Source organism: Rattus rattus, chromosome X, assembly GCF_011064425.1.
Source record: "Rattus rattus isolate New Zealand chromosome X, Rrattus_CSIRO_v1, whole genome shotgun sequence".
Taxonomy (NCBI): Eukaryota; Metazoa; Chordata; class Mammalia; order Rodentia; family Muridae; genus Rattus; species Rattus rattus.
Window position 1 is genome coordinate 117,035,357 of NC_046172.1, and position 72,089 is coordinate 117,107,445.

Genomic DNA, 72,089 nt, shown 5'->3' on the forward strand with positions numbered 1-72,089 from the left:
ACATTTTCTAGGCTCTTTCTCACTGCCATGTGCTGACCAACATTACCTGAATGTAAAGAAATTCCTGAAATACTAAGATACTGTAAATATCTTCCTACAGGAAGGGAAGCAGAAAGCCCTTTAAACACTGGTTTATTTACAATGATGTATTATTCATCAGGCATTAAGAGAGACATGTATGAGGGACCCCGGAGAAGGTGGCACAGGCCCTTCTGGTTGCTGCCCTCACTGAGAGCTGAAACACAGTCACCGAGGAGTGACTTCAGACCCAAGACCAGAGGTAAGACCAACTTTTCTGCTGCAAGTGACCTGCCTGGAGGACTCAGGACACAGGCCCACAGGAACAGCTGAAAACAAGTAGACAGGAAAGACTACACGCCTGAAAGTAGAACACTCTGTCCCCATAACTGGCTGAAAGAAAACAGGAAAACAGGTCTACAGCACTCCTGACACACAGGCTTATAGGACAGTCTAGCCACTATTAGAAATAGCAGAACAAAGTAACACCAGACACAACCTGATGGCGAGAGGCAAGCGCAGGAACCCAAGCAACAGAAACCAAGACTACATGGCATCATCAGAGCCTAGTTCTCCCTCCAAAGCAAACACTGAATATCCAAACACACCAGAAAAGCAAGATCTAGATTTAAAATCACATTTGATCATGATGCTGCAGGACTTTAAGAAAGACATAAAGAATTCCCTTAGAGAAATGCAGGAAAACACAAATAAACAAGCAGAAGCCTATAGAGAAGAAACATAAAAATCCCTGAAAGAATTACAGGAAAATACAAACAGGTGAAGGAATTAAAAATGGAAATAGAAGCAATAAAGTAAGCACAAAGGGAGACAACCCTGGATATAGAAAACCAAAGGAAGAGACAAGGAGCCATAGATACAAGCATCACCAACAGAATACAAGAGATAGAAGAGAGAATCTCAGGAGCACTACACACCTAAGGATACTATATATAGAAGAGAGTGAAGACTTCCAACTTATAGGGCCAGTAAATATCTTCAACAAAATCCCTAACCTAAAGAAAGAGATGCCCATAAACATACAAGAAGCCTGGTGAACTACAAATAGACTGGACCAGAAAAGAATTTCCTCCTGTCACATACATAATAGTCAAAACACCAAATGCAGAAAACAAAGCAAATCTTCATTACCAGCCTCCCACTGCCTGTCCTGCCCCCTTCAGAGATAAAGGACCTTCTACTGGTTTCCCTTCCTCCTTCCTATAACCCATATTCATCTATGTCATCACTGTCTTCTGGTATCTCTTCCATATTCATTATCCTTCCTCCAACACCAGGGCCCTCTGTCCCATCCCACTCTTACCCCCATCCTAAATTCTTTCACTTCCCCTTCTGGATCTAAACCCCTTGTTTCCAATCCCCTCTTCTGTGATCATCGCTATCCCTCCTGGAGATGTGCAGTTTTCCCCAACTTCTTCCATTTCCTTCACTGCCCTTGGCTTTCTGCTTAAGAGCCCATCATTCTCTGGACCTGACTCAGGTTCATGCCTGTTTTTCCACATTGGCAGGACCCACTGCTTCCTGGGAATGGGGGCAATCAATGACTTAGCAGGTATTGTCCTTTCCTGATCTATGTTCCTTTTTCTACTTGTGATCTGTATAACTGTTGGACCCTTTTCTGATAGGCCCTGAGTGCCAACCTTCCTCCTGTCATCTGTGCTCTGTCCCCATTGATCTACCTGGGATGGTTCCCAGAGGCTCCTTTTGACTAGTTACTTCAAGGGAAGGGCTCACATTGAAGCAGAAGCAAGAAAATGAGCTTGTGGCCTCAGCAATTGGCATGAATACTGAAAAGCTACTCACTTTTGAGACAACTTTCCCATCTAAGCACCCTGATTGCAACTCCAATATGTATGTTGGTTCACAAACCCTGGACACTTTTCAGGTACATTAGGCCTGGAATTCATGGTACAGATTGAAAACACACAAATTTATCTAAGACCACTAAGGTACTTTAGGGCCCTTAAGAGTTTCCTAGGGCACTTCTAAAGTAGTTACAGGACGCTTTCCAAATTTACACCCTTTCAACATACTAGATCCAGAAAATGGTAGGGCATTAACTTTGGTTTTTATCTGAAAATCAGCCCTGGCTGTGTATGAGAAAAGCTCCAAAAGCTAGAGGGATTTGCAGGGATAAATAGCTCCCAGCTCATCAAAATGGCCCAGAAGTTTATTTCTGGTTTTCCCCCCAGTAACCAAGACACTGAAAACAAATCAAACTGCATCCCTCTGAACTCCAGCCTGTATTCCAATTGCTGTCTCCTGACCATCTTTTGCTGCTTGGTGTCCAATTATGGAGACATGACAAGGGTCACACATTTAAAGCACTTCTACTCAGGGACAAAACAGGGTTGGTACTTGTATTAAGTCGCCAGAAACACATTTTTTGACCTCGATTGTCTCTGACTTTCTAGATGGAAGCTGGGACTGACACTAGTCTCAGTAGACTTAAATCCTGTCAGCCAGATGTAGTTGTGCACTGGGCTGTAGTCATATTCAAAATTATCAACATTCTACATGAACTGGTTGTTGGTATTCTGTCTAAGTTCCAACCCCACAGCTACCTGGTAACAGCTGTTTTTTCTCGCTTACTCTTCTCTGCTCTCCTGCCCTCTTCCCTGTCCCTTCTCTCCCCATCCCCACCTTCCCTCCACATGCCCATGGCCGGCCTCCTTCTGTGTGAACAGCTGCCCTCCATGGTTCACCACATAGTACCAGCTCTTTCCACATGGGGTCACTTAGGCTCTCACCAACCATCTTTGATCTAATCACTCTCTGTTTTTCACTTCTTGTGGCATCCCGCTGAGGTAACCTGTCTGGTAAATGGAAGGAAGTTCTTTATGCCCAAACATTCATCTACCTTCGCTCTAAGCATTCTGTTTCGCTTCCTGTGGCATCCCACTGAAGTAACCTGTGTTGCGAGTACTGGCTGGTCAGTCCAGCAGGCCACCCCATCGCCTTGATGCCCCGCATGCAGCTGCCTGCCAAGGAGAGCGCCCTCTTCAAGCAGGTGCTAGTGAGCAGTGACCTACTTGACCTCTGTGCGCTTTCTTTACCTCAGAGCTTGACTTTCCATGGTGCACACATGGTGTCAGGGGAGCATTCTTGAGCTTGGAGCTTACCTGTGCTGCCTCTAGGGATGAATCTTTTTACTGACTCTCATTCTAGGATCTTTTCCCACCTCCCTGTTTTTGAGACAGTTTAAAATGCCAGGTCGGGCATGAATAAACTGCTCTCTGGCTCAGGAGCACCGGTTCTGAGTGTAGCCCCAGCCCTGGTATTAATAATTGATAACCCCTATTAATAATTCCTATTCTCGTTCATGGGTCTATCGGTACTTTGCCTGTCCCTATTTCCTGGGATGTTTTGGTCTAATTTACACTAAGCAGAAAACAGTATCTCTGTTTGGCCCCATCTCCCTCCTCCCTTCCTCATTGCTGCTGCACTGCTGCAGTCCCTAGTTCACAGCAGCAGGAAACACATGTCTGGCCCCATCCCTTGAGTCTGACAGGGACTCTGTCTGTGAGACCCCTAGACCTCCCCCCTCCTCCCTTCCTCGTTGCTGTTGCACTGTTGCAACTCCTGGTTCATGCCTCGTGAAAAGCAGGTCTGGCCCTGTCCCTTGCATCAGCCAGGGCCTGTCTGTGAGATCTGCTTTCCCATGAGCATGGGACCCCTACACTTGGTGCACTCTCTCACGCACTCACTTCTGTGCTCTGCCTGCCTCTTAGCAGCACCAGGAAAAGCGAGTCTAGTCCCATCCCTTGCTTCCTGCCAGGGATTCTGCTTGCAAGCGAGCTCTTTCTTTCTGTCCAGGACTTTACTCCTGTGCTCGGCCCTCCACAGCATCGAGAACAAACAGTGTTCATACTGTCTTTTCCAGTGGGTTCACACTGCCACCCTCGTGCCAGTGCCTCAGCTTCACAAGTCTGCATACACACTACTCCCTTGCTCTGCAGATTTTTCATTCCTATCCTGTCTTGACATTTGGTGTTACTAATAATTTACTTCCTGAGGGTGAGGTTTGGGAGCAGGTGAGAACTCCCAATGCAGACCAACATATCAATTGGGTTTGTGTAGCACCCTGACCAAAGATCTAGTGAAAGTGCAATTCCTGACTGGTATTTTAGCCAGGAGGATAGATTTATGACTGTCTCCTGGCCTGTCTTTTTAGGACAGTCTGAAAACCAATAATTAAAAACAAAACAAAACTTCAAGTTATTTGGAAAATGAAAAGCCATCCAATTTTGAACACCTTACCAAAGGCTTTGTGAATACACCTGAAAACTCAAATAAGCAACGTCTGATGACCTATTTTCTTTTCCCAGAGCTACCCTGACCTAAAAGACAAACTTGACAAGCTAGAGAGAGAGCCCCTAACTTCACAGGCAGAAGTTTTGGCGCGGACCTTTAGGGTGTACCATGGGAAGTGTTGAGAAGGCTCTCAGACTAAAATAACCATATTCTGGACAGCTGTCTGACCAGCCTCAGCCACTGCCTGGACCTCCTGGTCTTCTAAGACTAAGAGACCACCAGTCTCCTGCTACAGATGTGGCCAACAAGGTCATTGGGCGAGGGCTTGCCCAAACTTCCAAAAGCCAAGAGGGTCTGTTCTAAATGCCATCAGGAGGAACATTTGGGCTGTCGATTGCTCTCATGTTGCACAGGACAGAGGGACATCATGTCCAGATAACCCTCCAGTGGATCTCCTAGGATTGGCTTTGGACAAATGAAGGGGCCTGAGTTCCCTGGACCTGACCACTGCCATCACCAGCAGGGAGCCCCCAGGTAACCATCATGGCATGTGGGCAGCCCATTTCCTTCCGCTTGGACACTGGGGCCACTTACTTGGTCCTGTGGGTTCTAGGGGACACACTTCTCTCACACATTGCCCCCATTTGTCAGGATAGGGGACAGACCTTACCTTCCTCACCAAACCCACCACATGGTTACATTTTGGGGTGTACCTCTCCTCATTCCTTTTGGTAGAGCCAACACGCCTGGCCCCTTATTGGGAAGGATCTTCTAGCTAAGTTGGGGCCTCTGTTTTGCTCCACCCATTTGCCCAAACTCAAGCTCACCAGCAGCCCTTCTGCTCTTTCTAGCCAACCAACCTACTGTACAGGACATGTGCTTCCTTTGCAACTTCTCAGGTAGAACCCCAGTCTGGGGAGGGCCCCAGAACCCTCTGTTGCTAAACATTCTTTCCAAGTGGGATTTGGAAACTGCTTTCTATGTCTGTCTTTTTTTTTTTTCATGACAAACTGTTTTAAGACATCAGTACAGTTTTTGAGGGACAATTGTTCCTTCTGCTCACAAAAGTTTATCTTAAAGGAATGTTCATGTTGTTAACTCATATTTATTTATCTCTTTTTTGTAAACTTATAAGCTACAGGAAACCCACTCAGACCTATCTCTCATGGACCAAATAGACTCCCCCAGATAAGTACATCTGCCTAAAGGTTCCCACAGCTACATATTCCAGAGGGTGGGATTCCTCTGGGTTTCAAATGTACATCTAAGATAAAAGATTTTCTTTTCTCCCAAATGCACTCAATCTTTTCTCTCTCTCTCTCTCTCTCTCTCTCTCTCTCTCTCTCTCTCTCTCTCTCTCTCTCTCTCTCTGTGTGTGTGTGTGTGTGTCAGCATCTTGTCAAGTCCAGGCACCTACACACCTGGGACACTCAGAGAAGTGCCTCCAGGTCTCCAATCTCCTCCACAGACAGGAACTTCTATTGGACCTGTTCCTTCTGACCTATCCTCAGATGGTTCCACAGACCCTGGACAACAAAAGGCTGCAAGTCTTAAGACTGGACAAACATCCATATCCACATTTCTGGGTTCCTAGAGCAAGCAGAAAGTGGTCAGGAGATCATGACACCCTATTCCTGCTCCACTGTAGCCTTTAATTTTTTATTAATTAAACCAAAATGGGGGAATGTTGGTATTCTGCCTAAGCTCCACTTCCACGGCTACTTGGCAATAGCTAGGTATGCTCCGCCCCACAGTTGCCTGGCAACAGCCAGCTGTGCCTGACTATAAAGGGGGCTGCTTGCCCCCTCCCCTTTCTCTTACTCTCTTGCCCTTACTCTTCTACACTCCCATGCCCTCTTCCCTGTCCCTTCTGTCCCCATTCCCCCCTTCCTTCCATGTGCTCACAAAGGTCGGCCTCCTTTGTTCTGCCTCTCTTCTACTCTTCTTTCATTAAACCTTTCCATGTGGAACCATATTTGGCTTGGTATATTCTGTCTGGACACTGTGGCGAGATTTAAGCCCAACACTAGTGTGTTTCCCTAATCCTATATACAAGAGCAGTGACTGTGCCAGCACCCATAGTCACGTTTAGAGCCTGGAATTGTGAGCTTCAGCGCATTTCCTGGAATAGTGCCTGGACCAAAACGTTCCATATGCTTGATTACACTCTACATGTTACTTCTGTGTCCTCACAGAATCTTACTCCCAGAACAATATTCCAGAAAATGCTTGGAAATGGGGGATGTTATACATCAGTATCCTACAAACAGAACTGCCATTTTCATATGGCAGTTTATCTCTTAAGAAAAACAGTGACATAGGCTTGTTGACTGCACAATCATTCCTTCATAGGAGAGGCAGCGAGATTTGTTCAGGTCTCACCACTCCTCTTAGTTGGGGAGTGGTTAAAGTATATAGGTTGGGCGATTCCATCTATGAATTTATGGGAAGCCATTATCTATACTGGGTGAAAACATCCTGGTGTGGCTTTTTTGCAGGTCACCAACATTTCTGTCAGTAATACCTCATTCATGTTCCTTAAGTCTAAATTAGCTCAGTGTCCCCCAGGAGAGATTTGACTTTTGAAGTGAGGTTAGACGTTGCCTAGTCCCCCACTGCCTCATCATTTGTGCCTTGTGATTGATAAGAAATGTACCCATTCTGAACCCAAAACCTACATATTGTTCTGAGACAAGGTTTTACTATATAGCCTTAAATGTCCTGGAATGTACTACTATAAACCATCATGTAAATATCTGTGTTTCCCAGTGGTCTTAGGCTACTGCTGCTTTATAGAGTAGGCTGGCAATGAACTCAAGAGATCCACTGGCTTCTGCCTCCCAAGTGCTGAGATTGAAGGCACTTACTACCATTCCATGCCTCTAAACCTATATCTTTACTCTTAAAAGTTAATTAGCATTGTAAGAAAAATTCACTACCACAGGTTAACAACTGTTTATTTAGAACTCAATCGGAATAGAGGTGCCACACTTTAAACAGTTAATGACAGAAGATAATATAAAATACAGTCAAATTGGTAAGACATGTGTCTGAGATAATATGAATTACATCAACTCAGGTTCAAGATTTTCTCAAGACTCATCAGAAAAACATTTAACATCAGGAAAACAAATTATCTTGGTGCTTTTTCTATTCCATGCTTTTAGAAATTGATACTTAACCATCTGTAATTTTTCTTTGCAGGAAAACAATTTGCTTTTTAAACTCACTGTGTATACTAGAAAGTACACTGCTCTTGTCCTTTTCCAAGTTCTCCATACTCTAAAACACAAAAGAATGGTTTAATTATAAAACAGCTTTACATCACAGGTTCTAAAATTTAAAATTAATTGTCAAAATTAAGAATCTTTTCATATTCATATATTATCTTTATCTATTCCATCTTCATAAAACCATTGTAATATATAAACACCCAAATTCATACCATAAAGAATATATATGTGAATCAAAGGTAATTATGGAATGGCAAAAGTAGTACACCTTGTGTGAATTAATAGTTTAATGGGAGGCTAAGTTTAGATAGAGCAAAAAAAGTAAAGCTCACCAGTCACCCTAAAGCATAGCTGGAAGGATAAAGAACTGAACACTAACTTAGACAATATACTAAGACTCAGTCTGAAAAGCAGGTGGGACCAGGGATTTATGTTAGTTGGAAGAGTGCCTGCCTAGCATGAATGAATCCTAAATTTGATTCTTAGGGCAGTATAAACCAAGTAGTGAGATGTGCTTGTAATCTTAGCGCTAGAGAGGTGAAGGCAGAAGGATTAAGGGCCTCACAGATATTCTCAGGAATATAGGTAGACCAAGACCAGAATTAGCCACATTAAGACCATACCTTTAAATATAGAGGAAGGACAAAACTGTGTAGAATTAGAAACACTAGAAAACCCATGATCATTTTTGAAAATTTCTAATAAGGTTCTCAAGTATCAGGTTATAGTTTATTTTTTTTTCTTTTTCTTTTTTCGGAACTGGGGACCGAACCCAGGGCCTTGTGCTTGCTAGGCAAGCGCTCTACCACTGAGCTAAATCCCCAACTCCTATAGTTTATTTATTATGACTAACAACGTGAATAAAGTTAATCAAATTCTCTGTATTATGAGATTGTTTTCAAGCTATATAAAACAAAACTACATTTTTTACTTCTGTTTTATTACAGGATCATGCTGTAGCCAAGCTAGTCTCAACTTTCCATCTTTTCTCTCTCAAGGCTCCCCCAAGAACCTGGTATTGTCCACTTTTATTTTCCACTATATCCATTTAAAGTGGAGTGAATTGCTTAACGAAGTTACTTTTGTCTAGTATTGCCGTTGTGCTGTTATGTGGATAGATTTTTAAAATAATATGTAACTAATAATAATAATAACTTTTGGTGGGACATTTGAATGAAAAGTGACAATATTCAAACATATAACGAATAGAAAAGAAATCTAATTTTAGCTATGCATAGAAAATGGGGTGATTCTAACTACATTGGTAAAAGAATAATTCTTCAAAAATAAAGGAATTAAAAATATTCAAGGGAAAAATATGTCTAGTATAAGGCAATTATGTAGAGAGATGATGTTAATGAGCATATATAGTAGATGGAAAGGATCCTGTAGAAGAGGCAGTTATAGATTAGATTTGCAGAAAAGAACAAGCTTAGATAGCTTACTTGGCAGACATATGGAATTAATCCTCTGCTCAATATTTAAATAGTTTTTTAAAACTAAACTATTCTTTTGTGCACTTTGGATATAGGACCAAGAAGACCCAAGCTAGATCTGACCTGAAAGCCTCCCTGTGAACTAGTTTTCATGGTGGCAGGAAAGATTCCAAGAGAGGCAACAGTGAATATGAAGCACAATTTCTAGCGCGACATAATAACCCTAAAGTTGCAGCAGTGGCATGAACACATTGGCAGTAACCAAAAACGCTCTAATTGGACTTCAGACCCACTCTTTGATGTTTCTAGAAATTAATAGTATTTGAAAGTGTCTTAAAACTACTGTTGGGACCTTGACTTATTAATATGTGCATATGCTTACTTATAGGTAATTCTATAAATGTGTAACATTTTAAAAGGTTTTATCATTTATCTATATGGGCATGTCTATGTGCACACACATGCATATGGGTGTTCATGAACGCCAGCAGAGGGTGTCCTATCTCCTGCAGCTGGAGTCATGAGCCTCTTGACATTGGGAAGCAAATTCCAGTTCTCTGACAGAGCAGCAGGTGATCTTAATTGCTGAGCCACCTCTATATCCCCTGAATCTACAAATTTTAACCCTCACCTTTTATGTTCTGGACTCAAAAAAAGATTATGAAACCATTTTGGCCATTGTAATTATTCTAAAATCTGTTGTGTCAGAAAATATTTCTATAGTACATTTGGAAAGAAAAATACTGGACAACCTCAACTAAGTACTCCCTTATTCTACAGTATTAAGGTATACACGTTCAAATAATTATGTTAAAATGATGTTAATATACAGGCTTGATGTGTATGCACATTTCTGATAGAAAGTCTCAACGTTTTCTGTTTTGAATAATTCCTCATCAAAATCATGAAGAGATCTGCCAATTTGCTTATTACTTCAGTCACAATTAATTCAGAATAGAAATCAGTAAAAATGTATTAAGAGAATGTACTGTGTTATAATGTATTACATACCTTTAAGAACTTGTCATTTTCCTGCTTAAGTGCTTTCAGGCTGTGGTTCTGCCGTGATCTACTTTGTTGAAAGGTCTTCTGTTGCTGACAGAAGGCACTCTACAAATAGAAATGAATAGCTATGTAATAGCAGGCATGTATGAAGTCTGTTGCTTTTGAGGCTGTTCTGTAGATCAAGTCTACAACTCAGCTAACCACATGGACTAAAATATTCAATTCAGAAAGAACAATTATCAATTAATCTTAAAAGGAGTCCTTAAAAGGACTTGTTTTTATAATAGATGTAATCAATAATTTGTTTTGATATTTTTTATCACTTAGTTTAGGCAATTCTTGTTTTTGTCACTAACCAGGAAAAAAACATTCTCAAAGTTCTGGCATAGGAACTTTTAGACATATTCTGCACTGCACAGAGCAGTAGGAACTCATGATCTTCCTGCCTCAACATTACTAGCAGTTGGAATTACATGCATGCAGCTTGTGCCAATGAGCAGGAATTCTTCATATTCAAGATATAACTTATTCTCACAATGTCTACACAGGTGATTCTTCAACAATGGTGTCCATTCAGCTCCTTAACCTATTCTCCACCAAGGACTCTGCCCTCTAACCTACTTTATACATTCATTTAGATTTTGCCGCTGGTGTTAACACATCTCTCTATACTGCTGGTAATGGCAAATATGCATTATTAACTCCATGGCAGATGTTGTTTTGAACCTTATTATATAGATTAAGTCTGTGCAAACTCATTTAATACTTCAAACAGCTACAGGAAATGGATGCTCACCATTCAATTTCCAAGATGAGGAAAGTGAGATACAGTGGTACATGGTCTGCTGTTCCTGAACTACCTATTACTGAAATCTGAATAAGATCCGAAACATTATGCTTCTAGAATCTATGCTATAATCGTTATAGAAACTCTCTCTCCACATATTATGTGCTCATATACACATTCTACTGTAGCTTACTCTTCCCAGTATTATATGATCCTTCATGACCAAAAACATCCATTAACTCTACATTCTTTTCACTGTTGTACCTACTCCTGTTATCTTCAGTTTTCTCTTTCTAGCCTTAAATTCCATAACCAGTTATTAAAATTACCCCTTTGCTGTGGGTTGATGTCTATATGCAGGTGAGGGCAGGCACAAGGTAAGTCAAGGCCTGTAATTTAACAGTGAAAAAGTAAGGCAGGCACAGAGTTTTTGAGAGGAGGGAGAGGGAAGAAAGAAGAACCAAGATGGAGGAGAAAGATGACCCAGATCTATGTGGCTTTAAATTGTCATGGGTAGTTATAAATATCTTTTAAGGACTGGATTATTACAGGACAGTTTGTCTTATCTAAGTGGGCAGTTTCTATCACTTTCAATTGGCTCTGCGTTTATTGTGTGGATGTTTTGTGGGGTGAGAATTTACTGTTATAAATCTGATTGATAACTTACAAGCTTCTAGAGTTTTGATTTTGCTGGGTTACTGGGAATTGTGATTATAACCACAGGGCTGGTTTGGCAGCGACCTGCCATGGGAACTAGAAGGGAAGTCACTGCAACCATGGTGGTGAGATCGTCACAGGGCCCAGAGAGTAGCTGGAAGTAGCATGGGATGGAAATTGGGAATTTAGTGAGTAAGGTGGAGATATTTTGAAAGCTCTAGGACAGAGAGTCTGCCGAGTCTGGCTGACTGAGATGAGAACGCCACACACATGCCATGCAGCCTAACGGTATTGTCGATAGTGTGGGTTGGTGTTCCATTTTTTAAAAACATACCACAACACTTTGCATATAAACTTTTCTCAGTACTTACTCTTTTGCATTTAGTTGGCTAAATGTTAAATTTGCAAACCTCAGCTCTAGCTACTCTACCTAACAGCATCACCTTCACAATCAGATGACCCCACTTCATGGAGTATACAGAAATGTACACATGTACACATGTACCCAAGTGATGACTCAGTCTCCCATCATTGCATCTCCCAGGTATCTATGTGTGTATGCCATGTGCTTTCCCTTCTAGTTTTAAACCTGTGGTACACTTCTTTTGGACTAAGTTCAATCTCTTCACATGCCCCATTCTTAGAAACTCAGCAGTTGCCTTTGCTTTCCTCATTGTAAATATATGCCTCTTCTTAGAACAAACAACAGAAACCATTATATTACTCCTTGGCCTGTCATAGGTTTTCCTATCATGTAGCACATTTATTTCTATACAGTTTCTGCTCACTTTTTCAATCTAATCATGCAGATTCAGTACACCAATGATGAACTCTAAATTGTCAAATCTATCTTCTTTCACATGCAAGTGGCATACTGCAAAAGTAGTAATCTCTTCTTCTTTTAGAAGGCTTCCTTTACTTGGAGGAATTTAATTTCTACCTAATCAATTATTTGTTCTCAATCTGTTTTACCAGCTCACTCTCACCCTTGAGAACCAATGCACGGAAGGACCCCAGACATCTAGGTGCCCTTACACTTCTCATTTACAGCTTCAGTCACCTCTTGATGGCTTCGATGACTTCATTTGATCTTCATGGTTTAAAAATTAACTAAAATTAACAATTCTCAACTCTCCGTCCTTAACAAATGGCTTTCTCAACTCCATCCTCACATACTAGTGCTCCACTGAATGTCACAAGTGTTTCAAATGGAAACCATCCAACCCCACAACTGTTCTGATATAATGAAAATGGTTTTCTAAAAAGTGAAAAGAAACTGATGAAAAGTGTAGTTGATGACATAAAATGTATGCATGGGGTTAATTTTGATGGGAATAGATAAGTAACATATTTTTTACTACTGAGGGTAAATGATGTTGTGAAGTGGTTCTTTTAAGCTTTGCAAAAATGTGCTCATCTAACTTGCAAACGTGCCCTGGGTTAAGTCAAGAAGTCAGAAGGAGAAAGAGGAGAAAAGGAAGGAAAGGTTGTGTGAAACAAGGGAGAAAGAAGAAGAGCAAGAAGATGAGAGGAAGAAAACGATGCAAACCATATTCTGATGACAGTGATGGATTCAGGAATGGGAAGACAACCAAAACTAGTTCAGTGATAATTCCTGCACAGGAATATTATTCCAGGGCTATCAAGAAAGGCCTGTCTCAGTTCACTAAAGCTAATAAATTTGTAGTTAAGTCTGAAAACGGAAGTCCATATGGCGTTCAGTAAATTCACTAAGACCCAGACACAGCTTACATAATACTACATAATGCATCCCTCACACCATTTAACTATGTCTGAAGCAAACCTACCCACAATTTCTTTTATACAAATCAGTAATCTTTCATTTATTCTTTTACCAGTTTCTGCTGCTTGAAATTACAAGGTCTTAGCTAATATCAAAAGTCAAATGGCTTTTTTATGAGCACTGAATGTGTCTATATTACTGTGCTTTATGGTTCACCAGGAACAGAACACAAGACTAGTAACATCACAAAATCTGACTCATTTCCCTTTGATTTAAGCAAGGTTAGCTTCTCTATTTTTACTTGAGACTTAGTTATAATAGATGAAGTATAACACCAATTGTGATACCAACAGTTAGGTTATCTTCGAGATCTCCAACTTTCTTCATATCGGAATCCCACTGATGAAACAGAGTTATAATCTGCTCAGTATATTCAATTTTAAACTCCCGTCTGTAAAACATAATAATGAATGCCATGTTACAGATCAAGATGAAGAGAATGTACAAAGAATTTAATTCCCGTTTTATACAATATAAAAGGACATTATAGCAAAGTAAATATTCTTATGGGAAATTAAAAAGTAAAATTAGACTTTTATTGATTCCAGAAGTATTGTTTCTAGCTAAAAATCTGATCACAATGCCTTATTAAATAATAAGAATGTTTGACCATTCACCTATCTGTATATATTTATATAAGTGTGTATATATATACACACAATATCATATACATAATGACGTGAAAAATCAGTTCATCTCCAAGCAGTTTTCTTCCATTTTTTTCTACTGAATACATGCTCTAATATCAACACCATGAGTTCCAAATAGAAATATTTTACTTAAGACTTTTATCTATTTGACACAGCCAAGATTACAAGGGAATAATTAAATCTTGTAAAATACATAAATTGTTTATATGAAATTGACTTTTTTCTACCTTGTCAAACATATCTATAAAAAATTAATAGCTTCTATGACATCCACCTTTGACTGTACTTCCAGAATGAACAGGAATGGCCTTTTAGAAACACTAATTCTCCTCAATTATTATTTAAAAAGAGAAAACAATGATATTTACAGGCTTCCCAGAAACTTATTTCAGTCCAGGAAACTATCAACATGAAGAAAAACAGAGCCACAAATTTTTACTTGACTCCGTGTAAGGGAGTAATTAGCACCAATGGATAAACTAGAACATCATACAAATATGGCTATAAAGAAAGGATCTTACACTTCATCCTGATGAACTTTCCAATGTTGTTTGATATGCTTGTCACAGTCTTTAACAGCACCTTTAATGTATGACTCCATTCTCTTTTTTTTTTCAAGAACAGCATTGCTAAGGTGAGCTACATTGAAAGAATAGTATAATTTAATGTTGAAAAAAACATTGCATCGCTTCTCGGCCTTTTGGCTAAGATCAAGTGTGAAAAAAACATTGCTCCCACATATGCAAGTGAACACAGATAAAAGTAAAAGCCATTGAACAATAACAGAGATATACCAGCAGTCTCACCTAACCCAGACCCCTGAAATCTCTCAGACACTGAGCTACCAACCAGGCAGCATATATAACCTGATCTGAGGCCACTGACACATAGACAGCAGGGGACTTCCTGGTCTGGCTTCACTGGGAGAAACATCACCTAACCCTCTAGAGATTTGAGGCCCCAGGGAGTGGGGAGGCCTGCCGAATTAGGGGCTTGGTGGGGCATCCTCTTGAAGTCTGGGGGAAAGAGGAATGGGATAAGGAACTGTGGGATAGTTGACTGGAAGGAAACAACTGGACTGTAAAAATAAAGTAAAATTTCCAATTATAAAAAATGAAAAATTAATCTTATTCGAGAAATACTCAAGTTATTCTTGTAAAAGATAGGAGAAAAAATAGCGTCAAGAAAATGCCTAATGCATGTTGTATTTTATAGCAATCAAAATTTTTAATTTTTAGACTAGATATACTCAAGCAGTAATGTTCATAGAAATATTCCAAAGTTAAACAAAATTCTAAGTATATGAAACATCTCTGTTCCTAAGCATTGTGAATGTGAACTACCTAACATTACTATAATTCTGATATTCCTACTAAAGACAATGTTTTAAAATTGGAGATATAAAAATTTTAATAAACAAAATAACAAAACAAAATGAACTTTAATTTTTCCATGGAAAAATCGTAAGACATTTTTTTAGTTTATAGGATACTCTCCCATTGGAAGGATGTTTGACTGCATTATTGTTGCAACTAATTATATGGAAAAAAGCAACAACAACGAAACAGAGCCAGAATCCAGGATGGATGTGGGGGTCACACTCCTTTTATACCCCTTAGGAGGCAGATGCAGGCAGATACTGCAAATGCCAGACAAACTAAGGTTGCATAGTGAGACCTTGTCTCAAAATAATTTTAAATTAAGTTGAATTTTTAAAAAAATTGAAAGCAAGCATTCAAAAAGGATAACAATGAAGTGATAAAATTTATCCATAATGCAGCAATGATAATTTGATGGACTTTTTACAAATGCAAGCAAGGGCCAAAGACGGAAACAATTTTACTTTAGTAATTATTAAGAAGATTTTAAAAAATTCTGTGAAGCTTTTATAAAACATTTTTACAGTTCATAAAAAATTTTAATACTTCAAATAATGTTTGCCAAAAATATGCCATATCATATACCAAAATCAACTGTCACTACTTATGATGAAACTTAACTATTACATAAGTATTTGATGTTTTCAGCACCTATAATAAATGTACAAAACAGGTACTCTAACATCACCCAACTGGGAAACAGCCCAAAAGACTTGATAGTATAAATTATCCTTGAAAAGGAAGAAATGTTAGCTGTTTTTAAAAAATACTGTCTCTTAAGCTGGATGAGGTATTTCTTTAATTGTCACAATTTAAAAATAAACATATATCACAAGATTTAAATGACTTTGAAATAATACAGGGGTTGCATATATTGGAGGATTTGGAAGGAAGAAAGGGAAGTAACATAATAATAATAATAATAATAATAATAATAATAATACCTCAGAAATTAAAATATTATTGCATAAGATTCAATAAATGAGTACTATCTCTTACAAAGCTCATAAAACTGATAATTATGATTTTTTGGCATCTAACTGAAGATCTCTCACTGACCAGTAAAATTGTCTTTGATTTTTCAGACATAACTTATTGTTAAAATGCTATGGGCAGAACTAATTGGACTCAGTGTGCTAAATACATACATCGTAAGAGAGTCTGGCCCAGGCAGAGGCAGGTACGTGCCTTTGAGTTTGAGGCAAGCCTGAGCCAGGTCTATGGAGTATTTCAAGGTGATCCCACCAGAGACCACCATATGGTTATTTCTTAAAGCTGAATAGAAAGTCTTTATTGCAGGCCAGGGGATGTATGGGGAAATTTTCCAGATGATGCAGTCCCGGTCCTTCTACTTCTTAACCTTTTACACATAAAAACCATATTCTGGTTGGCATATCAGGCAGTAATGGGACTACAGGAACAAAAAAGCAGGGTTACTACATGTATGAATTTTCCACTCAGAGACTTTCCCAACCACATCCTAGAATCACTGACTTTGTCATTGTTACTTTTTTAACAGGTGGGCTGGCTAGTTTTTTGTAGTTGATTTCTTTTTAGTCAACTTGACATAAACCCATCTAAGAGAAGTAAGTAAATGCCTTTATAGGATGGGACTACAGACAAGCCTGTAGGGCATTTTCTTAATTAGTGATGGGAGAAGGCCCAGGTCTATCTCTGTCTGTCTCTGTCTGTCTCTTTCTCCGTGTGTGTGTGTGTGTGTGTGTGTGTGTGTGTGTGTGTGTGTTTATGTCAGTGTGACATCCCTTGGCACATGCTCCTGGGTTCTGTAAGAGAGCAGGCTGAACCAGCAATGAGAAGCAAGCTAGTAAGCAGCACTCTTCCATATCTCTCTTAACTTCTGTCTCCAGGTTCCTGACCTATCTGAGTTCCTCTTCTGGCCTCCTTAAATATTGAACTTTGGTGTAGTAAACCAAATAAACCTACTACTTCCCATGTTGTTTTAGTCATGTTTTTTCATCACAGCAATAGAAACCCTGACTAAAACAGGAGGAATTTCTTCCTACTTGCTGGCCTGAATGGTGCTTCTATCATGGTATCAGTTGTAATAAATTCTGGGAGCCCATTAAGGTTTGGGAGTCTACGAAGTTCTGGGGGGTGTTGTTATGATAAAGACACCATGTTAAAAGAAAAAAGTTGAGAGGGAGAAAAGAACCCAGGAGGATTCCTAGTGAAGAGTTAGAGAACAGAGTAAATTCAAGCATTGATATACATAAAGATGTGTATGTAGAAATCTGTTAATCCAAAGAATTATTTTTATAAAGTTTCTTATCAATTTTACTTTCTATAATTCCATTTAAGTCAGACATACCCAAAAGTACCACTTTTACTTTCCTATTAAGGAAAAAGTTAACTAAGAAAATCTCCAATGCTAAGTCAAAAATATTAGAGTAAAATCCTATCACTGAGAATAAACAAATAGATCAAATTAATAATCTTTTAGTACATTAACAGTATATACTTTAAACAACTTTCTCTAGATACAGATACATCAAAAAATGTACCTCCAATGTTTTCCATCCTATTCTTTACTTCAGTTCTGTAAAGAAAATGCATTTAAAAAGTTAAAGCTGGGAGTTTAATTCGATGGTCAAGTATCACCCCCCAATGTTCAAAGCACTAAGTTTGATACCTACCACTAAACAGAGCCAAACCTTTCACTTGAATGTTTGTAATATAAGTGCTTGGTTTCAAGAGAATATCACATGTAAAATAACATATACACTGCTTGTTAGATAAAAACAGAATAAACTTCCTAATCTTTTTGTGTTTTTTTTTCTTTTCAATGCGAACTCAGTCCAAGATGACCGTGAGCTAGCTTTGTAGCTGAGAATGTCACTGAACATCTTTTCCTCCTGCCTCTACCTCCCCAGTGCTGAGATTACAATTATGGAAATAATTTTTGAGCAGGCAAAAAGTCAATATATTACCTTGTATCTCTACCTTCCCTTCTTGGAGGAACCACTGTCTTCTCAGTATTACTAAATACTGGGCTTCTTGCTGTATTAAACAAGAAAAATTAAAAACATTTGAAATTAAATATGCTATTTTTGTTTGTTTGTAATTCTTTCAGGCATTTCCAACACTGTATTTTAAAGCATAAACATAAATGCGTTATTATTTTGAAGGTTAGATGAAATAAAATCATAAATTATGTCTGTTTTATAAGTTTTTAAGTCTTTCTGAGGTAATACCATTGTAAGTTATTTACAAATTATCGATGTGTGAAGACTGTAAAGGCAAGGTACCATATGTATTTCTAGAACTATACAAACTTATGAAGAACAAATAAGAGTAAAAAACAAGTGTGCATGGAAAGATTAACCTTTTATTCTATCTCAAGCAACTATGTAAAAAAAAAAAGTCCAATGAATCAAGCAGGTAAGATGACATGGGAGGTAAGAAAGTAGAGCTTACTTCCAAGCCTAAAAACAACATGATTTATATCTGAGACATACATGAGGGAGGAGAAGACCCAATTCCTATAAATTGTCCTCTCATCAGCCCCCTTACCCAATACACAAAAATAAGCTATGAGATACCATCAATATTCAGAACTGGATAAATTGTACCTCTGGGAGTAGAGTGTGTTGAGTACTCCAGAACATCATCATTTTCTCCCACTTCCTCTTCGTCTTCACCACTATAAAAGCTATAGACTGAAAAGTGCTTCCGACTGTCCATTATCAGCTTCAAAAACGTAGCCTGTATTTTTCAGGAAAAATATATTTTAATGTTTTCTCATTTAAAACTGAAATAAGAACAGATCTCTAATCTTAATCCAGAGCAACGAACTTAAACCAATATAATGCAAAATATCCAATCAGTATTACCTGAGTTGAATAAAAGGTTACCAGTTTTTAATATATTACTGAGTCAGAAGTCAGCAATCTGTAAGTTCTGAATTTAAAAATGAAGAGGACTGAAGAAATGACTCAGTTATTAAGAATGCATACTGTTCTTGCAGAGGACTTAAACTTAATTCCCAATACTCACATCAGGTGGCTCAGAACTTCCTATAACTCCAACTCTAGGAGGGGATAACAACTCGGACCTCCACAAGCAACTAAACTCACATACCCATACTTACCTGCATCCAAACATACTTGAAAATTAAAATCTTAGGAAAAAATGTAATGATAGCTTTAACCTTGACTCCTAATGTGTTTGTACTTAAGCATGAGACATCTAACAAATATTTAAGGGAGCCTCTGACCCAAATAAGCCAGTGGATGCTGTCATTATAGATCACACACATACCCAAAATCTTCTCATAGCAAAATAAATATAAAACAAAAATTGACAGGGCTAGATATGTAGTTTGGTGGTACTGGTCATGTTTACAATGCAAGAAAGTGTGGCTCAACTGTCAAAACTGCCAGAAAAAAATGACAGACATGATGACTCTGATCTCTTTAATTACAGTATTCCATTCTGGAGGCTGAAAATGGCGATCTCAAGGCCAGACTAAGCCACATATGGAGTTTCTGGTCATTCTGCCCTACAGTAAGATCCTATCTTAAAAATGGAGTATCTGGTCATTCTGCCCTACAGTAAGATCCTATCTTTTGGATCTTTTTTTTTTCTTTCGGAGCTGGGGACTGAACCCAGGGCCTTGCGCTCGCTAGGCGAGCACTCTACCGCTGAGCTAAATCCCCAACCCAAGATCCTAAATTAAAAAGAGTCAAGCAAACAAAAGCCTAATTGATCAAACAAAAAGATGGATGTGCCTGTATACTGTTATAATCCCAATACTCAAAAGACTGAAGCAGATACAAGCAGTATCATTTCTTACAGAAACAAAACAAAATACAACAAAACAACAAAAAATAGGACTTCAAAAATGGCTCAGCAGTTGGGCTCCCTGAGCAACTTGGGGATGGGGAATTCAATACAGGGTCTCTCTTGGTAACTCTGGCTGTCCTGGAACTCAGTTTGTAGACCAGGCTGTCCTTGAACTCAGAGATCCTCTGCCTCTAGTGTGCTGGGGTTAAAGATGTGTGCCACCAGGTCACCGCCCCTTCTCAAAGACAAATATTCAGTCTTATCAATATCAGCAGTCAGTGCGTCCAAGCTCAAATATGCCTGGAACTCAAACCCCAGTGGACATAATATTCTCTCTAGCCTCCCCAGCGCGCGCGCGCACACACACACACACACACACACACACACACACACACACACCCTTTTAAAAAAAAACCTAGTCTGGTTCTTGAAAAAGTAATGTCCATACAATCTATACCAAACATGCAACAACATATACAGGATAATTAAAGTGAGTTTTTAAAGGATACAGGTCTGGCTTAAGAGAGTACAGAAATAAGTTTCTGTTCTGCTATATACCAGCTGCAGACAACATGCCTCCAGCCACACGTCTGAGGCCTATAGTGGTTCCTCAATACATTTAACATATCCTAGACCCTCAGTCCACCCAAGTCTGTATTATCCAATCCCTTCTACCCTCTATAGCTCCTCCTTGCCCTCATCCCCTCATCTCTCTTATAGGATCCCTCTTTGATCTCAGTTGCCATCTTTGTAATGACTGCTGAGACTTCCCAGGGTCCCCACTCCTCTGGGCTTTCCTTCCTTCCACCCAGGCTTCCTTCAGCCTATTCAAGGTCCATTACGCGGCAAGGCTCACCACTTCCATTTTCCTGCGAGAGGCTTTAGCAAGGTTCACCACTGCCTCCATTTTCCTCTCAGGGACGTCAGCAAGATTCACCACCGCCTCCATTTTGCCACTGACGACCTCAGCAAGGTTTACCACTGCCTCCATTTTTCTTTTGGCGCCCTCGGCAAAACTGACTACCGCCTCCATTTTCCCCTTGGCAAGCTCAGTAAGGATCACTACCATCTCCATTTTCCTCCCGGCAACTAAAGCAAGGGTTGACCACGGCCTCCATCAGCATCCAGAGTAAAGCCAAACAGATTTGTCTCACAGATAAAATGGCGGCTTGGACGGACCTCCCTCAATGCAGCGCACTCTTCCCCCTCCTACACACTCCTTCCTTCTTACATCCCTTTCCTTCTCACACTCCCTCCTCGTTACACTTGTCCCCTCCTTGCACTTGAACCGCGTTGAATGAACCTGGCTTACCGGTCTCCAGTTAAGCGAAGACTCTCACAACTCCAGCATTCTTCTTGAAGCTTCTTCGGCAAAATGGAGTCTCAGCCGAGAGAGAGAAAAGCCGGGACCATCAAGGCTCCTTGCTGATTGGCTGAAAGATAAGCACATGCGCACTTGATGCTGCAATGGACCCGGGGCAAATGGGCCCTGGGGGCGGTACATGGGCCATGGGCATGCGCATGGCCCTGGGGGCGGTACATGGGCCATGGGCATGCGCATGGCCCTGGGGGCGGTACATGGGCCAAGGGCATGCGCATGGCCCTGGGGGCGGTACATGGGCCATGGGCATGCGCATGGCCCTGGGGGCGGTGCATGGGCCCTGGGCATGCGCATAAGCCCCAGGGGCGGAGTGTGGGCCTTGGGCATGCGCCTGGGCCCTAGGGGCGGTGTATGGACCTTGGGCATGCGCATAAGTTCTGAGGGTGGTACATGGGCCCTGGGTATAAGAGTGTGTCCTGTGGGTGGCGCATGGACCCTGGGCATGCGCATGGGCCTTGGGGGTGGTGCATGGACCCTGGGCATACACTTGGGCCCTGGGGATGGCACAAATGGGTTCTGAGCGTGACCCATGGACCTGGCCCTCTTTATGTGGATGGTGCCCTAGAAGTTCAAGAACCAGCAAAAGTTTTTCTGGTTTTCCCTTCATGACTCTCCCACGAACTACCGAGCTTCTAGATCTGAGGTCTCTTGCTTTCCAGTTTATTAAGTTTATAGCAGGGTTGCCCTTGCAGAGGACCAGAATTTGGTCCCAAAACATAGCAGATGGTTTGTTTGTTGTTTTTTTCCTGGCCTTGGGTACCTGTGCAGAAACAAATATGTTCATACTCATAAGTGAAAATAAATATAATTTTTACTGTTTTAAAACTACAAAAAATGAGTCAAATATGAAAAATGCAAACTCCTCCATTTTGAACCAGCATTTTGCCCATGTTCATTGGGATATTATGCACTATTCAACAATTTTCTGGGCCTCTATACTGCACTTGTCTCACCCATGCTTATTTGTCATTCCTCATTCAGAAGTATAAAGTAGGTCTTCAAAGGGTCTAATCTTCTTAACAGTAAGGAGACTTCCCAAGAAGTCTTGTCCAGAAGAAGGCTCCTCAAGTGTCACCTTCTTCTCTAAAAAAAGGGATTCCAAAATCGCTATCCTTCTTAATCCCCAAGAATGCTCCTTAAGAGGCCTGTCTTTCTCAATCAGAACTGAATTCTGTAGACAGACTTGTCCCTTAAGAATATTATAAAGACTCAGTTTTGGCATCTGGGAACACAAAAATTCTAAAACCTCTCCATGTCTAGTGGGAGGTGTGGAGGTCTAGAAATTCTTCAGGACACAACCCCTGAATCTTCCCCAGTGGCTGGGGAGATCAGGAGCGAGACTGAGTCCTGTGTGTGTGTGAAGTTTGTTTCACTGGGACCTCCAAAAAATTTAATAAATCCAAGTGAAAAAGATACAAACCATGATTTTGATCAGTCAATTAAGATTGTAAGAGCCCACAGCACTGGGGATAAGGAACCTTAGGAGGTTACCTCCTGTAGCGAGGCAGGAACCCCAGTGGAGTGATAGAGACACCAACTCACCCACAAAACTTTGAACTGAAAATTTATCCTGTTTAAAAGAAATGTAGGGATGGGAGATGGAGAAGAGACTCAGGGAATAACCAACCAATAACCAGCTCAACTTGAGATCCATTCCATGGACAAGCATCAGTCCCTAACACTATTAATGATATTCTGTTTTGTCTGTAAACAGGAGAATGTTGTCCTCTGAGAGGCTCCATCAAGTAGCTGACTCAGACAGATGCAGACACTCACAGTCAAACAGTGGATGGAGTTTGAGGATATTTATGGAAGAGTAGGAAGGACTGCAGGCCCTGAAGGGGATAGGAACTCCACAGGAAGACCAACAAAGTCAATTAGCCTGGACCTTTGGGGCTTTCAGAGACTGGACCACCAACCAAAGAGCATACAGGGAATAGATGCAGGCCTCCCACACATATGTACCAGATATGCAGCTTGGTCTTCATGTGGGTTCTGAACAACTGGAACAGGGCTATCCAAAAAGCTGTTGCCTATAAGTGGGTTATGTTCTTCTAGCTGGGCTGCCTTGTCTGGTCTTAGTGGGAGAAGAAACACCTATTCTCGCAGACACTTGATGTGCCAGAGTCGGGGGATGCCTAGGGAACCCCCACCCATTCAGAGAAGAAGGGGAGGGGGTGAATGTTTGTGGGAGGGAGTGACCAGGAGTGGGACAGTGAGCAGGATGTAAAGTGAATAAGTAAAAATAAACAAGCAAACAAATAAAAAGATTATAAGAGTCTTGATGCCAAAACTCAGGGGCACAACATTTTGAAAGGCAAAATGCAAAATTATACCAGTGTTAGATGTGGCTCTGAGTAACCTTCCAACATTTGGTTTGACAGAAGATAGTAGTTATTTCAGATACAGCATGCCACCGATTTAGATGTATAATTTATTTAGTTATTAATGTTTGAGTTTGTATAAACATTAGTCATTTTAGTTAATACATCTGGACCACGGTCAAGGAGATGGAAATTCAAAAACGTAGATATGATGACTGTTGTGGAGATAGAGAGCTGAGAATTGTCTAAGAACATGAAAAAATGGAGTCAGGACAAGATGGAATTACTTTAATCATTTCAGAATAATTAAGGTGAAAGATATAATTTCATTCTTTTGCAGGTAGAAATCCATTTTGATTGAGTTTAATTTTGTCTCATTTTCAAATTGCTGTCTAAGTATCCCAACATATTTAATATCCTTTCTATATCATCTATTAGTTCAACATATTGTCTTTATAGACTGAACCAAATCAATTTGTAAACTTCCAGCTCTGCTGATCTACCTATATATCAGTACCACTTCTAAATTCTAAAATTCTTTTATATATCTTAATATATTCTAAGCCAGATCTCCTGATAGGTGTTTGGATTCAATAGTTTTTTCTTCTTTCTTTCTTCCTTCCTACTTTTTTAAAACAAGAATTCTTACATATATTATATCTGAACCAAAGTTTTTCCTCCATTACCTCCTCCTAGGCTCTCTCCCCTATAACTCTTCTCCCTCAGATCCATGCCCCCCCCTCCTCTCAGAGAAGAGCAGGTCTCCCAGGGATATCAACCAAACACCGCATAACAAGCTACAATAAGACCAGGCATATACCATCACATCAAGGCTAGATTAGGGAGCCCAGTAGGAGGTTAAGTGTTCCACAAGTAGGCAAATAAATCAGAGAGAGCCCCATTCCCACTGTTAGGATTTCCATAAAAACACCAAGCTACTCAGTCATAACATATATGGAGAAGACTTAGGTCAGACCCCTAAAGGTCCCCTGCTCGCTCTCTCTCCAAGCCCACCCCCTTGAGTCCCTGTCAGTTGATTCGGTGGGCCATGTTCTCCTGATGTGATCCTGACCTCTCTAGTTTCTCTGATCCTTTCTTCCCCTCCTCTGCAGTACTCTCTGAACTCTTCCTAATGTTTGTCTATGGGAATCTGCATCTCTCCCAAGTGCTGATGATGTCTCTGTGTTTTGCTTGATAACAATTCTGCTAGGCTTTGGCCCCAGCACAGTTATTTTTTTTTTCATTTTAAAAAAATTAGCCTCTTAGTATAATATTGTCTCTATCTCACTCTGCTAATCTACCTATTTATGTATCAGTACCACTTCCAAATTCTAAAATTGATTACTGGTATTATGATTATATTAAAATATCTTAACAATGAATAAGGGGTGTTTTTTTCCAATAAGTAAAAATGCTTTTCTGTCTATATATTTGTGTGAGTCCATACCTGTTGTACATATAGAAGCCAAAGGATACCATGGGTGTCATCATTCCTCAAGTGTGTCCACATTATTCTTGTAACTTAATGGTTCAGTTAGTTTGGCTGTGTAATGAGATCCAGGAATTTGTCTGTCTTTATCTTCACCCTTGAATTATATGCAGCACTATACTGGGCTAGTTCTCATGGATTAAGTCTTCTCCCCAGGCCCTACTTTTGAATTTTTAAAATCATTTTGTAGAGTTTCAACTTTGTTTTCTTTTCTGTATGGTCATATTTAAGTAGAAAGTTGTATATTTGTTGAATATAATAAATTTTTTCATTTTTAATTTCTGAAACTGCAATACTGGCTACACATTTTCCTAAACTTTGATTTCATGTGGGATAGTAGCTTGATAATTGTGGAGTTTTTTGGTCTCAATGGAGGTAAATTTTAGTTAACTGTCATTTTCTACACAATTCTACTACATTTAGTTTTGAAAAATGTTGTGGATATATAATAAATGAATGGTGTAATATAATAAAATAAATGTGATGTTAATTTTTCTTCTTGTGCTTAAATGAACAATAAACTATATGATATATTATAATAAATTCTGATTTATGAACAAAATATTTTGTTATTATTTTTAGGATAATTTAATTATGCCATTGTGGCATAAAGATACTCGGTATTTGTATGGGGACATCTTACAAGGGCTCAAACTGTAAGTCATAGTAAACCCTTCATAAAGTTGCTTTTGTCACGATATTTATTATCACTGTTATTATTGATACTGGGATTTGACCTTACTTAGTTGTAACCATCCTCAAATACAAGATATTCCTGCTTCATCCTCCTGAGGAGTCGAGATTGCAGCATTGCACAACCAAGACTAATGCTTTTGTCTCCTTTTCGGAAAAAATGTCACTATTTAATCTTGGATATCCTTGACTCTGATGCCTTCCTGCCTCTGACTCCATCTAGACTACTAGGATTACAGATTACCTCACGCAGGTTTTTTCTTTGCTTTTTAATTTGTAATTACTTTCTGCTCTGATCTTTTTTATGTCCTTCTCTTTCTCTTTTGCTTGCTGGCTATTAACTTTAGACCACTAGCTTATATTCTTTTTAGTATTTTTCCTTTTAGAATGATAAAACATCTCCCTGTGTATCCCTGAGGTTCTGATAAGCAGTGTGGTTTTGCTACCATTTCTGTGTATCTGAAATTTTCTTTTGTGTGTTCTTTGATTCATGAGTTTTTTTAATGTGCTGATAGCACTTCAAATAAACATATTTCTAAAGATACATTGTTTTCTTGGGATATTCTAACAGTATCTGTCCTCCGAATAAAACCTGTGAATTGAAGTTTATCAGTTACATAGTATGTTCATTTTTAAAGTCATGTGTACTTGATAAGAAAGACATTCTGATTTCCACAGAATTCTGGTTATATGCATTAAATAGAACTTCTTCACTAACATTTAGTCTTTTGCTTATGTTGCTGACACATCTGTTTCTTTGGCTGCAAAGTAATTGAGGAATGTTTAAATATGAGTTAAAAGTCTTATATGCTAATAGTGTATTAATGAATTGTTCCTTTTATAGCTATCAACTTCACACACACACACACACACACACACACATACACACACACACACACACACACAAGACATGATCTCACTATGAAGTCTTGATTGTCCTGGAACTTTCTGTGTGTACCAGGATGGCCTCAAACTCACAGGGATGTACATTCTCTTGCCTCCTGAGTTCTGGGATTAAAGGCATGCACCACCACCCCCATCTACATTTGTATTTTGAATTTATAAATTTAAAATATACAACCCTTTCTATGATTTGAGCATTTAGAATTATATATTGACCAGAGTAATCTTGCCTTCAATTCTTCCATTTGATATTTATAAAAGAAGAATAAGAGGTACAAGGTGTGTAAGAGCCCGAGGGAATGGAGGACACCAAGGAAACAAGGCCCCTCTAAATTAATATGATCAAAGGTCATATGAACTCAGAGGCAACAAGCAAAATTCTCAGGGAATGGATTATGGCTTCTTCTTGTTTCTTATAGCATTTTTTTTCATTTCAGTTTATTCTGTGACAGAAAGCTATCATAGAAGGCAGACAGTCAAGGACTAAGTTAGGAGAACGTAACAGAGCTGATGGTAAGTGAGGAGGGGCAGAAGCTAGCACACAAGCATTATATCATGACGAGATGTGGCTGAGCCCCAGATAGAGGGCCCCTGCCTCTGTGGAAAAGGCTAGAGGCTGCTCCCTCGGAGGCCTCTGCTTTTATCTCGGGGATCAGAGAGTTCTCCTAAGTCCCAGAGACATTTAAGCTTCCTACCTTACTTTCGCCCAGTGTGAGCTCTGTACATTTCACCACATAGGCCTTGCAGCTGACAGATTGCACACAGCGAAGGCATGAATTAGAGGCCCTCTCAGAAAATACCTAGTCACAGGAAGCTTCAGGGTAAATGAGAAACTACAAATACCCATTTGGTTTATTCACCTTTGTTAATAGAGACCAGAGTCTCTTCTGCTGGTGACAGCTTGCTGTGCCATTATAGTTTGTCTTGAGAAATGAGTTTTGAAGGAGAATAAAAGCCTTTCACCATTCTGGAGTGAAGAGGCACAAAATTCTTGCCTACAGTTATGAGCAGTATTGTGTAGCAACATAAATTATTTTCAGTTTTCAATATCTGCATCCTCAAACTGTCTGCCAACAGCTGGTGTGCTTTCTCCCTCCATGCCATCTTCATAATTTCTTACTGAACCTTCTGTTCAGACTCCTGCCATATTATATTGGCTGCTCACAGACTTGAGAAAACATTCCTTCTAATCTCTCCAATGTGGATTACCCTTCCTTTGTTAAATGGGTAGTCCTCCTTCATAGATATAAAATGTAGGGATGTCCCCCTGTCCTTGTTCATGTGCTTCCACATCATACTCTTCTCATAGTCATCTGATTCTTCATCCTCAGGTTCTGAATGCAAGGCCTGGCACTCACACCGTGTTGTGAATATCGCCTCCAATGCTGATTTATCAATGGGCACAAAACTAAATTCAGAGGTGGGTTCAACATCATCATTGTCTTCCTTATCTTCATCAGAGAGAGGTTCTTTTGATTCTTCTCCAAATTTGGCATTCACTATAACACACAAATGCTCTTGACAATAAACATTTGGGTCCCAGAACACTGCATGTAAACTAATGGCGAGATATTCCAGTGAGAATCTTAATCTAGAATCATCTAACCAAAACAGGCAGCTCTCTGAAATGTAAAGGGTGCTGGTGCCAAGAGCCCTTTTCCATTCACCACACTCTCGGTGTCTGGCTGATACAGCCAGAGCCTGTCTGCTAGGCCAGGTGGTGGGAAACTTTTGAGGAAGCTAATTGTCAGAGAAAGTGTAGCTCCACATGAACCAAGAAAGCAGAGCAATACAATCCCCTCCTTAGACCATTTTTTTCTTTTTTTTTTTCGGAGCTGAGGACTGAACCCAGGGCCTTGTGCTTGCTAGGCAAGCGCTCTACCACTGAGCTAAATCCCCAACCCCCCTTATACCATTTTTATTCTTATCTTTCTGCCTTAGAATTAACTTTTGTGAAGATTTTTGAAAAATAAAAACTTTTGTGCTTTTAGAAATTGTCCTTATTTTGTCTTCATTTTAAAAAGTACAAAATTCTGTAGTGGAGGACTAGGGAGATGGCTCATGGGTTAAAAGAACTTCCTGCTCTTGCACGGGGCCAGTGTTCAGTTCCCAGCACCCACATTGTGGCTATTAACCATCAGTAACTCCAGTTCCAGAGTATTCAATCCCCTCTTCTGACCTCAGCTGACAGTGCACACAAATGTTTCACAGATATACATACATGCATATGTAGATACACACACATACACACTCACACATACACACACACATATACATGCACACACATACAAATATTTATGTACCAATACATGCAGGAAAATGAAACATACATATAAATAGAAAATGCTATTTAAATTCTGGAGTGACAACTGTTTTTGTTTAGTACTTCAAATATACCTCCTTCATCAGGGTAAATAAGTCTTTTTTACAGGAACCATATGCAACCAGGTACTGTCCTTCTACATATTGGAACTCTAAACTAACATTCCTGTGACCTGTCTGAGGACCAAATGTTCTGGAACCTGTCTTTCTGATCCTCCATCTGCCATTCTTTTTCAGGTAGGAATCCTACATTTGCATCAACACCTCTCCAGGCCCTTTGCCTGAGAAGTTCAGAGCTGAGCACTTCATCCAGACTTGGGAATATTGGCGGTAGGAATTTTTTAGTGCTTCAGACAGTCTACTACCAGACTCTGAAACATCACTTAGATTGAGCTGAACCAGAACTAATTCTGCTACTCCATTTGAATATCAAAACTGAATTTGTCCTAAACTGATTCCTACCAAGCTAGTTTCCAACCTGACAAGGTGGAATAAGAGGAAATAGATTAAAATATCCACTCAACAGTGCTGGAGAGATGGCTCAGTGGTTATGAGCGTTGACTGCTTTTCCAGAGGACCATAGTTTAATTCCCAGCGTGCATATGGAAGCTCACAACTGGCTGTCACTACAGTTCCAGAAAATCTGGCACTCTAGACAGATAGGCAAGCAGAATACCAATGCACATAAAATGTATAAATTCACCCACTCAACAAAAGGAAAACAAGAAATGATACTAAGAAATGTGACCAAAAACTTAACTTAAGATACCTAGGTCTTGGGATACAAACATGAAACGCAAACATGATTAACAATAAGGCTGTCAATACTTGATACTTCCATAATAGTTATTTCTGAGAAAAGTAACTTAGTGATATATAGGTGACCTAAAATATCACAGTTCTTTTTCCATAATCACCACTTTTTCTCTGCCTGATTGGTTTTTGTGTTGGGTATATTCATTGCCGTTGTTTAGGTGCTTTTATTTCTTTGTGGTACTTTCTCCATGTTGGTTCTTACTACGTAGATTTTGTTTGTTTCATGGAAAATAATTTCAAACTGAAGATTGCCAACAATTATCCCTATTGAGTACTTCAACTGAATTGTGTTAAGAGTTGTCTGGACTTAACTTTCATGGATTACATGTTGCTATATTGTAAACCACACTGAAATTCACTGGCTTAAAGCAAATATAATCTCATTTGCTCAAAATTCTCTAAGTCAACATTTTAGGGTGTTCCAAATAATTGTCAGCACCTGGCTGACTCAAAGGGACTGGATGATCTATTACAAGTTCATTTATAGGTTTGGTGATATTCTGGCTCTCCAGGATGCTGCCCAGACTCTTTCTCAACCTCGTTATCTTTGTCCCAAATGAAGCTAAAAGGCGGCAAACTCTGAACACTCTTCAAGCCTCTATTTACACACTTGCTCAAACAATTAAAACAGCTCATGATAGCTTCAAAAGGTGAGGAAATAATTCTACATGTTAATGTGGGGGGCCATCAAAGTTCTAGTCTTTTAAAATAATATCTTGGAGTTGTTAAAGTAACAAGTGGGAAGACAAGGAATTATTTGGCTATGTATAAAAATTATGGAGAAGTCAAGAATGAAAATGCCATTTAGAAGGTTTTATTTATTTATTTTTATTTTATTTTATTTTTTTATTTTTTTTGCTTTTTTTCTTGTATAGCTGTGATGACAAATTAAAGCCAGGGTTGTATGTGGAAAACTATGTTTACTTAAGGACATGAACTTCTAGTCAATTCATGGAGAATACATAGCACTGATTTTTAGTGATACTCAATCTATGAGTTGTCACTAGCCTTAGATGCATTTCTATGGAGATTGCTCGGACACTTCCCCTTTTGGGTTAGCAATGTGAGTATCAAGGGACTCTGGGCTTTCACCTGATCCATGTCTGCAAACGAAGTCCACCTATCCCCACTGAAATGGGTCAGAATTGATATCAAAAACTTATGGTAATGCTTTGTTTAAACAAGTTTTTGTATTATTTTGTTTTGAGACAAGGTTTCATTGTGTAGTCCTGGCTGTCCTGGAACACCAGAACACACACCACCAGACTGGCCTGTACACCAGACTGTAGACCAGACTGGCCTGAAATTCATAGAGATCTTTTGCCTACTTTTGCCTCCTAAGTGCTGAGATTTAAGGCATGCACCACCATCACCCAGATTTAAATGAGTTCTTAATGGGATGTGGAACAATTTAAGTTCTGATGATTTAAATTATAACAAAGCACTAGTACAGGCCAGTGAATTCATTCACTAGTCTGTAACTGTTGGTCTGCCCCTAGGATCTACTAAGAACTACTCTAACTGCTTTGAGAGAGAAAAAGACTAACTTAATGCCCTATTTTTCTGGGGATGAAATGGAAGCATAGGAAGAAAATCTATAATAAACACAGTATCTACCAAATGGAGTGCTGGTATAAAATGAAAATTATATCGTAGACAAATAAACTTCGGAAAGGCTCAAAGGTACTTAAACTGGAAGGCGAGCTGCAAAGTTAAATCATACCTGGTCACATTTCCTGTTCACTCCTGAGATCTTAAACTAAATGTTTTGCTTCCGCATCAGGATTAGAGGTCCAAAAGACCACTGGCAGCAGAAAACCTGGTTCAGTTTATGAAGAATGATGCATTTACCTGAGGGCAGGGCTATTTCTATGCTCAAGCACGTTTCAATACAGTATGTTTTTTAATTGACAAGGTACCTTCCTGAAGTGAGTCGTGTTGCCAATAAAATTACCAGAGTGTTAAAAAAAAAGACTCATAGTTCATAGATCTTTGGATTATATGCCCATATTATTTTATTAAACTAGAACCTTAGAAATAATACTGAAAATGAACTATAAGGCATGGTTAATACACCATTTCCACTGGGATCATTGACACTGCTCTACAAGAACAATATGGTTGGATGCTGTCCACAGTGACCACATTCACAATGTCATATAGCCTAGGTGTATAACCAGGAGGTGTATGGGAGATCCAGGGTGAAAAAGCGATGTCTCCACGGCGCCATTTCTTCCATCAATGCTAGAAAATATAGACCTGCAATGTTTGAGAAAGATGGCTGTGAGTCTGGGGGAAGCATGTAATCCCACAGATTGTCCTCCACACACCCAGACCCAGTTCCAATCAGCAGGCCCTCACCCATCATGACCTCATGCTCTACCTTCCTGACTTTTCAACTCATTCTCCAGGCTGTCCTACAATGAATGCTGTGACCCTTCCTTCATCCAGGGCTGGAAAATACCTCAAACCCAATCCACTCAAAGTTTCCCCTAATGATGTCTTCACAGCCAAGATAAGTCTCTAACTGTTGTCCACAGAGCAGCATAACATCATGGAAAGCATACACCTTATGGATTGAGCATACTTACACCTGCCACACACACACACACACACACACACACACACACACACACACACACACACACACACACACACCCTCTACATTATCCTCTCCATATTTACTTTTCAATCAGTGGACAGCAGTGTCCACTCTGCAGAAGATTTACTGCCAAACGTACCAAACAAAATCCGGGGCAAGAAAGGGATCAGTAAGAAGGAGAGGAAGCTGCCTACTCATGACCAGACAACATGGAGGTCAATTACCTCATCCATATCCTGAGAGTTGAGGGGGCTCACAGAGTGGATATTGATGTTTGAAGTACCTGCATTCATGGAATATTCAACCAGTACCAAGTCTCCTTTGAAAGGTTTGAATGCTAAAACAGTCAAGAAAGGGAGAATTGTTAAGTAGTAAAGCAGTCATATCACATTTTCTAGGCCGTAAGAGGTTCAGTTTGCATGAAGCTTCTTTTAAAGCCATTCAACAAGTAAGATAGGTATAGTCTAATGGGCTTGGGTTATATGGTCTTAAGAATATATTTGGTGTTCTAACAATTGTAAATTAAGAAAATAGAAAGGGAATTGGCAATATAGTTTAAAACTTTCCTGGTATTATTTACCATGTGGATGCAACCACTAATCATTCTATATGGTTCTTATTTATCAAGTGTTTCTTTAGTTTTTCATTTTAAACTTTTTGGTTTTTCAGTTAGGTTTCTCCAGAGTGATTTAAATCACACCATATATCCACAATTTGTCTTTAATCTCAAGAAACCTTAGCTTCAGGCTTTTGAGTGCTGAGTTAGTAGACTTTTTGTTTGTTTGGTCGTTTGTTTTTTGAGACAAGGTTTCAAAAACTTTTGAGACCAAACGTATACACCACCATGCCCACAAGGGGGCAATTTCTTAGTTGATATTCTCTCTTCTCAACAGACTCTATCTAGTCTATGTCAAGAAGACATAACACTTAGGCAATACAGTGAATCAGATATGGCAAACCAACAGATTGGGAAAGATCTTTTACCAACCCTACACAACAGAATGGAGGGCTTATATCCAAAATATACAAAAGAACTCAAGAAGTTAGACCGCAGGGACAAAATAACCCTAATAAAAAATGGGGTTCAGAGCTAAACAAGGAATTCACAGCTGAGGAATGCCGAATGGCTGAGAAACAGCTAAAGAAATGTTCACCATCTTTATTCATAAGGGAAGTGCAAATCAAAACAACCCTGAGATTCCACCTCACACCAGTCAGAATGGCAAAGATCAAAAACTCAGGTGACAGCAAATGCTGGCGAGGATGTGGAGAAAGAGGAACACTCCTCCATTGTTGGTGGGATTGCAGACTGGTACAACCATTCTGGAAATCAGTCTGGAGGTTCCTCAGAAAATTGGACATTGAACTACCTGAGGACCCAGCTATACCACTCTTGGGCATATACCCAAAAGATGCCCCAACATATAACAAAGACACGTGCTCCACTATGTTCATAGCAGCCTTATTTATAATAGCTGGAAGCTAGAGTGAACCCAGATGCCCTTCAACAGAGGAATGGATACAGAAAATGTGGTACATCTACACAATGGAGTACTAATCAGCCATTAAAAACTTCATGAAATTATTAGGCAAATGGATGGAACTAGAAAACATCATCTTGAGTGAGGTAACCCAATCACAAAGAACACACATGGTATGCACTCACTGATAAGCAGATATTAGACCAAAAGCTCGGAATACCCAAGATACAATTCACAGAACACATGAAGCTAAAGAAGAAGGAAGTCCAGAATATGGATGATTCAGTCCTTCTTAGAAAAGGGAACAAAATTCTCACAGGACTTTGGAGGAAGAGAGGAGTGAGAGGGGAAAGGGAGGCAGGACCGGGTATGGGAGGAGACAGGAATGTTATACAGAGGGTCAGGAATTTGAACAGAGGTGTGTAGCAATGGGGAATGGGGAGCCAGTGGTAGCCATCAGCATGTTCCAGAGGCCTGAAAAGCAAGAGAATCCCAGGATCTAACAAGGATGAAATTAGCTGAAATGCTCAACAAAGGGCCGAGGGAGAACCTGTAGAGACAAGATCCAGAGGTTAGACAATGCCCCCAGTTTGGGAATGGGGCCACCCACCTATCTCCAAAATTTTAACCCAGAATGGCTCTTGTCTAAAGGAAATACAGGGACAAAATGTGGAGCAGAGACTGAAGAAGGCAATCCAGAGACTGCCCCACCTGGGGATCTATGCCATATACAGATACCAAACCCAGACATTATTGAGGATGTGAAAAAGTGCTTACTGACAGGAGCCTGAAATAGCTATCCCCTGAGAGGCTCTCCCAGAGCCTGAGAAATACAGAGGTGAATGCTCGCAGCCAACCATTGAACTGAGAACAAGGTCCCCACTAAAGGAGTTCGAGAAAGGACTTAAGGAGCTGAAGGGGTTTGCAACCCATAGGAAGAACAACAATACAAACCAACCAGACCCTGCAGAGCTCCCAGGGACTAAACCACTAACCAACCACAGACTATAGATGGAGGGACCCATGGCTCCAGCTGCATGTGTATCAGAGGATGGCCCTGCCAAGCATCAACAGGAGGAGAGGCCTTGGTCCCTGTGAAAGCCTGATTGCCCAGTGTAGATGGTAAGGTGGGAATGGGTGGGTGGGTGGGGTGCACCCTCACAGAAGCAGGAGGAAGGGGAATGGAATAGGGAGTCTGGAGGGGAAACCAGGAAAGGGGATAACATTTGAAATGTAAATACATAAATTATCCAATAAAATATTTTAACTACACAAAATCTTTAATATTTAAAATGCAACTAAAAGAAATACATTCAAATATGTGAAAAATATTATAGGATGTTGAAACACAAATATAAGTAGAAAACTGAAAAGATATATGTGAGTATACCCATCACGTCAGCAATAAATTATTCATGTATTTGAAAAGGAAAAAAAGAATGCTGCTACTGATAGGTTCACCATGCTCCAGTGGAAGGCCACACATCCACGGATGTATAGGCAGTGCAAATTGGACTTGATCAGTTAAAAAAGGCAAGGGTGGGCTGTTCAGGGGGTTGAATAGGGGGATGAGAAGACCATGGTCAAAGTTCATTGTATAAAATTCTTGGGGAACTAAATAAAATTTAAACCATACCTCCAGAAAGAAGTTGTATGGGGAAGAAAGTTTCCTTGCTGATATAAATACTGTCCTGTGTCGCAGCAGTAATGCACTTAATGCAAAGTTGTCTGTCAGCTTCTGAAGGCTCGATACCATAAATGGGATCAGACATGGTTTTCACCTGTGAAAGATCAGGAGACAGTGTCTGAAGCTAAAACAACAATCCTAGGAGGACTTTTGTATATGTGTCAGTGATCAAAACAATGGCAATTTAATGAGTTGGTTTGTCATAGTTGTAAGGATTTTGGGGACATAGGACTTCTGTGTCAGAAACAAAGTACTTTATTACTCATATCAAATCAGCCCCCATTTTATCTTTTAAATGACACCTCTCAACATGAGCATGGACTTGAAAATATGCATTAATTGTGTCTGTGCTTGTTTAGAGGATTTGTAAGTGCATTCCACAAATAAATTCCCTACCTATACTTAATGCACTCACAGCCTTAACTTCAGAAATTGGAAATACTCCCTCTGCTGACTCTACACTAAACCACAGGCATGCTGTGCCTTCAATAATGTTGGGATTTCCCCATCAAACTTGTATTCTCCCAGCTCTCTTTTTTTTTCACCTAAGAAATACCACTAATCAGCCTGGACAGATGACATGGAAGCTAATAGCATATTTAGTCTTCCAGATAGCCTGAGTTTGAATCCCAGTACCCATGTCATGCACCTCATAATGAGGTTACATCTATCACTAGTGACTCTGTTCTCTCTAGGCATCTATACATGGTTGGCAGGCAGTCACAGAGACATCTGCAGCTAGGCGACAGCAGCACACTCCTTTAATCCTAGCACTCAGTAGGCAGAGGCAGGCGGTCTCTGTGAGCTTGAGTCCACCTTTGTTTACAAAATAATTCCAGGACAGCCAGGGCTACAAAAAGAGACCCTAGATCAAGAAATAAAAACAAAGAGAGAGAGACAGCGACAGAGACAGAGAGACAGAAACACAGAGAGATATGTGTATACATGATTAAAATAAAACAAATCTTTAAAAGTAGAACTACCATGAACACAGAAATATACAGATAGATTGTAAGGCTTAAGAAAATATCATAATATACTGGTGTCCTCCTAAAACAAAGTGCACTAAGTGGATGATCCAAGTAATGGTACAGGACTACTACCTAGGCGGTTACAAAGCAAAATGTGGATCCTCATCTTAGAACCCTATGTCAAAATCAGGGTGTCTGAATGCTTACATTTCAATATACATATAGCTTTTTAGAAAGAACCAAAACCCAAACAAAGCACAGTATTTGAGGTTTGGAATGCCAGCAGTTTGAATGAGCAACAACCTAGGAGGTTGACTATGCACTGGAGGCTAGCCAAGGCTATGTGAAAATGAACTTGAGGCATGTGATGTACATATTGAGACCATTTCTCCTAAAAGCAAGAATTAATAAATAGTAAAACAATTGAATGTCTGCATAAATGATAAGTTAACATTATCCTTACAATCTTTTCTTAAATCAAAAGATAATAACACAACAAGCATACTTACAGTGTGTTAGAATTACAAATACAATCAAGAAAATGTATTATTAGGTAAAAGAGTAGAAAGAAAGATGCACAATTTTCCTAACAAAAATAGATATTTTTCCTAACATGGAAGAAACTATTATGAATCTAACTCATGAGAGGGGCACAAAGAGTAAAGTGCTACTTTATCATTAAGATGTAAAGAAATTCAGGCATTAGGGAAGTATGTCAGTAGGTGAAGTGATTACTGTGCAACCCATAGGACCTGAATGTTGGTTCTAAGCACCCACATAAAATGTAGGGCATAATGGTACATCCATAGCTTCAATACTGTGAGGTAGAGTCAGCGGGATTCTGTGACTTTTGGGAGAGCCAAAATAACCCAAATAGGAATCTCCAGATTCAATGAGAAGATGTCTCTAAATATGAGGAGGAGAGTAACTTAGGATACATACCATTTTTAAACTGTGGCCATTAAACATGTCTGCTTATGCAGCCATACATGCATATACCATATAAACACACACACACACACACACACACACACACACACACACACACACACACACACACACACACTCCACCCCCATGTTTTTTAGTAATGGCAAAAGGAGTTTTAAAAATAGTATGAATTCGGGGCTGGAGAGATGGCTCAGAGGGTAAGAGTACTATCTGCTCTTCCAGAGGTCATGAGTTCAATTCCCAGAAACCACATGGTGGCTCACAACCATCTGTAATGAGATCTGGTGCTCTCTTCTGGCCTGCACGTGTACATGCAGGTGGAATGCTGTATACATAATAAATAAATAAATCTTTAAAAAACAAAAAATAGTATGAATTCATTTTACTTCTCATTTTGGGAATTATTCTATCATCATCATCATCATCATCATCATCATCATCATCATCATCATCATCATCATCATCATCATCAATGTTTACCAATACAGGCAAAAGCCTATATTGAGATAGCCTGTTTTTGAGATAATCAATTTGGACTATGTAGGTAAAAATAATTTAAAACTAGGCAGCGATAAGTAAACACTTAGACAGTCACGGTGTTCACAAAACTCTATTCAAAATTTTTATAATAGAACTTAGAATCTGTAATGTTTTAAATATATATTTATTGCTATGTTAAAGAATATGAAGTACACAGGGCTTGCTATGCTAATTCTACTAGGTTGAATAGAAAGTGGCTTTTCACTAAGATTAAAGTTACAGGGTTGTATAAAGTTATCATTCACCATATTGTTCAAATCCTTGGAGAACTGATACAAAAGTTTTAGAAACTGAAAAAAACATCATGCCAACCAAATATTAGAACATCAAATCTGCTAAGCTCACAGGAGAATGTCAATTTTCACCCTATATCCAAAACAATGCTTATCTTAGTCCAAGCGAAAATATCAAAATCCCATTACTACAAGGGAAGCTTAGCAACCTTCATCTTACCTTGATGGTTTTCAAGGCATGGTTTGTTTCATCTTCTTCCACAAGAGCAAAGACGTTCATTCCAACATTCAGTGGAGCATTGCCACACACCACATCAACACTGAAGAAAATGGTTTCATTAATCCAGCCATAATCTGTGCAGAGATAGGTCACAATTCCTCTGACAGACTTAAATGTGGCGTTATCTACAACATAGGTAAACAAAGGTTACACTGATTCTTGGCAAATTCTACTCTCACCACCCCGTGTACACATGGCACAAAGCATCCTTAGCCATTGACCGGTTGTAGCCATCTCTGCATCCCAAGGTTGTAGTACTCAATGGCACTTCATGGCATCTATTTGAGCTGTGGGTGACCTGTCTCACTAAGCATACAAGTGCTGGGGTCATCTACTGCTCAGGGCGCCTTTAAACTCCTCTTACTAGCACTCGCCTCCTCCAACAGCAACAGCAGATCCATAGCCAGAGCCCTAGATTCTTCAACATCCCTTCTGAGAAAGCTTTAAAGATGCATGGATCTAAGGACACAGTGTCAAATTTCCTTTTTTGTTCTTCATAAGCATAATGGGTAATGGGTAAGTAATGTTTGAGGAGTCTGGCTTTCAGTACTCTGCAGGGACAACTGTTACCTTCCTTTATGGAGTCCCCTTGATACCCACCTCCTGGCTGTATAGAACCATGTGTGCCAAGAAACAAGCCTAATTCACTCTCAATAATGCGATCGCCCCTTCTCTGGGGAGAGAGACAAAGCGCATCTTCAAAAGGACCAATCGAAGAAACCGAGACAATACAACCCACAAGCCTTGTCACGTGTTCTGTGAGTTTTTCCAAACACCCTCCCTCCCCTGTTGGGGTGATAATCAGGACTCCAGAGGCATACCTTTGAGCTGTAGCTTTCTTTCAGGCTCTGTCTTCCTCTGAAAGAAGGTTAAAATCCTTCGCAAAATTCTCAGCATAGCTAACAAAGGCCTGGGCAACACCAATGCCTTCTGACTGTGCTTAAAATATCCTTTCAAATTCGCTTCTTCGGCCCCACTGAGATTTCAGTCAATGAAAGACAACCCAGAAGAGAGCCAAAAAACAGGGTACCTCAATGGCAGCTTCCAGGTTTCCGGTTTTTCCCCTCTCCTAGGAGATCACTAGCAGGCGCTCTACTTTTGACTGTCCAGCCAATGATTGTCAGTGTTGTGACTACATCACCGCGAAAGCCAATGAGAGACAGTGATATAAGAAATTTAGCCCCATCCACTAGACATGAATGAACCAATAGAAAAGCCTCTGGAAAAACTCTGTTTGGCTGTTAGTACAGGCACTCAATTTGAAATTAATGAGTACGTGTTAAGCGTTTCTGCTTTACCAAAGTTTTGGTCAATTTTTTCCTGAGTTCTTTGGGTTGATTTGAGATGGTTCCTCCTTACTATTGCAAACCCTAATTCTAGACATTCCTTGGATCACTTCTTGTACTATATTCCATATATTTTAATTTCGTTTAACACTAAGTATATTAAAACTATCCTTAAAATGTGTTAGTCATTCAACAGATTATGAATGTATACTTAATATCCTTTATAAAAATTATTTTTTTGGATTCTTCTTTACATTCCCTTTCTCGGGTTATTTCTTGTCTTTCGTTCACTGATGTTTTTTAATTGGATATTTATCATCTATTCTTTTACACTGGAACAGTAAGAATCTTCAAATATTTCATTTTATCATAGAGCTGCCCTGATTTACTTTATCATGCAGCTTTATTTCTCTTATGGAAAATTGTTTCAGTATTAGCTGATTTATTAGCCCCATTTTGATATTAATTTGGTCTCCTACGTTCTCTGATCTGATGTATTTCCTTGGGTCTTAGCTGGTACTATTCAAATGAATGGAAGTAATTCTCCAGCATAGTTTATCCCTCATTAGGAATGGAGGAATATCATACCCATGGAGATAGAAAGATTTCATAGGGCTGGTAATACATTGTAAGTGTTTCCTTTTTCAAGTCTTTTCTTTTTTTCTCATGTAAAAAAAGAAGAGATCTTAAGAAGCTTCTAGCTTATTACTCTTGGTGTGTCTGGATATTTCCTGCCAATTATGCTCATATACATTAGTTTTCTGTTAGCTACACCTACAGATTCTTCAACCCAGTATGGAGATTGCATATTTCTAGCTGCTTACTTTGGAAAGATTCCGTGCTGATCAACTATGTCAGTTGTGTTCGTTTGACGTTATGAAATTATAAGTTCCCTATTCAGGATGGGGAAAGAATAAGCCTATCTACACAGAGTTTTCTTGATATTTTGAATGTTGAAAAACTGAGTCCGAATGACTCTTCTGTGAAACTGCCTGAAGTAGGAACTGTATAATTTTGCCAGAATAGAGAATGTTCTATATACTGACTGCTTGTAACTCAAGGTACTTTTACTAGCTCCTTTTAATAGATGTTCACAGTCCCATCTCTGATGATAAGAAGGTCCTATTCACATCATCTTATTACAAGAATCATTAAGCTAGGGCTGGGGAGATAGCTCAGAAGTTGATGGAACTTATTTATCTTGTAATAGGCCCTGGGTTCCAGTTTCCAGCACCCATATGGAGACTCACAACAATCTATAACATACAGTTCCTAGAGACATGACATCTGCTTCTGAACTGCAGAGGTACCAGCGATGTATATGATGCGTATACAAACAAGGAGGAAAAAAATGAAATATTTTTAAATGGGCAAAGAATCTGAACAGGATTTATCCAAAAAGACTTAAAAACAAATATTAGAAAATATGCTCTATAGCTTTGTCTATATAAGGCAAATACATGCAAAGAACAGCGAGAAATATTGATAATTATGACTACTTAGCTGAGCATGGTGGCACATACTAGAAATCACAGCACGTGGGTGGAGGAAGATAAGAAATTCAAATTGCACTTTAGCTATATAGAAACTCTCAAACAGGTTTCAAAAGGAAAGGAAAGAACAGGTGTGGGAGACGTGGTTGAGTAGTAAAGAGCAAGTACTGCCCTTAGTGAGTACCCACAGAGCAGGTCACAAACACTTAGAGTGAGCTGATGCCTTCTTCTGATCTCCTCAATTACCAGGTCAGTACATGGTACACACACAGTCACTTAGGCAAACCACTCATACCCATAAAATGACTTTAAGTAAAACAGAAAAATGTACCACATAGCTCAAGACAAGCCCTCAATTCTGCAAACCAGATTGGTCTGGAATTCGAGATCCTGCTTATGCCCCTGCCTTTGCCTGCTCTACCTTCTCTGCCCTGTCTCCGCAGCCTCTGCCAACTCTTCTGTCTCCTCAGATCTGCCCCCTTAGCACATGTCTAGTCGATATCCTCAGCCCCTGACATCTTGGACTCCTCAGCCTCCTTGGGCCTTACATTCTCGGTCCCTACCTCTTTGCCTCTTCGGACTCTGCATTCTTGGTCCATTGCTGCAAGGAGGGATGCTTTGCTCCTGTTCTTAGGCATGGAGTTTTGTCCTGGAAGAGAATCTCTGATAGCCTTTGAAGAGCTGAGAGTGCTCATAAGGTATGAGACAACTCTCCAGATATAATAAATCATTTAACAAAGGAAACCACAAAAGAAAATGTGACAGGACTTTGGAAAGTGTGCCGTTGTTGTTGTGGTGGTGGTTGTTGTTTTTGTTGTTCTTGTTCTTGTTCTTGTTCTTGTTGTTGTATGTGCTGTTAGACATGCTGGCTGCTGTGACTTAGAGCCCAATTAGCTCGTGTAAACCATTGACCACCATGAAGCTGACGGTGAGAGCGCTGGGGTACTGGACCTAATGCATGATTCGTGAGACATTTTGGAGAGATTTAGCTCATTTTGAATTCTCTGTGTGGTATGGGTATTTTGAATAGGGAGTGTAGGGGAGCCGAGACATCGTACCCAGTTTAGCTGAGCACAGGCTTAAAGACTTGAACGATCCTTTCTATCCGAAGATTCTACTAAATCGCCCTTGTTCCCTCCATGTAGATAGAGTAGCTGCTAGCGGGTGGTGAGTAGGACATTAACCAGACAAAATATTGGCATGTACATTTTCAACAAGTTTGGACACTGGGTAAGTAATGGATTGCTCAAACACTCGTGCAGTGGGAGTCCTGGGGGAACACTAGGAAACTTCTCAACCTGCAATGACATTCAGACATGGGGCAGTCAGGGCCGCTTTGCTACTTTTCCTTGGCGGGCAGTTTTGTCAGGTATAGCATTCACTCCTGCCTCCACCAAGCGTGCAGATTCCTCTAGCTCCTGATCCTGATGCCTAGAAAGGGTCATTTATCCTAAGAGATACTGGCTTCTGATACCTAAATCTTGGTAGTGTCACTGTATTTCTTGTGTCTGTGAGGACAATTAGACATAACCTATGCCATAGTGTACTTGTTGCAGCCTTTGAATTTTGATGCTCTTTCTGCTGGATAGCCTGCTTCTGCTAAATCAGACTATGAAGACTATCCTTAGCCTGAAGTGGACAGAGTTTTAGTCTGACAAATGTGAAGTCTGGTTAATGCTTAGTTCCTCTTAATCCGGACGTTTCCTATGTATAAAATCCTTAATCATCACCATCCCTGGTTTTTGAAGAGCCTGAGTTTTACATGTCTTGTAAGCCAATGGCAACTACATCTTTCTCCAGTTAAACAGACCCCTGGACACACTGGACAGATTTGTACTTTATAAACTGTTCACAGTTACGCATCCTCCATGTATCTGTGGTCTGTCTCCATTGTGGCTATTGTGGGGCATTTGGTGAGACCTGTTCAGTTACCTTTGTTCTAATGATATAGCTGATCTCACTGTCTCATTTTTCCTCTCGGTGTGAATACAGTGAAAATGGAAAATGTTAAAGGGATTGTGAAGCAAAAAAAAAAAAAAACCATCACTTATTGTGAAAGAGTTAATGGGCATCACCAGTAGTTTTCCATTGAGTAAAACTGAAGTATTCAGATTACCTGTTACAATTCTCAAAAAACTGACTGAAAATATGCCATTTGTAAAGTGGACAGATGTGCAGAAATGAAGTGTTTTAGCCACTCTATACTTGTTCTGTCATTCACCAACTTTTCCTAAACCAGCAAAAAAAGCATTGTTTGGCACTTGTCTTTACTGAGCTATGCTGCAGTCTAATGTGGAAACACAAAGGAAAAAAGCGTAGCTTCGGGGGTGTGCATTCTCATAATACTTGACAGGTGACTATAAAGGGGAGGTGGGAAGATTTCTGTTCAGTTTTCTTTGGTAATAAATGCCAAGTAAATCTGTATCATACAACTGTCTTTTCTCTCTCTCTGTCTCTGTCTGTCTCTCTGTCTTTCTCTGTCTGTCTGCCTCTCTCTCTCTCTCTCTGTGTGTGTGTGTGTGTGTGTGTGTGTGTGTCTGTGTGTCTGTGTGTGTGTCCTCCCTCCCTCTGTCTCTTAGGAAGAAGAGTTGACCTGCTGGTGTCTCAGTTGTGAAAAGTGATACCAAGGGGACATCAGTAAAACAGTTCCTATAGCACGTGATGAGTGAAGTGAATGAAGATGGTTGTTTCAGCACTCACATGGGGGCTGTGCAGGAAAGTAACAAATCTATGCAAGAAAACTCAACCAAGAACAGTAATGACAGTTCCCAGACAAGAAGTCATTCTCCCAAAAGTGCCCAGCAGCAGTTCTGGGACTTCTCTTATATGCAAGTCCCTGGACCTCTAGAGGCTGCCAGACAGCTTCAGGAATTATGCAACCAGTGGCTGATGCCAGACACCAACTCAAAAGAACAGATCTTGGAAGCTCTGGTGCTCAAGCAGTTCCTGACCATTCTGCCCCAGGCAATGAAGAACTGGGTGCAAAAGCATCATCCCAAAGATGTCCAACAGGCTGTTACTCTGGTCAGCTGCTTGGAGACACAGCCTGATACAGTGTCCAGCAAGGTGAGAAAAAAAGATTCCTTGTAATTCACAATGACATAGGGCAAAGGTAGATATGTCTTGGTTGGCAGTTATCAAAGAGTGAGACAGCTTTCATTCTCTTAGAATGGCTAGGCAGAATCCAAAATCACTCTATAAATTTGAGAATCCAAGCAAAGTCTTTCATGGCCTTAAAGTGGGGACGTGTTTGTTTGTTTGTTTGTTTGTTTACTTCTTTTTAAGGCCAGGAATTGACAGTGATAGATTTGCTCTAGCAGATCTAAGTATAGAAGACTTGAGATGTTAGAAACAGTGAAATGAAAGGCAAGAAAGGGATGTTAAGGGGTGGTCTGAAACATGTTATAGCACTTACAGAGGCTACAGTAGAGGGTAGAAAACAGAAGCACAGCTTAGACAACTTTGGGGAGAGTGCAAGGGAAGCAAAAGTGCAGAAAGCAAAATGGAAATACATTAAAGAAACATGCCCACAGAGAGGTCGAGAGACTCTAGATGCTGGGACCAGCATCCTCTGTTGAAAATACATCCCCGAGCTGAGAGATAAGGACTTCCGCTGGCCTGTCTATCCTAGTGGTGCTGCTAGTGAGTGAGGATCCAAGTTACACCCCCAGTGACAACAGAAACCACCTCCATTCAGAATCCAACCTTAGAATATCAGGCAGAGTTTATTTTTGCTATTTTGTGCTAACCAAATCATGTAGAGGGAGGTTGGAACTCATTTGTCTCTTCATTTTTCTCTTTACTTTCTTTTTTAATTTACCCTTTCCCCTACAAAATCCTTCCTCAATTCTGGGAGATTTGAAAGTTAGGCTGACAGAAAAAGCTTTTAAGTTCAGTGTTTTATCTTTTACAGAGAAGGAAAAGAGAGAAATCACTTCATGAGGGATAGTACCCAAAAAAGCAAGTGATCAAGGTAGCTTTACAGCAACACACCAGTATGCCCAATGCTGATGGTGTCTTGAACTGTGGCTGTGTTAAGCAGCCACAGATGCTGCTAAATAGTAGAACGGCTGGAAGAAGTCAGATTGCTTTTTGTTTTTTATTGCTTTTATTATTTTATCTTTTTTAAATTCAGAATTGGAGCCATTTGGTGTGGCAACACAAGACATGAGCGAACCAAGGAAACTGGTCTCCATAGACACTTTTTTTTAGTAAGAGGGGCTATAGAATTTTATTGCCACTTGTTTGAAAGGAGCCCATACATAAACATATTATTTAAAGTACTTAACATTTTCCTTCTTCAGACAGCCTCATTTTAGCCTTTTCTCTGCTGCTAAGACCCCTAGTGTTTTGGGGTTTCTTAGACCTTACTGACCTCCAAGCACCTAGACTTGGTGTGATGACAGTGGAAACTGAATAATTCCCAAGTGATTCACAGATCCACTTGCCTACTTTATGCCATCTCAGTTTCTCCACCTAAATTTTTTACTGATAGTTTCTTCAGCATGCAGCTTACCACATGATTACCAGGCAGGCAACAGAACAGCTTCTGCAATCGACTAAATTCAAGTCCATTCTCTTCTTCAGGACTTAGTAACATTTGAAGATATAGAAATGCAGTTATCTGAGGAAGAATGGGGTATACTGAACCCTTCCCAGAAGACACTCTACAGGGACGTAATGCTGGACATCTACAAGCTAACAACCTCTCTAGGTAAAGATACCGCCTTTCCTTTGTGTAAGTTGTATAACCTGGACTGTGCTTGTGAAAAATATATCCTGCGAGAAATCTCCTGTCAGACAATAATTGATTTAGATTGCTTCTTCACTGTTGAATCAGGAACTTCTTTCTATTTTCCGGATTCTGCTGTTTTATCGGATGTTTGGCTTGCAGTTAATTATTTCTGTTAAATTATTCTTTTTATCTTCTCACCATGAGCTTCTACAGAATAATAGTTCTTTTCTATTGTATTTTTTTGTATCTTATCTTATTTTTGAATTTTGCAGGATATAATTTCTGTGTGTAGCCTGGCAGTCCTGGAGGTCATTCTATAGACCAGGCTGACCTAGAACTCACAGAGATCCACCTGCCTCTGCTTCCCAAGTGCTGGGGTTATAGCATGCACCACCACCCAGCTCAGCATAAATTTTTTTTTAATTTTTGTGAGGATTAATTTTTCCTGTTAGAATGCATGGTCCTGCCGTGAAGGCTAGAACTCTTAACTCCCTTAGCTGTAGATACCTATAACTTTTCCCATATCTTTTTGTTCTTACATTTAAGACCATGTCATTGTGAATTAATTTACATACAGTATGAAATTGAGGCTGAGCCTGAGACTGATTCTTCTTTACTCTTTTATTCTTTTACTCATACCTATCTGTATGAGTCAGGGCTCTCTAGAGAAACAGAAGTTACATATATATATATATATATTCATACACATATATATGAATATATATTCATTCATTTTATACAACTTTGATGTATATATTATATAGAATTTATTTTTATATATTTTTATTATGTATAATTTATTTTATTAACGTGGCTGTGGTCCAACAATAGCTGTCTACCAACGGATGGTCTAAGATTCCAACAGTTGTTCAGTCTATGAGGGTGGATGTCTCGGGTGTTCTCAGTGTACTCTGGAATCCTGAAAAAGTGGGCTCTAATGCCAGTGAAGGAATGGACTTAACCGGATGGGGATTTAGCTCAGTGGTAGAGCGCTTGCCTAGCAAGCGCAAGGCTCTGGGTTCGGTCCTCAGCTCCGGAAAACAAACAAACAAACAAAGGAATGGACTTGCCTAAGAAGCCAAATAGGCATTGTGGGAAGGGGAATATCAACATGGGGAAGAAACGACTTCCTGAGCAGTTATAGCTGGGTCTCTCCTTCTAGTTCACTTCAGTGTCTCTTAAGAGAAAACATCTCATGCCTGCTGTGCTAAAGATACTTCTTGTTCATTAGCCTTTGTGTGACAGCATCTCTCTAGATGGTGCTGTTTATACATGTAATTGCCTCTAAACTTCTTATGAGACGTCTCTATGCTTAAGGAAGGCAGGTACATTCTCCAACCTGCTTATCGTTGGCAAATACCAATAATCCTTTTCAGAATCCAGTCTGGTTTGCGTGCTACCTCATGGCTTCCCATTCAGTTTGAGAAAGAAGTAAGCCTATCCAGGTAGCCTTCTGCAGGTAGTTTTAAGATTGGAAAATACTGGGTTTGAGTTGCTGCTTTCTTATAGGTGTTTTTGGTTTAGTTTTTCTGAAATTCAGGAGTCCCAGAATTCTTTGCCCTCTTCCTACATTTTAGAGTCACCTTCTGTGGCTTCTGACACTATTTAATGGGCCTTTTGCAGTACCCAACAGAGCGGATCGAGGACTATGGATCTATACCATTTTTTCAGCCTGGGCCACAATCAATAGTTTATGTATTTCTTTAATTATTTTCAACAATTCTCTCCGTTCTTTTAAATTTTATTTTCTAAGAAACACCTAACTGATTCTTTTCTTTCTATGAACAGGGCTTACGCCAAAAAACGTCATGGGAAATGATCAGCCTGGATCTGCCGCTACATCAACAATAGAAGAGAGACCATCGCAAGCATCAAGGGCCAGAAAGAAAGCTTCCCGGAAAAAACACAAGGATAAGCGCAAGGTGCAGGCTCTTCCAGGCACAGAAATAGGGGTAGCTTCAGTTTCTCAAAAGCAGATTCTAAGACCTGTGGCTTACACAGAAAGCAACATAGTACACAAACCATATAAATGTCGGCAGTGTGGGAAGAGCTTCAGAATTCCTTCTGAGCTTGCTAAGCACCAGAGAGTTCATACCAAAGAGAAACCTTTTACGTGTCAACAGTGTGGTAGTACTTTCCGCTGGAGTTCAGATTTTAAAATGCATTGCCTGGCTCACCAAGAAATCAAACTACATCAGTGCTCCTGGTGCCAGAAATGCTTTAGTCGTAACGCAAACTTAGTTAGACACCAAAAAATTCATACAGGAGAGAAACCCTTTAATTGTATTGAATGTGGGAGACTATTCATTCAGAAATGTCACCTTATTAAACACCAGCTAATCCACATTGCTGACCGTCCCTATACATGCAACCTGTGTGAGAAAACATTTAACAGACGCTGGAGCCTTCTCAGACACCAGAGCATACATAGTCAGCAAACTCAGACAGAATTCCCGTGCTAAGGAAAATTAGCATATTGCAGGGACAGAATGTAGAGAAGGTTAAGAGTCTAGAAAATCATGGAGAGTTATGTTTCATATCATAGAAAGATATCATAGAAAGTCTACACTGTTTCCCACTGCATTTCATTTTCAGTGTTAACCACACAATTTTTCTTATGACTTTAAGAATAAAAGAAATGAGAATGTTTGTCAACTATGTCTATAGCTACATTTTTCTTTGACACTATCCTCTGGTGTCAGATACCATGAACTCTGATTTTATTCTTCACACTTTCTCAGCAAAGGTGTAAAATGCTATTAGCGCCCATGACGGCAGGAGGAATTAATATGCATGAGATGGTTTCAGTGGCTATAATGTTTATCTCCATAGACGACCAAAACCAAGAATCACTTTATGAACAAGATGAGAGGATTGTGTTTCTCCTAAGTGTTACCATTGTAGTTGTCACCCCGAGTTCTTACTCTGACATTGTCTAATTTCAAGGAAGTTTGGGGAGCACAAGAAGACCTGAAAGGCAACCAAAACCTAAAAAGCTGTAAGCACTTGAACTCCACGTGTGATTCTCTCTCTGTACACGCTCGTTATCCATCTCTGTGGAAGCGCACGAGAGCAGGGATTCTCCACACTGAAAGCTTCCAAATGGGAGCATACCATTCCAGTGCCGAAAGAGAGGTCTGCTTTTGTGATCTCTTAATCTTAAATGACTATAGCTGATTTTTCTATAGAAAAGTGTGAGCATTTAACTTACTGATAAGGGCAGCGGGTTGAGGCTTATGTGCCCTCTTTAGCATGGTACACATCTCATAATGGAAGGGGTCATCAGGAAGTAGCCAGGCAAAGAAAAACCGGTGGCTTATGATCGAGTTAGAACCAGAGTAGACAGAATCCTAGATTTATGTTGAAATCACAACTGCTTGGCCAGGAGGATTTTGCTTAAGATGGCCGTAGATTCATTCAAGTCAGAGAAATGAATCCAGATTTGTGAGTTCGTGAAAGATGGATTACATTGTGCTAGCTACTTTAAGCAAGTACACACACACACACACACACACACACACACACACACACACACACACACCAGTGTGAATTCACTCCACCAACTCAGGGAATAAAAAGCTCCTTGATAAGAATAGTGTGAGATGAATTTTGGCTAACAACCAAAGACAAACTGGCCTTGAGCAGAATTTTTAGTTAATTAATTAATTAATTAACATCCCAACCGTAGTTTTCCTTTTCTCTCCTCCCAGTCCTCTCCCTTCCCCCATCCACTCCTCACTTTCTCTTCAGGAAAGATACATCCCTTGAATATCAACCAGCCTTGTCAATTCAGGTTGCAGTAAGACTAAGCTCATCCTCACGTCCAGAGGCTAGACAACGTCACCGCCTGGCAGAATTTGCCCCTTTTGATATGGAAATAGAGCTTAATGGGTGGCAGCCTTGGTGAGCAAATCTTAACAAAAGTGCACACCAGTAACCATAAACTCTTAATTATATTAGAAGTATGGCTTTACTTTAAAAAAAAAAAAAGGGTTGGGGATTTAGCTCAGTGGTTAGAGCGCTTGCCTAGGAAGTGCAAGGCCCTGGGTTCGGTCCCCAGCTCCGAAAAAAAAAAAAAAAAAAGAACCAAAAAAAAAAAAAAAAAAAAAACCTCTTTTTACAGTTTCTATGCCTGCTTCGTGACCTGCCTATCTTACAGGCCTGGTAGAGGAAGTGGTCCTTTAGTCAAGTTACACTTTTGCATAACAATATTTCCGAAGCAAGCATCTTGGTAAGCCCTTTAGAGTAACAGTTTATTATTCCAGCTGTTCCTTCATCATAAGGAATAAAACACAAACACAGTACATAGCCACAGTTTCTGTCCATCCATGAGGAATTGGACTGTGGAATTTGCTCTGCAGATTATGAGCCTCTGAACTGGGCAGTGTCGTACAGATGTTGCTTTGGGCTAAATGAGGACTTAAAGGACAACTTTATTAGGCGTTCAGGTCTGCTTGTACACACTGTTATTGGATAATAAAAGGGGTAATGAGAGCTGGCACTTTAGAGCAGAAGCATTTGTTCCTGATCAATATGGAAAGTTTTATATAGTTCTTGAACCTCATCTCTGTAAATTTAATCATTTTAAACTTAAATTATTAATAAATAATAAGTGAGACTGATGAGGCAGCAGTGACAGAATTTGGTTCAGGCATTTGGTGTTCACCCATAGTTTTAATTTTCCATGAGGATCTTGCTTAGTTTTCTGTATGTATAAGTTGATTTTCTCATGCACCTTTTCCCCACTTTTAAATTCTGAGCACATGAAGAAAAGTGATGTTTCTATTACTTATATTAGACTGATTGCATAAAAGCTTGTTTATCTTTTCCTATTTCTAAATGAGCATTTTATTTCAATTTGTTGGTATATTGTATGCATTAACTATTTGATGGTTGTCTGTTTATTTTTGGTTGATCTTAGGCATAAAGGCAGCCTTGATAAAATGTTTGGTATGGGGGCTGGAGAGATGGCTCAGCAGTTAAGAGCACTGACTGCTCTTCCAGAGGTCCTGAGTTCAATTCCCAGCAACCACACGGTGGCTCACAACCATCTGTAATGGGATCCGATGCCTTCTTCTGGTGTGTCTGAAGACAGTGACAAATGTATTCACACATTTATTTTATAATAAATAAATCTTTTATAGAAAGAAAGTTTGGCATGGAATATTATTAATTTTATTTTTTATGTTTTTGCATTTTATAAATGAAAAATATTTTCCACACACCTCAAAGTGCTCTGTGGTTATAAATTGGCTTTTCAGTTAATAATATACAATACAAACTATTCTACTTAACTCTTCTGGAAATGAACTTATACAGTATTGTCTGACTTGAAACTGTACCTAAAATTTGATTTAACCAAACCAGTGCCATCTTCATGAGGAAAGAAAGTACTACTGTCTGTGGTTTATAAAATGAAATAGATACTTTGACAATAAAAGAAAGGAAAGAGGGCCTGCCTTCAGCAGCTGGATGAAGTCTTAGAGTATGACATGTGAATCCCCTAATTCAGAAGCATCCAGGGCACCCAAAATACACAGAAGCTTCTGGAGATGTAGTATGAATAACCAACTCTCCAGGAATCCAAGGCAAGTTCTTCAAGCCAAGACTTACTTGTAAGAAAGTAGGTGGAAAGGCTACTGTTTGCATGGGAGGTTTGTAGGAAACCATTTTCAAGGCCTATATCCAGTCTTTCTGGAACTTCCTGTTGGAGGTCTGTTTGTTATTATATTATTTTATATCTTTTAATATATTTGCCTTGCTGTGCTCATGTCTTTGCATGTGTACAAATGTGTGTAGCTATGAACACACACCTCAACACATATGTGGAGATTAGAGGACAATTTGGAAGAGCCCATTCTCTTCTTCCACCGTGTAGATTTCAGAGATCAATTTCAGGCCCTCCCCATCCTTGGGTGGCAAGTCCCCTCACCCAAGGAACCATCTCACACATTCCTTGAGCTTTATTTCTTTACAGCTCTGAAACTTGCCTGATAATTCATTATGTCACAAGTAACCTAGTCTATGAAGGTGGTCATGCTGCAAAATAGCATTACAGTGGACAGTGTAGCAACCAAAGTTTCAATAAGCCATTGATATTACTTATCATCTGTAACTTATGTAGGTGGAAGTTGTTAAGAATCTCACCCCAAGACCTCCTAAACACAGATACTTGGAACTCAAAGAGACTGTAGCAGCATGCACAGCGCCTGCAAGGTCTAAGCCAAAAAGAGTCCCAGCAATGAAAGGGAAGTGGATACACACCCCTATCATTAATCCAGAAGTGATCTCCAGTTCAGAGCTCGAAAAGGAAAAATCCATTTTTTCCACTAGGGTTTCACTGGGTATACAAACCGTGCTTAAAGCTGGGCTTCAAACTCAGCAACAAATGGCCAACGCAAAATGAACTGAATGACACTTTTGGAGGTTCTTTATCTAATAATGTATTGGCAGGGTTCTTTAAAAAATATCATACAGGTCCTTTGTGCATATATTATGGTTTCCAGTTTGTGTTTTATGGGATTTCTGTGTGTGTGTGAGCATGTGTGTCTCTGTGTCTATACATATTTCTTGTGCTTTTTCTTTGGCTCATTTTATTCTGTTTGTTTTGTTCTATTCTGGTTCATTTGTTTTTATTTTATCTTTGTCTCTATTATTATTATTATTATTATTATTATTATTATTATTTAGATGCCTGTTTATGTTCAAATAAAAGGGAGAAAGAAAAGGTATGAATTCATGTGGGTGGAGGGGAGGAGATTTGAAGAAGTTGGGGGAAACTGTAATCAGAATGTATTGTATGAAAACTATATTTTCCTTTTTTTTTTTTTTTTTTTTTTTTTTTTTTTTTTTTTTTTGGAGTGGGGATCAACCCAGGGCCTTGCGCTTGCTAGGCAAGTGCTCTACCACTGAGCTAAGTCCCCAACCCCAAAAAACTATATTTTCAATTAAAAAAAGTCATCCCAGAAATGTTGATCTTATTGATGTATGAAAGATTCATAAAGTGATTTTTTTAAATCATATTGTGCACAGAGAACAAATAAGAAAGGTTTCAAACTGAGATGAGCTTCATTTTGCAAATGTAAGGAGCCTAGAGTTGGTAACCAAGAACACAGAACACAACATAGAACAGAAAAAATTATAAAGCACACCCAAACAGACAGGCAGGCATCAAATTGGTGAATATATGGACTTTTTAAATGGAGCACAGACTCTCCCCTATTTGCCATGAGAATAAAATGGAATTCCTGTTGTCTCCGAAGACTTTGAGTAAGAGTTCACCCAGCCTCCTTTGTCTTCTATTTGATTAAAGCTGCTCAAACCTGCCAAGATTCCAGGGCAGGAAAAATAGACTCCCTCATCCAATTGGGTTTGTGAGTTTCCAGTTAGTGTTACAGATGATCACATGCTTAGGCACCTAAAATAGGGCACATCTATTCTAGTACAATTCCAGAAGGCAGAATGTGTAAAATCAAGGTGCTGGCTGGGTTTACTAGTGCCTGGAACAGTGATTGGAAACCTGTGGGTTGTGACTCCTTGAGTGATTGAATGAAGCTTTCACAGGAGTTTTTAAGACTATCTTAGAGGGAGTTGGGGATTTAGCTCAGTGGTAGAGTGCTTGCCTAGCAAGCGCAAGGCCCTGGGTTCGGTCCCCAGCGCCGAAAAAAAAGAAAAAAAAAGACTATCTTAGAGATATCATATATTTGCATTACAATTCATAACAGTAGGAAATTATAGATATGAGGTAGCAATGGAATAATTTTATGGTTGATAGTCACCACAACATGAGGAAGTATATTAAAGAATTGCAGCATTAGGAAGGTCGAGAACCACTCTCTAGAAGGTTTAAAAGAGAAAGCACGGTGTGGCTCCCAGCCTAGCCCTGGCATCAGTCTAAGATCTGCTTCTGACACTGATCTCCTTGCTTCCTTTTGTTTCTTGAGATCATAGGGGCTAACCTAGATAGTATAGTCAAATGCCTCTCCCTGAGTTCATGTCCAGAGTCCATTTTGTGAAGGAATGTGTCACAGTATTATTAGGACATGGCTGCTTTGGGAAGGGTACTTGTCTACATGCCTCTGTGTGCTTTTCTTTCGAATACTGTGATAAACACCATGACTAAAAACAACTTAGGGAGAAGACTTACTTTTTTATTAGTCATTTTATTTGTTTACATTTCAAATGTTATCCCCCTTCCCACAAAGCCACATATCATCCCCTCTCCTCCCTCCCCTTTGGAGAAGGCTTATTTTGTGTTATACTTCCACAGTGCGCTCCATCACTGAGGAAAGTCATGGCAGGAACCCGAGTAGAAGCATAAAGGATAGGATAAAGTATAAAATGTGGACAAAAGCTACTTATTGGCTTGCTTTCTCAACATGGTTTCCTCAGCTTTTCTTCTTAAAAGTTTTAAAACTTTTTTTATTTTTTATTTTAATAATATATATATATATATATATATATATATATGCTAACAAGCCAAGGCCTGGGGTTGGGATTTAGCTCAGCTGCAGAGCGCTTGCACCAATGAGCTTAAGGCCCTGGGTTCGGTCCCCAGCTCAAAAAAAAAAAAAAAACCTTTAAAAAAAATAATATATATACGCATGTATGTATGTATTATATATGAGTGTTTTGATTGAATGTATGTCTGCTTACCATGTTTGTCTAGTGTTCACAGAGGCCAGAAGAGGGCGTTTGATCCCTTGATACTGGAGCTACATGTGGCTGTGAGCTGTCATCTGAGTTCTGGGATTCAAACCCTACTGAGTCATCTCTCAAGCCCCACCCTCAGCTTGCTTTCTTATATATTTTCGGACCATCTACTCAGGGACAGCATTGCTCACAGTGTACTGGGTCCTCTCCCATCAACTGTTAATCAGGAAAATGCCCAACAGGTAAACCAGACCCAGAAAGACAAACATTGCATGCTTTCTCCTATGTATGGAGTTAGCTTTTAAGCTTTATATATGTGTGTGTTTCATTCAGAATAACAGACGTTAGCTATCTAATAAGGGACCATGATCTTTCAAGGAAGGAGAAATAGAATATAGTGTTCTAAAGGAATAAAGGTGAAACTAATATAGATGGGTTAAATGGGGAGGGAATCTCAGGCCAAGCATCTGAGACAGATATGTCATGAACCCTAGGTGAAAATCTGCTGTTATTAATTCTGCTAGGGGAACATAGCAGTAAAAATGACTTCTCATGACTCCTGATTGCTCTATCCATATATTAGTGTGTTGCTCAACCTTCAACAGAGATGATTTTTCTTGCAGAAGGTGGTAATCAACATAGAGAGCCACCACTGGACAACGCACGGAGAGTGAGGCTTTGGAGCACTGGGCCTTAAATAGGATGCCTTTGTCAAGCCCTCCCCCTCGAGATTCAGGAAGCTCTGCAAAAGATGAGGCAGAAAAACCAAAGTAACCACAGGTGACAAATGACCCCAGGGAAACCTATTCCAGACACAACATGGTTGACACACATCTGAACTCATGCACAAGGTACACTGAACAGGTTCAAGCCAGACAGAATCCCAACAGGGAGAAGGGGAAGCAGATGCAAAGACCCACCACTAACCAAGAAGCTATCTGCAACTGATACGTGATGGGAGAGGGAAAATCTGTTTTCTCCAATAGAATAACACCAAATGCATCAACCACTCTCAAAAGCAGGCCCAATGCTCAGAAGTAATTGGTCAACAAAAGTAGACTCCATGATATTTTTATACTCTTGTTTTGATCATTTGGGATTTGTGGTTGATTAATTTGATTTTCATTCTTTTTTATATAGAGAGGTGGAGGGGGAAAGAATATATTCAAACACTATTGTATGAAAAAAAATTAAAGAAATAATCTTTTTTTAAAAAAATTCCCAACAGGGGTTGGGGATTTAGCTCAGTGGTAGAGTGCTTCCCTAGCAAGCACAAGGCCCTGGGTTCGGCCTCAGCTCCAGGGGGGAAAAAAAGACAAAATAACAAAAAGACCACAAAAAAAAAATCCCAACAAACAGGCCTACAGCCCAGTGTAATATAGACAGTTCCTCATTTGAAGTTCCCCTTCCTAGGTGACTCTAGCTTTGTGTCAAGTTGTCAAAAACTTACCAGCACACACAGGCTAACAGAAATCTAATCAAGTCTAAAAGCAACACAAGGAAACTGAGAGATTCTATGGACAGTCATTAGGGTAAATGTCAGAACAGCATGAGTTGTTCCATTGTGTCTCAGCTTTAAAGTGTAAAGCCGGAAGAGGAAGCCATGGCCATCCTTCCTTCTTCCTGCCTTGGCGTACTACAAAAGCTTCTTTGTTAACACGTACCACTGTGACACAGTGCGATAAGTGTCCCTGGAGATCTATAGAGAGCTATATGCTGACAAGCCCTCTTCCACCAGCTCCTGCCTTCACACCTTAACTTTTTTTTTTTCCTTCAGAGCTGGGGACCGAACCCAGGGCCTTGCGCTTGCCAGGCAAGCGCTCTACCACTGAGCTAAATCCCCAACCCCAACTATTTTTAAGATTTATTTTATTTATATGAATACAACATTGCTGTCTTCAGACACACCAGAAAAGGGCATCGGATCCCATTACAAATGGCTGTGAGCCACAATGTGGTTGCTGGGATTTGAACTCAGGACCTCTGGAAGAGCAGTCAGTGCTCTTAACCGCTGAGCCATCCCTCCAGCCCACGCCTTACCTTTTATTGCATTTTTATTGGATGTTTTCTTTATTTACATTTCAAATGTTATCCCCTTTCCTGGTTTCCCGTCCATAATCTCCCTATCCCATCCCCCTCCCCCTGCTTCTATGAGGGTGATCCCTCACCTACACACCCACTCCTTCCAACTCCCGGCCCTGACATTCCCCTACACTGGAGCATCGAGCCTTGGCAGGACCAAGGGCCTCTCCGCCCATTGGTGGTACATATGTGGCTGGAGCCATGGGTCTGCCCAGGTGTACTCTTTGGTTGGGTGGTTTAGTCCCTGGGAGCTCTGGGGGAATCTGGTTGGTTGACTTCTTAAGAAAAGACACAGAGGAACAAATTCTTTAAAGTCCAGGTCCTGATTTTCTTGACGGACCTAATATTTTACTGTTTGAAGTCACCTCACAAACTCTTGTTCTTTGAATACAGCATTAGAGATGTCAATTAAAGATAGACTTTTAAAATATATTGATAAGTCTACCATATCTTAATATTCCCAGCCCTTTATCATGTGAACCTCACCCAGATTAGATGTCTGAGCCATTCTTTCCGACAGCATAACTGGTAAACAACTAATTTAGAAAAAGAAATCCTTCTAAGTCCCAACCAGTCTAGTTAGTATGTGAGAAGGGGGGCTGACAACTCTCAGCGCAAAAGCTGAAGAGTCTCATGTGTTGCAGGGAACTAAGAGAGAAGCCTGGAGGGCGAGTGACTGTACTTACGGATAGTCAATCCAGACCGGGAGGCAGGGTTTGACAGCAAACAGAGGAATGCAGTCCCATTGTCTGTAGCTTCCTGGAGGAACACTGTTTCTTTTCGGAATGTGACAGGGACTGCATATACAAGGGGGCAGAATGCAGTAGTGTTCTAGACTTGTTTTGAGCCTTTGGGGTATTGATTTCCCCCTTTCCCTTGCTATTCCAGATGAGCAACCTCAGTAGGCTAAGAAGCAAGCCCCGCTGACTCTAGAAGCTCTAATTGTAAAAACCTTACAGGAAATACCACACTTTCCCTCTCCCCTCAGAATAAAAAGCAAGGCTTGCAAGGCTGAGCATTCTCTGACTAGCTTTGAGGGAACAGGCTGCCCCTAGGTCCAAAATTGAGCCTTCAGTGTTTACTGTCAGCCTAAAAGCTAAGCACCTGGTAACATTTGCTCTGTGGTACTAAAAACATGGTTCCCAAATGTGTATGAGAACAAAAATTCAAGCATGTAAACTAATGAACAACACTACTGTGATAGAGCACCAGATATGCAACATGCATTTAATAGCCAGAAATCCCCTCAGAGTCCCTAGACCATCTTACTCAAGTGCACATTACATGTTTTTGTTCTGGCCCATAAGATACAAGTCTTCAAGAAAACAAAATCTGACACAAGGCAGCAATAGAAACTCGTTTATTTATTTCAGTATCAACAAAACATATCAGCAATGGATTAGCCTTGCTTAGCTCCTGGATCAAAGAGGAAGAAATAGAACAAAAATTTCAGAAGAGATAAAACAAAATTACATCCTCAAACTAATGGAAAGTAGCCACCACTAGAGTTAAAGAATTCAAAATCCTGTCTCAGCTAGAGATGTAGCTCAGTGGCAGTGTTTGATTTGCAAGCCAGGCTCTAGATTTATTCCCCAACACCAGAAAAGAAAAACAGACAAACAAAAACTAACTGAGCTAGAGATGTAGCTCAGTGGCAGTGTTTGATTTGCAAGCCAAGGCTTAGATTCACCACCAACACCAGTAAAGAAAAAAAAAAAAAAAACAAAAACAAAATACTACCTGAGCTAGAGATGTAGCTCAGTGGTAGTGTTGGATTTGCAAGCCAAGGGCATAGATTCACTCCCCAGCACCAGTAAAGTAAAAACCAACAACAACAAAAAAACTACCTGAGCTAGAGATGTAGCTCAATGGTAGTGTTTGATTTGCAAGCCAAGGGCCTAGATTCACTCCCCAGCACCAAAAAAGGAAAAACAAACAAACAAACAAAAAAACTACCTGAGCTAGAGATGTAGCTCAGTGGTAGTGTTTGATTTGCAAGCCAAGGGCCTAGATTCATTCCCCAGCACCAATAAAGGAAAAACAAAATAAAAACAAAAAACTACCTGAGCTAGAGAAGTTGCTCAGTGATAAAAGTATTTGGCCTCCATGGGCAAGGCCTTGAGATTGCTTCCCTTCTCTAACTACCAAAATAAAAAAAAATTAGTTGTGAGCATCCTTTCCAACAATAAGGAAGATTTGACATGCATACCTATTTACAACTTACTGCAGGACTTGCATGTCACCCATGTTCCATTTAAGGTATGAACAATGTATTTAATTGATATTATTACATTCTCACAGGACCTATGAAGCAGGTGCTGCCAGGAAGCAAGCAATATTCATCTTAAAGGCAAAACAAGATCTTAGCAGGCCCAGAAAAATCACATGTAGGGCCATGAAAAGTCAGTGAACATTCTAGCATTGGTCTAGCCATGGAAGGTGGGCTCTGCATGTAACTAAAAGCAAAGCTCCACTCTGAAACAAACAGCTCTATCCCTCCAAGACAGTTGGTGCAGGGGAGGTTCTTAGGAGAAACAATCATTTTTACAACTTGTTTCCAATCAATACAGTCCTGGGGGAATTCTGCTGTATAGTTTGCAGGCTGGTGAACTATTGGTTTGCATTCTGTGTGAGGCTCTGAGAAGCCTGGCTTGCCTTGCGTTCAAGATCCCTTGCGTGGAATTTTAAGTGTCTTAGCAGGCTAGATTTGTGTCTGTAGCTTTTCCGACAGTGTTCACATATGAACGGTCTCTCTTTGGTGTGTTTTACTAGGTGTGCAGTAACATGTGACTGCCCCCTAAAGAATTTCCCACAGAAGGAGCACTGGTAAGGTTTTGACTCTGCAGGATTTTTCACATTTTCTCTCAGGCCCAACTGAAACATAAACTCCTTCTTACACAGCCTACACTGCTGTCTTTCATCATCAGAATTTTCTCCCTCTGGCATGCTAGGGGATGTCGCCTCAGTAGATGGATTATTGCCCAGAGCATGCTCACCGGTATCCTCCTCCTGGCCAACGTGCTGCTGCCCAGAGATGTCTGACCCTGCGCCACCTCTAGAGCCCCCTGGTGCTACCTTTCTTGTGTGGATTTTCAAATAAATATTATATTGCTTCCGGTGAGCAAAACACAGCCCTAGCTGAGCATCAGAGTCAGGCTTCTTGCGGGGACGAGCCTGTAGAGGTTCCAGAGCTGGAGGGCTGCGCATCCTGGGAGCCCTGGCATCTCATGTTGGAAGGTCATCTGGTTTCCTCAGGCCCTTGTATTCTTCCAGCAGCTGTTCTGGGGGTTCCTTGCCAGGAGGTTCCAGTTGTTCATATTTTGGACAAATGAAATTCTGAAAGTGAATCAGAAATGGATGTGTGTGTGTGTGTGTGTGTGTGTGTGTGTGTGTGTGTATGTGTGTGTGTGTATGTGTGTCTGTGTGTGTCTGTGTGTGTGTATGTATGTTCACTTTTGTCTTGGCTGACATACACTCAGCGTTTTCTCCTCCCAATATCAAAAGCTAAGCAAGGACATGGGAATGGTTGTTGTGTTACATGGAGAATAAAGACAAACTAAATACTCAGATCTTTGGCTGGAAGCTCTCAAATAGTACCACTGACCTCCCCTGCCTGAAGAAGTCTACCTTTTTCTCTCCTTCCCTTGCTTCTACTGAATCCCTTTCTGCCTGCCAAGGCCTGCTAATTGTACTATGTGTATAGAATCCAGCATGCCTTCCACTTGTGTCTATCTTACCATATCAGAGAACAAGCTCTGGTCGGACTCTGCTATTACATGCTAGAGAGAAGAGGAAGGGCAGTTTTAAATTTCATGACAAAGTGCCTCAGAGTTCATCTAGTCTGCTGCTGTTTTGGACACAAGAAATCTCACCATCTATTTCCCCTTCAGTTAGGATTATTTCACCAGGAGCCTTTGATCAATGCTATGTGCTCTGGCCTTACAATTTTCAGAATAAAGAGTGAATGGGGGGAGGGGCCTACTATGCTTAGTTAAAAGCTATTCTCAGCTCGCCTGCTCATCTATGGAAGTAGTGAGACTCTATGTAGGCTTAAAGTCGATGAACTAAGAGTAGAGGGAAATATTTAGTCAGAAAGCAAATCACCAAGAAAACCTTTCTAGTCTTTTCAAAGGGAGACCAAGGAGCTCTCCTGCTGCCTTCAAAAGTGTGTGTGTCTGTGACAGACAGACAGACAGACAGACAGACAGATGGAAAGATGGACAAAGACATAAAGACAGACAGAGACAGACAGACAGACAGAGATGACCAGATAGCAAAGATGGAAAAATGTGTACTGGAATGATGCTGGGAAAGCCTGTGGCTATTGCCTTGCAGCCAGCCCAGATTATCTGTATGTTTTGATTTCCACTGAGATTTCGAAGTGAATTTTGTTGAAAACAACACAAATAACTACAAGCCATTGCTTCTGCCTGTCAACTTAAGGACCAGAAGGTAAAGTATCCCAGTATCCTAGCCTTTGCTTACTCCCTGCCCTCCTGCAGTCCCAATGTCTCAGCAGACAACCTGTATTGCCCTCTCTTAAGTGCTGGCCATTTGTACTTCTCGACCTGGCATGTGAGTTGTGATGGATGGTAAGCCAATGTATATCTTAACTAGACACTAACCTTACCCATTCTAATATCCTTAGTGGCATTCAGCAGCATGTGACAGGTGCACATAGCCTTGACATTTGGAGCAACCAGAGCCCTACTCCTAAGATCCTCATGCATTCTTCTGTTCAGATTCTCAGCTCACAGACCATGCTAGCTAAAGCCACTAGCCAACACTATCCTCACCTTCAGTTCCCACCCTCTACTCCTTCACATTGAATGGAACACCATTACTTGGTGCTGAGTGAACTTGGTACTTATTGAAGATCTTTTCATAGATCGCTACACTGCCTCCTTCTGTCTGCCTACCAAGGTAGTGAGGCCGTCCAGATCTCTTGTCACAAGGCTGAGATGAAACTGTTTGTGGAGAACCAAAGTAGATGGTGAGGGGAGCATAAACTAGCACTGGCATAACTTACAGCTGGAGAATACAAAGGGAAGAGAACTTGGAAGGACATTTGACCATGTCTATTATGTTGAGAGCACTGATAACTCCAACTTGACCCAATGCTATGAGAGAACTTGAGCCTTCAAACAGAAACAAAGAGCATGGAGTAGGGGAATATTGCCTTACCAATATTCAGAAAGGTCTGGCTTTGGCCGTCACCACCAAGGTTGTTTGCCCGTGGCTGTTCTGGTGGGACCTCAGGGATCTCCTGGACAGGTTCCAGTGCAGGTGGATTCACAGGTATGTTTGATTTTGTGAGAAACACACCAATCGACATCAGTTCTTCCAAGAGCATGTCACGAATGTTGACCTGAGGAAATAGCAGAACCCGTCATCCCACTGGAAATGCAGTTCCTTTTACCTCACTGCAAAGACATCAATGGCCAGCAGGAATGCAAGGAGCTTTGAGCGTTCCAGAAACCACTAAAAACAACACAAAGAGATGGTGGCGTCAAATATATTTCATACTCACAACTGATTTATACCTACATGGCTACGTTTCAATTACTCAAGAGCCAGGGCAGGCATGTAGCTCCTGTTGTTGAGCAGGACATATCTAGGCCCTTGAAGATAACACCTTATTTTGTCAACAAAATCAGGAAGACAGAAAGAGAGCAAAAGCACTCAGTCATGCTACCTCCAGGAGGCGGAAACCTTTGGCAGAGGCCTTTGCATGCAGTCCACTGCCCTTAAGCCGAAGCTCCTGCAAAGCAACCCCCATCCCAAGCTGAGAGCATTAATCTCAGTGGGCTGCTCTCTCACAGACACTACCCAGTGTTCAGCCGTGCCTTCCCTGAACATAGACTTCAAGAAGTGGTTCTGAGCAGAAGACAATACTGCCCCCCTTCTGAGGTCTTTTGGATATTCTAATGGGAGCTGACACCGGAATTTAATGGGCCAGTGATGAGTATATCAATCGTGATGCAGAGCTCTTCCTAGGCTCTTGCAAATTCAGAAATACCACCCTGAAACATTCAAGCAGGTGAGACAAAGCTAGGAGGAACCCGATAGTGTTACATATTTTCCTGGGACTTAGATGTTCTAGGGATGCATGGCCAGAAGAAGAACATCCCAAAAGTTGTTCTTAATTACCTCTCCCAAAGCTCATTGCATGACTGCTGGGTAGTATTTACAGGAAGGTAAAAGCAGCTATCTATGTAAGGATATCACATGACTAAGGGCAAAATATATAGCATGAGAAATCTGATATTAATTTCTAACTGTCCTACCACAGTGAGAGTAAGCAGAGACATAGTTATGGAGCCATTTTATGGAAGACACTTCGTGGTGTCTTCAGGTAAAACAAAGTCCAAGCACATTAATACAGAAGTCAATAATGGTTTATAATAATCTATGTCAGTTCTTTTTATATCCTTTTAAACTCTAGCTGACTTTGCATTTTCAAACCATTCCGTAAAGATCCAAGCAATGCATATCTCGGGCCATGCAGCTCTATAGACTATAGTGATACTTTTGGTAGCTCACGCTGCCTAAGAATTTCATTTACTGACAATGATGAGGCACTGTCATTTGCATATTGTGGAGAGGCCATGGGGTCTGGAACAGTGGAGAATCTGTGACCTCTGTGCTGACTCCAGCAGAAGGGAATGTTGGAAAGGACTGTGGGGAAGGCTGGGGGCTGTGGAATGAGACAGAGCTAGAATGGCTCATCCTGACCCAGCGGCCTGGCCCCTCTTTGGCCTAAGAACGACCAGCCCCAACACTCTTCACCTTGTTTCCTGGCCTCCCAGGATCTTTCTTGAGGTCTTCTATCAGGGTGAAAAGTCTCTGTCTAGTCTCCGGGGCTGAACGCCTCGGGTTCCGTGTCTGTGGGCAGAATCTGCAGGAACTGCTCCAACACCAGCAGCGCCAGAATCTGCTCCACAGACCGCTGCCTGCGGCTTTCAGCCACTGGGAACACAGTTCCAGAGTTTGCAGAAGGCTTCCTGAGGCCCATCTGCCTCTTCATACTGGAACTGCCTGGAAGGCTGGCGGGAGGCTTCCACAGGCCGTGGTCAGGCTCTTGAGGCTGAGGACCCTGGTGGCACTGAGAGGGGCCCTGCGTGGCAGAGTAGCTGGATGCGGCCATTGTGCCCGTTGACTGGCCGTTTACAGCTTGTCTTGGGCCGGGGGACTCAGATCTCGGCCGTTTTTCTTGAGCCTTCAACAGGGACGCCATCTGCAGCAGAGAAGAGGCCACCGTGAGAAAAGACATGGGAGTGGTGACTAGAGGACATGGTTGCTGTCCTTTTAGCTTTCAGAATCTGACAAAAGGTATGGACTCTTCTCAGAAACATAAGAGTACACGTCTGACTCTGAACTCAGCTGCCAAAAGTGCCCCACCCACATACACACACACACAGACTCCTTGGACTCGTGCTTTCCAGTAGGTTATTCACTGGCCCCACGCAGCCACTGAACTTGGAATTAGTGGAAGCTGGAAGCTTTGACTCCTAGCTACAGGTACCCTGCAGAATGCTCCCTGCTATTGGGCAGCTCTGTTCTGAGCAGTCCTGTGAACTGCAGCTAGGAACACCTATAAGCCTTCTGAAGAGGCACAGGACTAGAAAGATGGCTCTTAGGATAGGGTATTGTCTGTTCTTCCATAGGGCCCAGGTTTGATTCTCATCACCCACACAGTGCTCACGACCATTTGTAATCAAGTTCTGGGGAATCCCACAAACCCTCCTATCCTCTCCGGACACCAGGCATGCACGTAGTGCATAGTCATACATACAGGAAAATAAAACACCCATACACATTTTATAAGATAATAACAGTAAAACTTTAAATAAAAGAGGTGTAGGCCTCTAGCCCCACTCCTCACACAATAATGGTTTTCACCTATTTCCAAATACATGGAGGTCCCCAAAGAAGAGGGAGGAACAGGTATAGCTTCCCTGAAAAATCCCTCCAGCTTTAAGTCCCCCTTAGTAACCTTTGCAGACGATCCTGCCTCCCCTGATCTTGTCACACAGACTAAGTGTAATCGCATGAGTCACCTCTTGTCCACCTCTAGCACTTTCTCTTTACCGTGACCTTCCTAGTAGCTTTTCAAGAAGAAAAATAACACTGTAAAAGGAAGTCAGTGCCATAGGGAATGTCTCAGGAGTTCCTATTGTGGGACCCATACTGAGTTCACACCTCATCTGGAGCTAGGTCCTAATCTAAACATTCCCAACATACATGCGTGTGGTTAATCCCTACTAGAATTTAGGAGCTGGACAACAGTAAGTTTTCCTTTGTGGTGATGAGGGATGAGGTACAAATCTTAGAGCCACTGAATTCAACCTTCCCAACCCACAAGGAAATTGCCAGAGGGAAACTGTGAGGAGGGCTAAAGAATGCCAGATCCTCTGCACACCTGCATTTAATTACTCCAGGTTGCAAGGAAGTGTGCTTCTGGTGTTCTGTGAGATCAAAATGCTTACAGAGAGGTCACCCCAGCTCTCAGGGCCTGGAGGTACTGCAGCTGTACAGAGTTTCTTTCTCTAGGTGGATTTCAACTTCTGCCCTTCCTCCCTTTTTCCCTCTCTCCCTCTCTCCCTTCTCCTTCTCTCCTGCTCTCCAGCTCTTTCGCTCTCCCTCAGTGACTCCGTTCCTTTCTTCCTACTTCCTTTCCTTTTACTAAAGCAGTTTCTGTTCTTGACCTCTTCTCTAAAAGGCTGGTCATAAAAAAAAAAATACTCAGGCCTGTCTCTCTACACCCAAACCATCACCTCAACTCCATCTCCCCTGTAACATTTCCGTGCAAAGGTGAAGAGACACCTAGCCTGTGTGTTGGTACTCAAAAATACCAACTATGTGACTGTCTAGAGGAAGGTCTTACAAATCAGCCATGAGGCCACTGGTCATCTTACTCTTCTGTCATTGTGAACCACACCAACTCCAGACTAAATCTATTGCAGAGAGAATCGCATGTCTACTGAACATTGCTAGAGTTGTTTCCAAATCATTATAATATAACCAGTCTAAGTTGTACTGAGTGTTTCTATTGTATTGACATTATATTAATGATTATAAGTCATCTAGATATTATATATTAATTTTGGTTTTAAAAATAAGCATCAAAATATTATGTGACTTCAACCCATGGTTTTTTGTGATTCTCCTCCTCCTCCCCCATCTCCTTCACCCCTCCCCCTACCAGGCTTTTCCTTTCGAGCCTCCCCATTTACAGTCCTCTTTCGTGTCCTGTGTATTTTTTGCCCACACCCCCATATTTCCTTATCATCTATTATTAACCCCTCCTATTTTCCTTTGTAGCCCAAGATTCTGGGTTTTTTTGTTTTTTTTTTTTTTTTTTTTTTTTTTTTTTTTGGTTTTTTTTTTTCGGAGGGGACCGAACCCAGGGCCTTGCTCTTCCTAGGCAAGCGCTCTACCACTGAGCTAAATCCCCAACCCCGATTCTGGGTTTTTCCTACATGTAAATCTGTTTATATGTAATCTATACATATTATATACATGCCTATGGTGCATGCATAAGTACACTATAATCTAGGATTGCCATATCAGAAAGAATGTGCTGTTTCTGCCCAAGTCTGGGTCACCTTAACTAATATTATACTTTCCAGATTCAACCACTTTCCCGAAATGTTCATGACTTCATTTTCTTTATAGTTAAATAAAATCCCATTCTGTGTAAGTACCACATTTTTTATTGCTTCTCTAGTAACTAAAGCAAGGAAAGGGAACCAGACTAGATGTTCATCAACAAATAAATGAATAATGAAAATCTAGACATAATTTAAAGGAAATATGATGGTGTGCATAATTTTTATTCAATCTCTAGGTCATTTTACCTGAGGGTAATGAGTCTGAAAGGAATACAGTATCCTGGAGCATGAATGAAAAACCCTCTATGGAACCCTTAGAAGCTTCTAGTTTCCTTGACCTATATATATCTAGTCTTCAGAATGAAGCCTTCTGGGCTTGGGTCACCGAAACTATGAACACGTGGTACATATGCATGATAAAATTTTATATACATAAAAATGTTTACATATAAACATTTAAATGTAGGAAAGGCTAAAAACCCTACAAGCTTATTTACTACAGTTGTAGTTTACTTAATAAAGCTAAGGAAATCATTGCAAAGAGATCAATGCTCGGGGTGGGGGGCAGATTAGTGATTTTGTTGTTGTTGTTAAAGTAAGTATCATATTAAATACTTACAAGATAGGTGTTAGAATTTCCAGATTCCTCAGACCCTAAGCAGAGAATTCTGTAGGGAAACCCTGTCCCATCTCTGTGGTGGTCAGCAAGAGGAATCCCCCCTCACTGTGATCCTAGGTCAAAGGCAACTTGATCAATTAGAGTCACACATTAATTGATACTGCCTTTCCTCTTGACTGGTTAACAAGAACATCTCATACTAAGTTGCAAACCCTTACTTCTCAGCTCTAATGTTCCCAACATATCCATGTTATTAATATTATCATTATTATTATCATTATTATTAAATTGTGTGTATGAGGGATTTGTGAGACTATGGATGTACAAGTGGGTTGTGGTGCATGGGAAAGCTAGAGGTGACTTTCATGAGTCTTTGAGATTCCTTCCCTTTACCATGGATTTTAGGGATGGAACTAGGCTTGCACAGCAAGTGTTTTTACCTCCTACCATGCCCATTTGAAACCTAAGTTCATTTTAACTCACACCATTACTTTTACCATGCCACTGCCTGCCTTCAAGTCCTGTCGCAACTGCACAGCAAACAATGCCTCCCTAGTCCCAGCTCCTTCCTGTCCCCAGCTCCCAGGTTAGGCTCATCCACCTGGTCTCCATCCTTCAAGTAGATATCCAGGCTTCAGTGATGCCAACTGGCAGTCCCTGCTGCACCTCCTTCCTACCCCCATCCCCTTCCCAGGGACTGTCAGGGACCTATTTGGAATCATTCTCCTCACCTTGTACTTAGGTACTTCATGAACTGGGGCCAGCAGGGGTTAGCATACTCTATCACTGGCGTCTAGGCCTGGCTGATCTGCTGCTGTCCCCCCTTTGTCACCTCTCTCCACACATCACACACCCTATTGTGCTGGCCTCCCAGACTACCAGAAAAGAAGCTAGGTTTTTAGGCCCTTCTCAGAAAGGTGCCTCCCCCCACACCACCCCCACTGGCAGGGTGTTCACAACTGCCTAGAATTTGGCAGCTTGTTGCCCTCAGCAAGTTTCACAGAAACGTCAGGGGTGGAGTTAGCCACCAGGTGTCATTTGAGCCTGCAGGAGTCAGGTGAGGGTCCAGCACCTCCGGAGATAAAGAGGAAACACCCTCCTCCTCCTCCTCTTCCTCCTCCTTCACCACCACCACACATACTTCTCCACTCTGTGCTCACTTTGGCTAACTGCGGAAGGATCCAGGTTTCCATCTCTCTGAAATCTCTGCCCCCCACCTGAGAATCTAAGACTCACTCTTCAATGCAAGCTTCACATTCCTCAGCCACATCTACCTTTAGAGGCTCCAAGTGAGCATAAGTCACCTTCAGGAGACACCTTTTATATACAGTTTAAGAAAGCTGAGTTTTAAGCGTCAGTGTGGAAAGGTCCTAGGTCCATGTCTCCTGATTAGGTCAGGGTTACTGAGGTCAAACAAAGGCAGGGTACGCACACAGTACTGCATGGAGCAGAAATGTCTTCCTTTAAATTTGAGTAAGGCATTGGAACCACAAAAACTGATGATAACCAGAAATACAGTATTAGGACAGAATAATCTCAGCACTCAGGGGGCAGCAGACAAATACCTCTATGAGTTGAAGACCAGCCTACCTGTATAGTGAGTCCCAGGACTGCCAGGCTAAATAGTGAGACCCTGTCTATCTCTGTTTGTCAACCAATTCGGAGATAATTCTCCTTTTAATTTTTTTTTTCATTCAGTTCAGAGAGAAAGAGAGAGAGAGAGAGAGAGAGAGAGAGAGAGAGAGAGAGAGAGAGAGAGAGAGAGAGAGAGAGAGAGAGAGAGGCGAGTAGCTAGTTGTAAAATCAAAACCAAAGTTAAAGCTTCCTGGTAAGTCTTCCCCTGTGACCTTCTTTGGTATCTACAGTGCTCTTCAACTCATCTCAAAATATCATATGAGTACACTGACATTGAACAATGTACTTGAATAATCTCCATAGTTGGAAATGAAAGCATGTATGTTTTGGAAACTAAGACATAAACAAAAACAGGTTGATCATTGACAGCTATGAGTGCTTATATAAACTAAAAAAGCGCTCAAATATATAACTTGATGGTGCACCACAAGGTATTAGGAAGACAGGAATGAGGATAATGCAAAAAAGAAGAAAGAAAAAATAAAAAAATAAAAGATAGGGGCTGGAGAGATGGCTCAGAGGTTAAGAGCACTGACTGCTCTTCCAGAGGACCTGAGTTCAAATCCCAGCAACCACATGGTGACTCACAACCATGTGGAATGAAATCTGATGCCCCCTTCTGGTGTGTCTGAAGACAGCTACAGTGTACTTAAAGGTAATAAATGAATAAATCTTTTAAAAAAATAAAATAAAATAAATAAAAGATAAAAAACCCAAGAAGCAAGGGCAAAATTTCCAGGTGATTTCTCTATATTCTGTGGCTAAAGTGTGTGTTGTCTTAGCAATAGACATGGAGAGCCATGATGTGGTCTGCAAAGGAGTTGGTATGGTAAAGTGTGGGTAGACATAATCAAATGTGTGAATGTGTGTGAGTGTATATGTGAGTGTGTGTGTGTGTGTTAGTGTGTATGAGTGCATGTGTGAGAGTGTGTATGTGTGCGTGTGTGTGTGTGTGTGTGTGTGTGTGTGAGTGTGTGTGTGTGTGTGTGGGTGTGTGTGAGAGTGCGTATGAGTGTGTGTGTGAGAGTGTGTGTGTGTGAGTGTGTGAGTATGTATGAGTGTATGTGAGTGTGTGTGAGAGAGTTTGTGTGTGTGTCTGTAACACCAAGATCAGATGAACTCACTATCAGTATCTTAAACCATTAAAGAACTAACAGCAATGCTCCTCAAATTATTTCCAAAAACTAGAAAAAAAAGGAACCACTACCAAACACATTTTATAAAGCTGGCATCACTCTGATATCAAAAATCAGAGGACATGACAAAAACTGAACCATTTTTTTCTGATAAACACAAATGCAAAAATAATCTACAAAATAATTAATAACCAAAATTTACAACACATTAAAAAAGACCCTACCCCATGATCAAGCCAACTTCATCCCAGGGGTGCCAAATAACATACTTTATAGAGCAAATATACCAGGGATAGAAACCCCATGATTATTTCAACAGCTGAAATAAATGTCTTTTATAAAGTCTAACACTCCTTGTTAAGAGCATTGGAAAAAATGTGGATAGAAAAAAAAATCTCCACATTAACATCTTCATATGGGCTATAGCCAATTATTATAAACCATATAAATTATAATATAAATTTATATATTATATATGTATAATATACTATTGATAATATAATTAACAATATAATTAATATAATTATAATATATAATGAAAATATATACTATATAATTAATAATACAATATATAAACACATCATAATAAACCATATAAAAATTTTCCATATAGACTATTTGCAACAAATCTATAGCCAATTATAATAAATGAGAGAAAACTGAAAATATTTTTTCTAAAATCAAGAAACAAGGTTATGCAGAGATAAACTCACACAGCTACAGCCATTTTGTTTTGACATTGCTGTTAAAAATACTCACTGAAGAAAAAGAAAATCTCTCTAAGAAATGATAATAAAACCAGGAATGCTGATGTGCATAATCCCAGTACTTTGGGAGGTGGAGGCAGGAGTTTAAGGGGTTTAAGGTCATTCTTGGCTGCATGACCTGTCCCTAAAAACTAAAACCCCAAACAGGAAAGTAAACAAACCACAGTGGAAATATAACTGGTGCTGGAAAAAAAATGGTTTTATTTTAGAAGAACAAAGCTAAAACTCTGTCCTTCCCTGTGCCCAAAACTATTCAAAATGGATCCATGGCCTTCAGATGACACTGGAAACTGCTAGAAGAAAACAAAATTACAAGACCCAATTTAAGCACAAGCAAGGAGTTTCTGAAAAGGACCCCAAATAACATCCCATTTTATTTTTATTCAGCAATAAAGAATAAAAATTTCAGTAAACTAGATAGGTCAAGAGATCATGTTAAGTGAAGTGAGTTTAGTTCCTTACTGTCTCAGATCTAAGGGAATTTAAATCAGTCACATATAACTCAAAAAATAGTTCAAAAATTGACAAATAACATTAAACAACATTAAAAGGTTCCTGTTACCTAAGGAAACAAGTCGCAAAGGAGAATGAAGAGACAGCCTATATAACAGGAAAAAATTAAAAATAAAAATAATACATTGGACTGAACAAGGGGACTCCAATGGAGGAGTTAGAGAAAAGACTGAGGGAGCTGAAGGGGTTTGCAACCCCATAGGAAGAAAAACATCAACCAACCAGACCCCACCGGAGTTCCCAAAGAGGACACATGGCTCCAGCTCCACATGTAGCAGAAGGTGGCCTTATATGGCATCAATGGGAGAGGAGGCACTTGGTCCTGTGAAGGCTCGATTCCCCAATGTAGGGGAATGTCAGGGTAGTGAGGTTGGAATGGTTGGGTGGGAGTGGTAGCATCCTCACAGAAGCAGAGGGAGTGGGGAGTGGGCATGGGAGAGGGGGAAAGGGGATACCATTTGAAATATAAATACATAAAATATCCAAAAAATAAAATTAAAAATTAATAAAAATAATAACTTTGCCAACCATATTTATAAAAAAATATTAATCTGTAGAATCTATAAAGAACCTCAAAACTTAAGGACAATTATCTAGTCACTAAACAGGTTAATAAGTTGAACAGATAATACTCAAAACAAGACATACAAGTCACCAATAAATACATGTAAAACATTGGACATCCTTAGCTATCAGAGGGAGACAAGGTAAAGCTATATTGAGATCTAACACCAGTCAGAACAGGTAATATCAAACACATAGCAACAAATACCAGTGAGTATGTGGTGAAAAACAGAATATGTTGATGGATAAAAACCAAAGTAGTTCTGGGCCGTTCT

General features: G+C 40.3%; 2 protein-coding genes and 1 pseudogene across 2 annotated transcripts; all 3 read right to left on the minus strand.

Moving 5' to 3' along the window:
- Positions 1-7,233: 7,233 nt before the first annotated feature.
- LOC116889132 (synaptonemal complex protein 3-like) lies at positions 7,234-21,428 on the minus strand. Its single transcript, XM_032890303.1, has 8 exons — positions 21,360-21,428; positions 18,835-18,967; positions 18,193-18,262; positions 17,767-17,801; positions 14,387-14,504; positions 13,507-13,606; positions 9,974-10,072; positions 7,234-7,575 (listed from the first exon to the last, which is right to left on the minus strand). Exons 2-8 carry the CDS (start codon positions 18,944-18,946, stop codon positions 7,471-7,473), a joined length of 639 nt encoding a protein of 212 aa, XP_032746194.1. The 5' UTR covers positions 18,947-18,967; positions 21,360-21,428; the 3' UTR covers positions 7,234-7,470.
- Positions 21,429-27,873: 6,445 nt separating this feature from the next.
- Positions 27,874-30,120, minus strand: LOC116888172 (annotated as a pseudogene).
- A 1,922-nt stretch (positions 30,121-32,042) lies between these two features.
- Positions 32,043-42,096, minus strand: LOC116888173 (cancer/testis antigen 55-like). The gene is given in 7 exon segments (XM_032889494.1): positions 32,043-32,173; positions 32,176-32,219; positions 32,779-32,914; positions 35,695-35,839; positions 38,659-38,843; positions 39,289-39,391; positions 42,061-42,096. Coding segments are annotated over 7 exon segments (780 nt in total).
- Positions 42,097-72,089: the final 29,993 nt, after the last annotated feature.

What these genes read in the sequence shown, in the direction of transcription:
- LOC116889132 (XM_032890303.1), bottom strand. Translation starts at nt 18,946, where the DNA reads ATGGACAGTCGGAAGCACTTTTCAGTCTATAGCTTTTATAGTGGTGAA. An exon ending in AGGGAAGGTAGAGATACAAG is followed by an intron (nt 17,802 to 18,192) that starts GTAATATATTGA and finishes TTTTCTTTACAG; the next exon opens with AACTGAAGTAAAGAATAGGA. An exon ending in ATCTCGAAGATAACCTAACT is followed by an intron (nt 10,073 to 13,506) that starts GTTGGTATCACA and finishes TTCTATTTGTAG; the next exon opens with AGTGCCTTCTGTCAGCAACA.